The sequence below is a fragment of the Schistosoma mansoni genome, chromosome 4 (genome assembly GCF_000237925.1).
Source record: "Schistosoma mansoni strain Puerto Rico chromosome 4, complete genome".
Classification (NCBI taxonomy): domain Eukaryota; kingdom Metazoa; phylum Platyhelminthes; class Trematoda; order Strigeidida; family Schistosomatidae; genus Schistosoma; species Schistosoma mansoni.
In genome coordinates this window covers 20,915,143-20,978,196 of record NC_031498.1, presented here as the reverse complement: position 1 = coordinate 20,978,196, position 63,054 = coordinate 20,915,143, and the positions used below count along the sequence as shown (strand labels likewise).

The 63,054-nt window shown below is 36.9% G+C and overlaps 3 protein-coding genes across 3 annotated transcripts; 2 read left to right on the top strand and 1 right to left on the bottom strand.

Moving 5' to 3' along the window:
* Positions 1 to 7,025: 7,025 nt before the first annotated feature.
* On the bottom strand, positions 7,026 to 44,940 carry Smp_130900 (putative alpha catenin). Its single transcript, XM_018797168.1, has 12 exons — positions 44,722 to 44,940; positions 44,376 to 44,684; positions 43,298 to 43,462; positions 38,273 to 38,476; positions 34,010 to 34,210; positions 31,552 to 31,713; positions 30,436 to 30,594; positions 28,786 to 28,941; positions 25,494 to 25,923; positions 17,425 to 17,711; positions 10,752 to 10,940; positions 7,026 to 8,220 (listed from the first exon to the last, which is right to left on the bottom strand). The coding sequence occupies exons 1-12, from the start codon at positions 44,896 to 44,898 to the stop codon at positions 7,936 to 7,938; spliced, it is 2,724 nt and encodes a 907-aa protein (XP_018652236.1). The 5' UTR covers positions 44,899 to 44,940; the 3' UTR covers positions 7,026 to 7,935.
* Positions 44,941 to 50,743: 5,803 nt separating this feature from the next.
* On the top strand, positions 50,744 to 51,316 carry Smp_165300 (hypothetical protein; the record flags this gene model as incomplete). Its single annotated transcript, XM_018797167.1, has 1 exon — positions 50,744 to 51,316. The coding sequence occupies one exon, from the start codon at positions 50,744 to 50,746 to the stop codon at positions 51,107 to 51,109; it is 366 nt and encodes a 121-aa protein (XP_018652235.1). The 3' UTR covers positions 51,110 to 51,316.
* A 4,360-nt stretch (positions 51,317 to 55,676) lies between these two features.
* Positions 55,677 to 59,886, top strand: Smp_080100 (putative synaptophysin/synaptoporin). The gene is made up of 6 exons (XM_018797166.1): positions 55,677 to 55,800; positions 55,843 to 55,899; positions 55,935 to 56,056; positions 56,088 to 56,274; positions 56,309 to 56,488; positions 59,414 to 59,886. Exons 1-6 carry the CDS (start codon positions 55,786 to 55,788, stop codon positions 59,546 to 59,548), a joined length of 696 nt encoding a protein of 231 aa, XP_018652234.1. The 5' UTR covers positions 55,677 to 55,785; the 3' UTR covers positions 59,549 to 59,886.
* Positions 59,887 to 63,054: the final 3,168 nt, after the last annotated feature.

The following is a 63,054-nucleotide window of genomic DNA, read 5'->3' as shown; positions in this document are numbered from 1 at the left end:
AACAATATTGTGAAGTGATGAGCTTTTTGATCTTCTAAACTGAACCAAAAAAGCCATCATCCTGTTATATATTTTATTTAAAAGAAGTTATTTCATAGATCGATTAGCATTTTGTTCCTTTCTACCAGTTTTGATTTCATGAGCTAATTCATAATACGGGTGCCTTGTGTTGACAATTAACTCCATTGATTGAGAATTTGATGTTTTATGAACAAGATGGGTGGAATCCATAAAACTTTGTACTGATTTATTTCAAAGCAATTATCCTGTCTTCATTTTCTTTGCTCTAAACATCAGCTGAGGTATCTTAGTATCCAGCTTCTTTATCATCCTAATTATTTCATGTTTTCATCGGTCTAGTATTTTCAATTGACTTGACAGTCAGTTTCCAGTTGCTATAGCACTTAGAACTTTTGATCAACATTCTGTATAATGAATTGATGATTGAAAGATAAAGGATATTGCACACACTCGAAATTTTCATTGACACATTGTCAATGGTGGTCCGTAAATAGCAATCTTAATAACACGGTTTGCGTATGTATTAGACTGACCAAATTTATATTTACATTTATCATTATATTCTTTATTCACGATTGAATACTATTCATCCTACAGACAACTGAGCCAAAACAAACTAAATTTTGCTGCAACGTATGAATCTATAATTCATTTTGTATTGGTTGCTGGAATCTTCCCATTGATGTTTAGGACTCCAATTGATCAGTCTCTTATTGGCGTATGTGCATCCTGTGCGTATTACTTCGATATTACGTTAAGTCACAAGCATTAAAAGCAGAGATGGACGGTGACTGTAATGGAATCTAGGGCTCGCGTTTCGTATGTATGCCAATAACAGATTGATCAATTGCAGTCCTGAACATCAATGGGAAGATTCAAACAAACAACACAAAATAAATTAAAACTTCACAGCATTTCACAAGCGCGTGGCTATCTGGACTCAGTAGCTAAATGGATAACGTGATGACATTTAAAGTGAACAGTACTGGGTTCGAGTCCCGGGGTGAATATCAACTTTGGGACGCAATTATATCTAGCTGACGAGTCCAGAACAGGACGACATGCGTGTCCTGTACTCCACCACCAGCCACCGTCCATCTCTGCTTATGTATGAAACCATAGCTTTGATAAGCTTTTAAATTAAGTGACATCCAATTATGAATCGTTTTTCGAATCACTGATATCAAACTTGATGAAATCAATTATCGTAGTAATTTGATTTGTTTTAAAATCTTTCAATTTTAAGAATTTCAATGTTTTTATTAATTACTAGTTGAAACATCCAAATTCACTTTATAAACTGGTTGAGTAGCTTCAAGAATACTCACTATGCATTGAATTGTGATTTCAAAATGGCCAGTTTTATGTCAAGAAACTCAATCAGTCACTTATTTAACCAATTACTTGTTCTGTTGTAGCGAACAACAACACGAGTGGAGACAATCGAATGTATTTGATCACAAAATTACAGAATATCTTACTAAAATCTGACAGCCATACAGTAAACAGTTAATTTGCAAAATAACAATCAATTGTCCATCTTCTCTGATTTCATTGTTCATGCTTTTTCATACCTATCGCGCTTCATTCCTGTTCTTTCCTCATCGATCTTTTGCCTGAATACATTCTATGCCTGACCATCACCATATAGTACTTATGTGGATATAAGTACCCCCACACCACACTATGAATGGACATATTTTGAATTGGTTAGTAAGTCAGTAGAAATATTTATCTGCAAGACAAAAACAAAACCAAGATCAGCAATAAATTCCACTTAAAATTATCAATAGATTATCTGTACTCATCCATCTCTTGGCATGCATACTTGAAAGAAATTTCAAGTGAATTGATTTTTATTCAATATGGTGTGATATAAGTTTTTCTTTATCTTTCTTATTATTCTTAAGCTTTCATTAGTCTAGTTTGATCTTGATTTTTCATATAAACGTCTTGCAAAAATTACAACCTGATCAATTAGTTTTAAACTCCTTGTTCTAATGTATCAGGTAGTTTTGATAAACTTCACCGTTTTTGGTGACATTTTAATCTCTTCAAAGGTAAAGAATTTCTAGATTCGTCAGTATCTGATGGCTTGTTGTCTACATAGATATTCAAAAACTAAACTTTCTACCTTAGCTTCAGTTTTATCCTGATGGTCACAACGACTACGGTACTGTTCAGTTAGCAAATCGTATTCCAAGAGTTCGTATTTTGCAACAATCAGTTTCATGATATGGCGAGAACACTATCAAATTCCATCATTTATCTAGATTTCAATTTGTTTGATTTTTAAGGTCACGGTGATTTGCGTCTGAAATGTTCTATGTCATCTTCATCCGCTACATTCTCCTTCCCTTTCAGTATAACCACACTTTACATGCTTCATGAAATCGATTCAAGAATCCTGCTTTAATATCCAACTCGTCAGTATATAAACCAAAATACTAGTTAACATTACTTGTTGATTGAAATCGTGAACTGATCTAAGTTAGACTATCATTGAGAACTTGAGAGCGTCGGATGAACGTTTTGTTTTGGTATAGGACTACTCAGTAGTACGTTTCAACAACTCCGCTTGTGTGAATCGAACCGATGACCTTCAATTTTGCTTGCAAACTCTTGATCTCTATATAACTGAGCCGACGCCTAACAGTGCTAGTGTTTAACTTTGTTCAATTCTCGACATTGCGCGACCATCTTTCATTGTCTTTGGGGGGTAACTGCCCGTCAATCGATACGGACACTCAATGTCGTGTACTGATCGAAGATAAACGTAAATAACGTTACTTGTCAACTTAGTGGTCTAGAGGTCAAGCATTCGCAAGCAAGACCGCTAGGTCCTGGGTTTGAATCCTGCGGGGCGGGATCGTGGTTGCGCACTGCTGAGGAGTCCCGCGATGGGACAAAACGACCGTCCAATGCTTTCAGGTTTTCCATGGTGGTCTAGCTATAATTGATTCATGATCTCAACTATTAAAAATTACTATAATATCCACAAAAACCCCTTTCTGATAATAATTAATATCTAAATAGTGAATAAGTAAACATTGTTGTCATAACTTCTATGCATCAGCAGGGTAATATTACCCCCAGCTGGGAGGGACATAATTATTAAATCTCATAAACAATGATACTAGTCAAATGAAGAAAAAAAGTAATATTAAAAGAGTTGATCAATGGTTGTATTCACGTGATAAAACAATAGTTTGAGTATAGAATACTCTTCTCTTTCTTTGATTGATTATAAATTACTTATTTGATGCAAACAACTAACATTTACATCTATACTAATCATCTGAACCATTAATATATAGAAGATTTAATTAGTAAACTGTAAATATGGTTACTAATCTATTCATTTGATTCAACTCATAAGATGTATTGGTTACAAATATATCTCATTACTAACTTATCTATACATTGATGATCCATCTTCTTTGTAAAAATAATATTGAACCAAAAGTTGTATATGATGATTTCTAAATTAAGGATGTATTTTGTATAATCAATGATTTCGGAAATAAAAGATAAGGCAATGGATTGGGAAGCGACATTACTTATATTATTCTTTATTTGTGAAGCTAACTATGAAGATATATCCAGCTATTGGAATACAAACAATATCATCGAACCGTTTAACTGAGAAAGAGAAAAGAAAAACACCCCATTAGAAATTATATGGAATTTGGATAAAATGGATTTAGAATGAATTCAAACTGTTTTGGAACTAATTATTGTAAGTTGAAAGTATGAATTATTAAAGTGATGTATAAAATGAAATTATTGATGAATGTTCTTTTCAGAAGGGGTTTTGTGGTGATTTAGTATTTTTATAGTTGAAAGAGTGAGTCAATTGAAGCTAGACCACCAAGGAAAACCTAGATGTTCTTTTGTTTTGTTTTTTGTACGATTATTGAAAGTTTTGAACAAGTAATTAAGTAATCAGAAAGATAAGCTTTTAGACATTAAGGATTACTAAACATTTTTATCATCATAGTTTAAAACTTTACAATAGTGTGTACTTTTCAATAAGCCAGGGGTTCAATCCAAGATATTCAAGTCTCATGGTAAGATTATTACATTTATATCATTGAATTAGAATTCAATCAAAACGTGATTATATTTAGCCGATAGAGAATAAAAACATACCAAGTATTTTGAGGAGGATGATATTTCCTATGGGATTTGAACACGTATAACCTCACTTTAGAGTCTAAGACGTTAATAATGAACTATTCTGTTTATTTATTTAAACACATAAATATTGGTACGAAGAGGCACCAGATATATATACGCCACACAAATCAAATGAGATTTGTGTGAGGGCTGGGATACTGCCCGAGTGCCCAAACTGAAACAGGTGGTTTTCTTAGGGGGCCACACCCGGAGCCTTTGACCTAAAGATCTGATCCATAAGGCAGTGGAGCATCGTGAGGAGATGCAATCCCATGGTAGCCGGTGACCAACGATAGATTCATACGCCATTTGTTCCCTCAGGATCCTGGAGCCCATGTGCACCATTGGTTTGGAATCAGGGTTTTCCAACTCCCCTGGGTGAACCCTCCGTATCCACCAACCCAGTTAAAGTGCCGTACATTCGATTTTCGTCCTCTCAATTTCGTAAACAACACCCCAGCTATTCAGGTCATAACTGTCCTAGACTTGAATGGTATTTTGGACTGGATTATTTAAATTTACCTTTCAATCTGCTTCACTCTGTATGATGATAAATTATATGTGGAGTTAGTTTAGCTGGTTATTCCCACTTGAAGGGAGCATAATTCAATTATATTGTGTATATTTACACGACGAAAGCTGAATTAGGCTTTTTGGACTACTTATCTTGCTAATGTCTTTTAGTTTAAATTTACTAAAGTTTTAACATTCTATCTATCGACTCATTATTATAATTCACTTTGTTCGGTATACACCAGGTCTGTATTATAACACTAACATAGTGAATACAATTGTTTTAATCAGCAAAACATTTTGTCAGAAAAATCTAGTAGCCATGAATATAAAGTTCAAAAATTTGATTTAGGATATTTTATGTTATTGAATAGTAACATTGAAAAACCTTAGAAAATATAATCCACTGGATGTTAACTCAGTGGTCCAAAGACTAAGCACTTCGCAAGAAACCTGAAGATCCTCCGTTCCATCCCTAATGGTTTCGTGGATGTACACTGTTGAAATGTTTCGTGCTAGAGCAAAACAAATGATCAGTACTTTCTTGTTTCCAACAGCTGTTTAACAGTGGTTAGTTCGGGGTGTAAATTTTGATTTTTATTACTATCATTGATTAGATCTACTTAAGGGTTTACTTAAATTTTCAGTTAAATTTACATAAACATATGTGTAGATATATCAATGAATTACATCACAGACCCATAAATTACCTTGGTTGATTAAAACTTGAGGAAGTAATTGACAACAATTTCATTCATTTATTTACCATTTTCCATTACTTTACGATAAGCTGCTCCACTATGGTTCTCCAACCAAGGTTACTTGCGATGAAAACCATATAGCTCAACAATATCCAAAACCCCTTACATCGATTACGTCATTTTATTTTGTTAATAAACTTCATGAATGCTAAGAAAGCTTAAAATACGCATCCAGAAGACTTTCTACAAATTAATGCCCTATCCCCCACCAAAAAAATGTAACTGAAAAGCTTTACATTACTGATATATAAATCTAAGGTAATGATTTCATAAAATTGTATCGTTTTGGACTAAATATATTTTCTCGGTAGTTTAATATTTAGTATCAAAGTAAACTTGATAATGCTGGGAGCGAACTATGAAACCAATGCAGGAAATCATTGACGTACCATCTGAATTTTGTTAGCAATACGTCAAATAGTATATTCTTAATTTAATTCGGTGTTAAGTGGTCAACATTATTAGGCCAGTAACTCTAGATCTGGATCTCATACTGTTTTGCCTCGAATCATTTAACATTAAGCGAACTATGTAGCTTCATTTAACCAAATGACCATACTGAGAGCATAGCCGATGGAATGTGAACACTAATAAAAACTCGATAACATGACGCAGATATTACGCATAAACAATTAATCCAAAGTATAGTTTGAAATATTTACCATACAGTGAAGTCTACTACCTATCAAATTCGTTCATTGTACCTTGTTATTTTTTCGGAGATTCACTCTAATCCAACTGCCCTTATAATCTTGCTTTTATGAATCGCAGGTATAAAGTCATGGATCTACTTAACAGGTATGGATTTATTATCTACATACAGTCATTGATCCAAAACAACATCAACATTCATTTGTTCCGGAAATTTCTGGAAGACATAATTTAGACCAACCTTATCAATAAATCATACAAGTAAACAAAGCAGTGAAAAGCCCAGTGGACTAATCTGATCTGGAAAGGTGATTGAAGTTTGGAATGGATGAGGAAGTCGAAAGATGAGCTTATGATAAAAAAATAACTCTCCCAAAAGCTAGGATTGATCCTATATGTAATACATAGATCATAAGAACCTTGGCAAATATGCTTACAAATCCAATTTTATACTCTTCACATCAAAGACGCGGCCCAAATAGCTCAGTGGTAACATCTAAAACTGTGAAGCTGGGTGACATGGGACTGAAACCACCAGGGAGCATAAGTTTCCTCAAGATTACAGGTACACCTAGCTGACGAGTGACAAATAGCATGAAACCTACGTCAAATAGAGTTTACTGCCAACTACTTCTAACTACCAACTTACATCTCAACATAGTCACCCAGTGTCTACACTGCAACTTGATCAATAAAGTTTGATCTGCACTAAGAAAAACCTGACATACTTGGTATTGATCACTTTCCAGTGGTTAAGCAACTGTAAAGTATTGTGAAACAGTACAGAATTGTGAAACATCAGACTTAAGTACAAAATCTACTGTAAAACGACCGGACTTTCACAGATGGGCGGCGTAGAAACGAATTCGTTTCAAAATGACCGTACAACATGAGCACTTATCTTTTCCACTGAATAGCAATACAAAAATCTAAATCAAAGAAAATGCGTAAACAATTGTTTATTCTAACAAGTAATGTAAAAAAGGAATAAATAAACGCAGAACTCGCACACAAAAATGGGAAACACTGCTGCCGATAATAATAAACAATCAAACACCACACATACATTATAAAGGTAAGGAAATCACTAAACTTATTTACAAAAATCAATTTAGAAGGAAGTTCATAAACAACACAACAAGTTGTGAGCGAGAAGCGTACAAAATAATAAGATTAATAGTGAAGATATTTACTCTAACCAAAATGAAAACAAGCTAATATCAGTAGCATTTAAATAATGTCAGCATGATTAGTACTAGTTGCCCAGGACAGAGTTGGATGGAGAATGCTGGTGAGCGGCCTATGCTCCTCGACGAGGGGTAACAGGCGTAAGTGAGCAAGTAAGTAAGTAAGTAAGACTAGTACTAGTACGTAGTATGTATATATATATATATAGCCTGAGATACAGGGATGTGTTGAGCTGTTTATAGGATATGTGTTTATAGGGCATGAAGTACTGAGATCAAGCCTATATATGTATGATATACACATATGAATAAAGGTGTAATTGAGTATTTCCAAAGAGTACAATAATGTATTTAAAAATAAAGTATAGAGAAAGGAGGTAGATTCCTATCATTATTAGGTGAGAGGAAAAAAAAGGAAAACCGTTGACTTATGTATCAAAAGGTAAAGGGAAATTAAAAAGACTATGATTTTAATATACGTATATACAATAAATGATCAGATCAGTGCTATTGAATTGAGATTAATTGAGATTTAAAAGCATCCCCATTGAGATCATTATTTAGTTAGTAGCATTGACAGTTAATAAGTAGTATAAAATTCATTTCAGTAATAAATTTGTTAATTATGAATTTGGTGGATGTTTAAATTGTGATAATTCATTCAATGCATCTGGATGATGTGAATTCAACTCATCGAATAGATAGTCACGATTAGAAATTGAACGATTTTTTAAATAATCCGATACTAATGACTTTTTTTCCGGTGTACGCATTTGCCATTGAACTATACAACGTTGATTAGAACTACTACGATATTTAGTTGATGCTATATAACTTTCTTTTACTGTTAAAACAACTGATGTCATTAGATTTTTAGCAGCTTGTATTAGGGAAGTTGCACTTTCAAACTACAATAAAATAAAGAAGATTAGAAAGTTAATAAATGGATTAGGCCAATGTAGAAGAAAACTAATAAACAAAATATCTAAAATACACATTATTGCCTTTTAATGTTTCATTGAATAGTGAACAATATCATACTTGTCTAGTCCTTTAACACAAATTAAATTCTATCGTTCAAGTTGCAATGTGACCACTAGTCTCTTTGGTTCGACATTTTATGGATTATATTACGATGTTAGGTGGTTGAAGATATGTCTTCCCGACAAGTATCACCTAGCGCGAAACTTAAGTTTAAAGTTTTCTGCCGACTAACTCCAACTACCTTACATGAATGACTTTATTATTTAACTGGAAAAAGTATTAACAGCTTAATATATAATGATATTTTTTTACGTAACGCATTTACCAATTAAACACTTCGTATTTAGCTTTGAGATATATGGCTTGTATGAGGACTAATGGTTTACTATTCAGCTTTCCAAACTTTAATAGACAGAGAGATGAAACATGTAACTTTAGTTCTTGAAGATGAGAGCTTTAACCATTAGGCCACACATCCACAACAGTTTCAAAAGTCCAAGTTAGATATTTTAAGTTTAATTTCTCACAATTCTGGTGTAACGAACAAACAAACAAAAACTGTGTTTGTAGGTTGCATTCGTCACAGATTGATATCAGTGGAGGTATTACTGGAAACATGGGTAGTACTGAATAATTCTGTCATCTTCGTAAACTACTTATTAGCATTGAATACTTATGATACCACAGAGATCGAACCCAAGACTTGTAAAAGATGTGATGTAGCTTTTAATATACGATGCTTCTTAACCGTGTTTTTGGCATTATCAAGATATTTCAGAAACCAGCCTACTTTGCACACATACGTGACAATATTTGGTTTATTGTCTCAGACAAACTTCAACAAAAGTGTACAAGCTATAACTGATAATATTGACGAGCATGATGGTGTCCATACATTTACTGAAGGTAAGTGTATCCAAGAAATTGTTTATGCTGTACGGTTGTAAAGTATGAATTCTATTGAGCTGTGTTGAAATTAGTTGACATTCAATCAGGAAGTCAGTTATAGGATCCCAATTAAGTTGATAAATTACGCTAAAATGTTTTTAAACTCAATAAATGCTGATAATTAGGTGTAATACTGTTTTTTACTCATAAATTAACTGTCCCGAATAGTAAGATAAAAAGAAGTTGGTAATTGTTTTAGGACGATAGAATCGGATCTTGATAACAGATAATGAGATCTTTCAACTAGATTGCTACATAGCACTATATTCCGTGATTACTAAGTACATGTGACATAGACGGATTATGAAAAGGAATACCAGAAAGGATGTGTTCAACTATACGGAAAAACTGCAACCAGTCTATAAGTTATTTACAGAGAATTTATGTTTTGTTTACCTGTACTGTATGTGATCTAGGCAGGATCGATAGTTTGATCATCAAAAAAATTCGCATAGACCCCTTTGTAGCTATTCAAGGAATAACCACATAAACTGTTATGGTAAGTTAAACTAACATTAAAATTTCCGTGCAAAACTAGCCAACCGAATAAACATTTTTGTGATATGCTTCAAACTACTAATACATATTTTAGCAGTAAATGTAGCAATTCAATATAAAACTGGACCATGTCAGTGTGTATCATTAGTCAGTTAAGTGAATGTGTATTTCATTAAGCAATACTAATTAGTATGCATATTAATTCATATTTCTGTAAAAATAAGCGCTAAAGGTTATAAAACTGAACACAATATGAATACATAATTCCAAATATTTGAATAGTTAATTAACAACATAATAAATCAATAGTTCTTAGAAAAGAAAACAAATGTCCATCCTAAGAAAATTTATGAAATAAACATGTTGATGCATTAAGCATGATATGATACTCATTACAGTGATATACCCTAAGTAATACTTCAATCACTTACGATATTGAGATTAAACTGAGTCAGTGAAAGCATAAATAATTTACTGAGTAGCTAACTGAACTCAATAGCCAAGTGGAAAACGTGATGGCACTTGAAGCGAACGGTACTAGGTTCGAGTCCCAGAGTGAACATCAACTCTGAGATGCAGTTACATCCAGCTGACGAGTCCCAAATAGGACGAGACGCGCGTCCTGGATTTCACTGCTACCCACCAACCATCTCTGCTTATAATTTCTGCAAGTAGTTTATGCACGAAGAATCATTCTTCTTCTTCTCCCCCTCATCTTATCTAGCAGTCAGTATTAATGAGATTCTGTCAAACAGACGCGTACTGAATTAACTGAATTTGTTTATTAATGAAGTATTTAACCAAGAAAATGTCAGGGTGAATATGAACGAAGGATAGGAAACTAAAACTCGTGTTCACACTTGTTGGCACTCAACAAGAGAGACGACAATTAGGTGTATTGTTCATACTCAACTCCACATTCTAAAAATCACATATTCAAGTGTCTACTAAAATCAATCAATTAGTAATATCTATATTCATAATATAAATAATCATCGAGGTGACTTACAATTTCATCACTGAGCATGTGTACACCAGCTTTCACTCGACTAGTAATACTTAGTTGATGACAATAGAATGTAACTCGTTGTAAATAGGCGGATAAATCTCGTCGACTAGCTGAATCTGGACACATATCTGCGATATGCCTGCACAGGCTATTTAAACGTTTACCATGTTCCGATATTTCTTGAGCTGCCTAAACGTATGGAATTGTAATTCGAGAAACAAAAACTGCGTATAAAAAAGGGAGATTAATAAATTATTTCACTGTAGAAAAATCAGCTTGATACACTGAAGCAGTGAGAATAAGATGATATATGTTGGGAGTTATGCTCGATCAACACATAATTAACGAGATACAAAATTTTTATCCATTCTACATTTTCAAATTATAGACTGAATAATATTTTACTCTTTTAATTCAATCTCAGCGTTAGCAATAAACAGTGTTCAATACGAAAACACACGAAACCTAAGATGTTCTTAAGCAATCAAGCTTGAGGATCTAAGATAACAACACTGGTTAAATGATGGTGGTTTCCAAGATGTTAAAACACATGTTATCGGACAATAACAGTAGTCACACGATATTATAAGTAAGTGTAAGTAGTCCTTAGGAGATAGCTACTAACAACGCATACAATTATAACAAATCATCAATATGAAAAGATCAGGTTCCAGGTTCCACTAACATAAGGCTAAATTTCTTTTACGAACTTAATGTACATTAAACTTTTCTCTCTCATACTAATGTTGTGACACTTCCAAAAGTGAGCCAAATCGTATTACAGATAACCAGATCTTATTATATGTAAATCGATTTCGTCTTTCATATCATTAACAGTCTTTGCACAACTACACGAACACAGATAACACTATCTCGAACGGATCATCACTAGAAATACATCCAGTAACACGACCCTGTTAATATTCTACCATAATTCTATTAACGTATTTTTGATGTGAGATGAGAGTTCATTGATCAGTTTAGAAAAAGACCTTAGATGAGTGTTTCTATTACAACAATAGTATCATCTGCATACAGCCTAATATTCCTGTAGAAGTTGAAAAACTCCAAACTAAATCAACAATAACAGTCGATGCCATTTTCAACAACTACCAAATCGATATTAAAAATATCAAAATAATACCAAAAGATTTTTCCAGCTACTAAGTTAGGGGAGTAGCTAAAGCTTTCCATATATTGCTTAGTCCTACTGCCCTCAATAGAAAAGAAGGCTTCACCATCTATCCAAACTACCATATCTCATTCTATTCACATCTAACACCATCATCACAAATACAAAGTCAACTCTATCTTTTCACATTACAAATGTCATATTTTTCATATTCGTTAACATACATACAAATACACAATTATATGTCTGATATAAATCACTTAGATCGGAGTGACATGATATTGACTTGGTCAGACCTGAATCATGAAACATCACGAAACTTAAAAATTTAGTTTCCCTACTCATTGGGATACTACAGATTTATCATCTTTACTAATAACAATCTACCCCAATGCTCAATTTATTTGAAATTGTCAAATCGAACCTTGACAATGATGCCTACATACTTCCTTAGTTGTTGTTCTCGAAAGTTATCAAGTCAAGATATATAACACATAAGTAATTTGAAAGAATAAAGCGAAGTGTTTGTATGACGTCAGTCAGTCAGTCAGCGACAACATAGGACCAGGCACATTTATGCATCGGTCCAAGCTGCCATATCTCGTTAGCACAACAAGATCAACACCGGATTCATAGAAGTAATTAATTTAGTGGTGGTAGTATATAAAGAAAAGTTGTATATAAGGATATAGTATAAGAAGGAAAAAAGTTATGAAGCAATTTTAATCTCAAGGTTTAAGGGAAGATAAAGAGTGTATACACCTACGCCATTGTGATCGATTCTGAGCCATGTTTTACCTAAAGTCTCCAACTATTGGTTACGATAGTCACGCGGACCCCAACCAGTCTGCATCTACCAACATGGCTCAGACTAAAAGTTAGTGACTTCAAGCACTGATGCCATGTTTTGGTTTGGCCGCCCCTAACTCTCTTCCAACCATCCCCTACACTAGTCAACATTGAGCGTCGTGGTAAACGGTGTTCAGGCATACGTAACACGTGGGCCAACCATCTCAGTCGATGAAGATTCATGACCTCATCAACTGATTTACCATCATTCCCTAATACCCTGTGTCTAACCTAACTATTACTTACCCGGTTATCCCAGCAGATGCGAGCAATATTTCTAAGACATCTGTGGTCAAATACTAGTAACCTACGAGTATCCTCTACTCTTAATGGCCATGTTTCACAGCCGTAAAGTAGAACAGAGCGAACTGATGCGCAGTATACTCGTCCCTTAATTGATAGACGGATGTATCTCTTCTTCGCCATAGGTGACGTAAGTTGGCAAAAGCCAAACGAGCGTTTTGAATCCGTGCTGAGATTTCGTCAGACACCAAACCATTAGGGCTGATCAGACTTCCAAGATAGGTGAAGTTGTCCACGCGTTCGACTACTTCACTCCCTATCCTTAGTTCAGGTGTTGACGCAGGCCAGTCCTGGAGTAACAATTTACACTTGGATGGGGAGAAACGCATCCCAAACATCCTGGCATTATTACTCAGTTCTAACAGAAGACTCTGCATTTTGCCAGTGTCTTCACCAAACAGGACTATGTCATCTGCGTAGTCTAAGTCGATAAGTGAACCTCCTGGTAGAAGATCAATTCCTGAAAGTCCAGTTGACGAGAATTTTATTTCCAGCAACAGGTCTATAATGAAGTTAAACAAAAATGGGGATAGTGGACAGTCTTGACGGACACCACTTGAGGTTGTAAAATCATATGACAGTTCGCCATAAGCTCTCACTCGACTAATAGTGTTCGAGTAAAGAGCCTTCACAAGGTTTATGTACTTCTCAGGTACACCTTTCAATGACAGACACTGCCACAGAACCTCTCGGTCTACAGAGTCAAATGCTGCTTTCAAGTCAAGAAAAACTATCATTGTCGGACGCCGATAAGCATGTCTGTGCTCTAAAACTTGACGAATGGCGAATATGTGGTCGATACAGCCACGACCAGGTCTGAAGCCAGCCTGATTTTCTCGTGTTTGCAGTTCACGAGTCTTAGTTAGGCGCCTGATAATTATTGAGGCTAGTATTTTAGATACTATGTTAGTCAGACTAATCCCTCTATGGTTATCGCAGGATGATTTTTGCCCCTTCTTATATATTGGGACAATCAGAGATTGTGACCAGTCAGATGGGATTACGTCCAACTCCCAGATTTTAGCCAGAATATTAGTCAACCTAATCGCTAAAATTGGGCCATCATATTTAAAGACCTCTGGAGCCAATCCATCTGGACCAGCTGCTCTTCCTCGTTTCAGGTTAGTTATAGCCTTTTGAACTTCAACTAGAGTTGGGGGGTCTACTTCAATGTTCCATTCAGGTTTTCTAGGAATAGTGGGTAGTTGTGCAGTAGCTGAAGGCCAGCTAAACTGCTCCTTAAAGTGTTCCGCCCATCGTTCTAAACGTTTGGGCTGAGAGCAGATAAGGGTTCCGTCTTTTTCCGAGATTGTCTCATTTACACTTGACTTCTTAATTCCGGTTTCTTTTATTAGTCTGAAGAGTTGCCTGGTGTTGCTTACAGCCGCTGCCTTTTCCATCTCTTTTGCTTTTGTTGCCCACCACTGCTCACGATCGTTCCTTAGACTTTTAGTTAACCTAGATCTAATTTGTTTACGCTCTTCATCGTGTTTAGAGCCTGATGGGATGAGTTTACGCGAATCCATCAGTGAAATAGACTTAGAAGAAATCCACTGGTTTTTTGGAGCCCTATGGTTTAAATAACTAATAGATGTTACTGCTGTTTCCACAGCTGTTCGTGTGTCTTTCCAAGCATCATCTGGGTCAGTCTCGTTTACAGAACTGCCTAGATGTGAACTCAGTTGTTTCTGGAATTCGCATTTGGCTTTCTCGTCCTCCAGTTCAATCCTAATGGGTCTTCTTAGTGTGCTTTTCCTGCGTCCATTGAGGCGCAGACAAATGCGCGCTCGTATTAAAGCGTGATCAGAGTCTAAACAAGTATTCCAATACGAGCGACAATCTTCTATTGAGCCTCTCCAACGATGACTGATGACAATATGGTCTATTCGAGTCCATCGTTGGTTTGGTGCAGGTGGTCGCCATGTTAGACGATGTCTCTCCTTATGTTTAAAGTTAGGGTTTGCTAAAATTAAACGATTGTCTGAGCATAGTTGCAACAGACGATCACCATCATCGGTTCGTTGAGCCGGAATACTAAAACACCCACCTAAATGTCTTTCTGTTTGATTTAAGCTGCCTACCTGGACATTAAAGTCACCCGCTACGACTACTATGTCTGAGCGCTTAGCTTTCTGAAGAAGCTCAGAGAGTTTTCTGTAAAAGTCATCTTTTACTTCATCATGGCTGCAGTCAGTGGGAGCGTAGGCAGAAACGACGAAAAGGCAACGACGTGTTCCTATCCTTCCGAGTTCTTACGGAGCCACTTAGCCGGACAGCACACAGGCGACTGTCAACGGGGATCCATTCTAGTAGTGCCTGTTCTGCCCTCGTACTAAGTGCTATGCCTACACCTGCAAGTCCACGAGAACTAGCCAATGGGTCGCCAGACACACGGAGGGTGTATTTCGTTGGCTGTCCATTTTGGCGAGGTGAGGTCAAGTGAATGACCACACTAGGATCCTGTATGCGTGTTTCGGAGACACAGCATACATCAATCGTACGAGATTCTAGGGTTTTAGCTAGGGAGGCCTGTTGACCGATTTGACTTAAAGTACGTACGTTGAAGGCTCCAATGTGTAGTTTGGAGCGAGGTTTTAGTAGACCTGGGACAGCGTTTCGCGCACTAGAATTGTTGGCCATGGTGACACTTGAGGAGGAAGCCGAAAGAGGAAGTTTAGTGTTGAAAGTTGAGGTAGAAGGAACAGTAGGAAGTGAGGGAGATTGATTATGAATACAGTGGTCTTGAGTGCTGTTAGAGGTATGAGGGCAGTTATCACTTCCCGGTTGCCCACACCGTGGAAGGGTTCTTCTAGAGGTACCTGAAAAGGAAATTGGGTTAGAAGTGGTCTTAATGACCTGAGAGCGTGACCGCAGTGCCCAAGGGACAACTGCTTGAGGTCGGTCACACACGACCTTTTTGTGGGTAGTTTTTGTGTTAGCTCCGTTCTTCAAAGGACCTTACCGCTGGAGACGGATATCCGTGGGATAAGGCGAGATGTGCATTTTTAGGGTCGACCTTTTCTAACCCCACCCCTCCTTGTGGGAAGGCAGCATCGCTGTCATGCTGGTTGTCTGAAGGAAACACCTTACTGCTGTCACACCTCTGTACAGTCAGCAGTACGACTTCGCCCTCGGACCTTGGGTTTGCTGCTTTTAGTCTCACCGCTCTTCAAACGACCTGCCTGGCATGGTAGGACCTTGAGGAACGATTGTTCCAGCCAGTATAGCTCGGTTGAATCATCACGATAGGCAAGCCCAACCACCACGTCAAGGTAGCAGCAACGGTCGGGAAGTGACGTCATACTTGTATGACGTCACTCTATACCTCAGATATTTTGGCATATGCCTTTCTAGATGTTAATAAACTTTATTAATGATACTTCTTTATATCAGAAAATTCATTGAATCGAATAAAATTCAGATGCCAAGTTATACCCTAACTGTTAACCTGAGATATTTTACTTCATCTATTTCGAATGAAAGATTTGTGCTTCTCCATAGTTAATGTTCAATACACAATCAAATTGTACCATCTTCTCTACGATAAGTTGATGAGTCATAACTTTAAAACGTAGAGCAAATAGTATGGTCGTGCATAGAAACAACTGACTATAAGCCTATAATACTATGAGATTTTATCCATTCATCAATTACTTCGGACTAATATTTATTGATTAGCAGTCGTTATTCATTGAATCTAAACATAACTTTCATCATCAACTGGAGTAACGTTGAAAACTAGTTAGAAATGGACGACTTTGTCCAATGTTCGGGAATTCTTATCATTTCAAATATCTACTATAACTATAAAAATACTAGATTACTGAAAGCATACTGTGCTGGTGACCTTCAGTGACTATTAAAAAGACCTTATGAAAGTAAAGTTGATTTTGAGACAAAATACAGAGTAAACAAATAACTTATTACATAACCCCCCCCCCGAAAAATTCGGATTAGCATTCTGTTTCAATTAGGATTTAGGATTAAGTAACCACTATTTCAAAATCAACTGCTTTGTCAGTGAAGTATAATGTTTTCGAAAAAAACCATCCAACTTCAATCGAACACAGTTATTGAAGTTAATAGCATTGTAGGCATAACTTCAATATATGAAGAGTTGAATATCATCGGAATAACTGTTGAAGATTTAACTTGTGTTCATTTAATTTCGGCTATTGACTTATTTGCATTGAAAAAGTGACTTGGATTAAGTCGCCTAGCATCAGAAATTCTAATTTCTACTCATTCGTATATCACTAATATATCACAATTTTATTATTAACCGTCGGAGATGATTATTTAGCAAAAACAAACCTACATACTTATAATTCAGAGAGACAGAAAAAACTCATGTGAAGTACATAATGGATATTGTTCTTAATCACTCACCTCAATAACATCCAGTGTAGATTGTAATGGACCTTTACCACGTATAAAATCTGTCATTTCCATCATAATTACACACATTTTTTTAGCTAATACAATAATATCATTAGCGGAATCATCCCATTTAACTATTTCACGCATAAAGCGTTTTTTTTCCGCTAAAAATCCGGCTAATTCTTCAGCCATTGTTTCACGTTGTGGACTGGTCAATACAGAGAAAACTTCATTTCTTTCAGATAATTGATTTTCTTGTGATGCAGGAATATCTCCAGTGGATTGTTTAAATGAGTCTAATATTAAATTTAAACAGAAGATTAGGAGTTACAATTTGTAACATAAGTACAGAAGTAAACATGAAGAATAAAATAACAATGAAATGACCTGAGAAAAACAACATAAATCATTACACAGTACGTGTCTTCGTCCCCAGTTTTGACGTGTTCTTTTTTGTGTAAGGATTAATTGAAAGAACTTGGTTCCCCAAATCAAAGTAAGTGGAGCAAGGTTGGAACTTATAACCCAGCAGGTGAAAGTTAAGTATTTCAACTATAAACCCACTGTGTTTGATGAATTGTACTTGGATAATCGAGAGGATTCATTTACAAAACAGACAATTTGTATGAGAGATTATACATGAATATTGATGTCATTTTCGTAGAACAAACTGACGCTAATCAAGTTGATCGGTTAGAAACTATGGAAATAATGAACAAAATCTAATTTACTAAAATGATTTAAGTCAATTATTGTTCAGTGAAGTTTATTCTTTCCCATCATTTTGTTATTCCCCATGCAGAATAAGGAGTGGTAACTACTTTTTGGGAACTCAGAGAGAGAAGTTAATTGATCCCAGACAAAGCGTAGGTTCGCTTTTCATGGTTACACTGAATAAAAGACGGATCTTAGTCAATCAGTTACAATCAATGTAAAGCTTGGAACAGATATGCGTTAGCCCAAACTTCCATCATAAACTAGCAGGAAAAAAAATGATCACAGCAGTAATGAAAGTGAGAAACGCTAAATATTCAGAATAAGACTAGAAAAAGCGGGATGAGGAAGTATTTCTGAAGGAATACTGGAATTTATAACTTAAAGCAAGATAAAAAGTGTATCCATCTATGCTATGATGATCGATTCTGAGCCACAAAACTACAGAACATCTTAGTAAAATCTGAGAACCATACGGTAAATAATCCATTTGCAAAATGTCAATCAGTCGTCTCAGACTTTATTGTTCTTTCGTTTCCACACCAATCATTCTTTGGTCTCGTCCTCTTTTCTTTGATCTTCTTGACCACCTGCCTCCAGGTATTTCACTTTCGATTGATGATACATACTACTTATATCTGTCGATATCAGTAGCACACCACAGTAGTAGTAAACATTACATATAGACAACATAATTTTAGAAGGAATGAATTCTCGGAATGGTAAAATATAACTTTAGAACTCCAGACCTGAGAGATGAAAATTCAATGATTCTGTGTTGTAAAAACCGATTCTGAGAATGAGCTTAAACAACTTTAAATGTTCAGAGGACTGAAAAAGAAGACAATAGGTTTTAGTTTCACAATTAGTGCGTTTCTTCGCCTATAACTACTTGTGAACATAAAATTATTTTCATTTTAAAAAATATTTTTTGTGATGTGCATCAGTTAGCAAGTTCATCTTATCGCTCCGTCGTAAATGTCTCAAAACACTATAGTTTGTGATCACAAGCATTTAGAGTTGAGTAAAGTCAATAAACCAGTCAAAAATGTCTCATTAAGTATATCAGTCAATCTTCGGTTGTAATCAATATTAAGCCTAGCTCAAACGTATAGGCTTCTAACGGCTTACTCAAACGTCAGGGACGCGTATTTCTCAACTGTGAAAATATCTCTTGGAAACTACATGTTTGAAATTTGTTTTGATCAAACAATTACGAGTGTAAAGCGGACTCGTTTACGCTTTACTGTAAAAGATTTATAATTTATCCCAACGTTATAAAAACCTAAACAGAACTGCTCCAGTACTTTGGATATTTCCTATTCTACTTATCCTTTGGAAAAAAAACGAGAGACATACGCTGGAATTCGAACACCTTATACATGATGGATAGGAACATAATTATAGCAACTGAACTGATAAAAAACTTGACAGATTAAGGGTGGCAGACACTGACTGTTGAACAATGCATTTTGAATAATTACGGGATGAATGCAGGTTAAAGAGATATTTATTGTAATAATGAACAACTAGTGTTGAGAATACTTTATTGTAACGAAATTTACGGTATTAAATAAAGCTATTATCACTATTGTATAAACAAATGATCTATAGTCCCAAAATGCCCTGGTACGGTCAAGAGTGGGGAGAGTTCGCTTTCCCTCTCGAAATACTCTCACACGCGTATACAGCCTCTGTCAGGGAAGTCCTACTCACTGCCTTCTCGTGCCACAGGTGTTGTTTACGATATTGAGAGGACAAACAGCGAATGTCCGGCGCTTTAACCGGGTTGGTCGACACGAAAGGTCCACCTAGGGGAGTTGGAAAACACTGATTACTAACCAATGGTGCACATGGGCTCCAGTGCTCTGAGGGAACAAATGGCGTATGAACCAATCTTCGGTCGCCGGCTACCATGGGACTGCATCTCCTCACGATGCTCCACTGCCTTGTGTATCAGACCTTTAGGCCGAAGACTCCGGGTGTGGCCCTCTAAGAAAACCACCTGCTTCGGTTTGGGCACCCGGGCAGTATCACAGCCCTCACGCAAATCAAATGGGATTTGTGTGGCGCATATATATCTGGTGCTTCATTGTACCAATATTTATGTGTTTAAATAAATAAATAAATGATCTATAGCATACTGAATCATATCATGTAAATTAGCATTGAGAATAATATGAACACTATAACAGAATCGGATTGTTAGATTTAAAAAATTGTAACAACAAAATGATGTCTTTACTACTGAATACAATTTTAAATTACGATCATAACTACAAATAATACAAATGCTAGATAAAATAATACAAGTAGTGTAGTTCGAGTCAAGAAATATATTGCGTTTAGTTGACCAAAAATTGATGATACTCTGGAATCGCAAGTTTAGCTGAAATAAAAATTATTAGGACCGAGGTGGTAAGGGTAAAGGCATTGTTAAGATCAACCATTTTAACTGCATCCTTTTGTTGTAAGAAGGCAGCAAATATTGTTTAACTAAGAGCAACACCTTAACCCTGTCACAGCTTTCTACATTTAAAAGTACTTTACAGTTGAACGTCCAATGTACCGTCCTCGTATGGACCCGTCTGTCATATTAAAAACTCCAGGAACAAGTGTTCCAGTCAATATAGCTACAATGGATCATCACGATATTCAGGCCCAACCAAAATACCTCATGACACATCACAGTCCAACAGTTGATTAAACTATGGTCTTATGGAATATTTCGATTTGGTCACTTATAACCTCCTGAAAAGCAAGCATGTTTTTACGTAAAGTAAAACACTAAATATTTCGTAAATTTTTTTATTTGTTGCTTGAGTCCCGGAGAGAACAACTCTGGGATCTAAGTACATCCAACTGACGAGTCCTAAATAAGATAGAACGCGTGTCCTAGATTCCACTGTTAGCCATCAACCGTCTCTGTTTATAATCAAATATTTCGATTTTAAAGTTCAATATACCATTGTTCTCAATAGTACAAAAGTACAGTGTAACGTGATAAATATCTTAAATATTGTTCTATTATAAAACGGTTGTTGGTTTACATTTTAATACGTTGACTTATTCAGTTAACTATAAAACTTATATCATTTCCATTGCAAAGATACTATGACTTGGTTGATTTTACACAAAACAACAAGAAGGATAAACACATTTACAAACGCGAGTGTGTGCTCATTCACATACACACACACACATTTAGATAAACATGTAAAATGCGTATCCATTACAAATAGAATTAATCTTTTTGTATATTAAGTAACAAAAACAAGTTAAATGAAACATTATCTACCCACATTTAACCCGGAGATCATTTGATTTATAACAAGTGGACACATTTAAACAAAACAAAATGAACAGTTTGTTTAATGTGTGTTACAATCTATTTTATATTTTTTTTATTCGCTTCTTAATTGTATACAGTTTTAAGGTACTGCAAATATTACTGTGAATAATATTCAAAAGAACCTTAGGCCTAGGTAAATCTGTCTTTTTGTCATTGGCCATTTAGAAATTAAAGTGATTTTCAGTTCCGTTGACATTTTTCATTAAGTACACAATGAGATCTTGAAATAGAATTGATTTCAGACTGCATTTATTTTACTAATTTTCTTCTGATAATATGTAACAGTTAAGCAATCAATGGAGAGTCAATCAATCATGTTGTCAACGTTGAACTGAATTATTTGATGTGAAGACTACTGTGTATTACTAATTAGGCTGTTCAAACTAAAGTCAACAGGAAATATAGAGAAGGGGGTATGAGCATTTGGTGGATCTAATGGGTGGAAGTGTTCATAATCATATTAGAGTTGTCATTCTTTAACTATTTTAATATAATGTTCAACTTAGTTACATTGGTTATGAATTGAAAACAAATTAAATATGATCTATCCACTCTATCTCTGATAATAAACAGTTGATTGATAGCTAATTAACATTGTTTTATAACTGTGTACCATGTGAACTTATTACTTATTTTGATGCAAGTAGTATTAGTATCAGTATTATTATTAGTTGTTAGAATCCTAATTATCTTGTAATTCCATATTCACTATATCATTTTCTTTTTAGCCTTGATTTACTTTAATTGGATTAAACAATTTTTATCCAAATCACTATCTATATTTTTGTGGTTGTTATCACTATTATTGGTATTATATGTGTATCTACCTACTTGCATACTGCTAGTCTGTTACACACAATGTCATAATAAATCTCCAAGTATAAGGTTTTGAAATTTAACTAAGGAATTAAACACACATTCATAGATAAAGCTTTTAATTATTTATGTATCTTGTGTCAAGGTCTATGAGATAATTACGCCATTCAGTTATTTATTTGCTCTGAAGAAGTGGCTTACATTCAGTCACGAAACATTAGAAACACAATTTTTCTACTCATATTTATTATTACAGCATTCAATAGTTTAAACCAAAATGAACGGAGAATGGTCAGTGTTTAGACGATTGTATAATGATTTTATACTCCAAAAGATTGACTGGAAACATCAAGATAGAGTAAACATACTGTGGGACTCCTCAGCAATGCGCATCCACGACCTCACCTTGCGAGATTTGAACCCTGGACCTACGAGTCTCGCGCCAGAGCACTTAACCGATAGACCACTGAGCCGGCATCCGATGGTGTTTATGTCTAACTTCAACCAATGCACGAAGTTGAGCAACCGTTCGCCAATTGTCTTCAGAGAGTTGATATCTCGAGGTCGTGGATGCGCACTACTGAGGATTCCAGCAATAGGGCGAAACGGCCGTCCAGTGCTTCCAGGTTTTCCCTGGTGGTCTAGCTTCAATTGACTCATGCTTTTGAACTATGAAAATACTGAATCTCCACAAAAAAAACCCTTCTGATAATAAACATACTCTGTTTGTAAAATGGCTAAAGTGATTCTTATATTTATACTTAGGACAATAGATATATAAAATACTATCTAAGCTCTCATTACATATGATAAACATTAGCTGAGCTCCTATATATTTTAAATGTATTTCATTTGATGACCTTCACAATTAGAAAGTTCTCTTGAATGTAGCTCATTGAATTATTTAACATATGTTATATTATTATTCTTTGTTATTCACTTTGATTCAAGACAAAAGTACGTTACTATAACAACACAGATTGTGATATATATATATATATATATATATATATATGGCATATATGTTTAAAGAGAAAATTTTGCAATGACTTGAAGAACATGTTAAAACAAAGAACTGTTCTATTTGATGTCGTTTATTCAACTATACTAATATGAATCAAACTGTTTTAAAAATTACAATCTAGGAACATTGATGGGGACAACCAAATTATTTTTAACACAAAATTACAGGACCTGTTGGTACAATATGAGAACCATACATTGAACAGTTCATTTGCGAATTTCCATCATTTGTCCTTTACAATCTTTTTGATTCTTCATGTTCACAATTCATTCCTATTTTTCCTTCTATCTTCTTCAACTCGATCTTCTTAGCCTTCTGCTGCCCAGTTTTCCACTTCCGATTGGTGTTATATACTATTTATGTCTGTCGACATAAGTAGCATACGCCACAATACAGTTTAACTTTTTAAAATAATCTCAATAGGTGAAGAAAGATAGATTTGAACCTTAAAATTAAGATCCCAAATTCAAAAAGTGGATATTCACACAATGAGATTTAATTGTGTTTTTTTTATTATTATCATTTTATTCACACAACTACAAATGAAAGACCGATTAGAAAAGTCGATATGAAGTTCAGTTCGATAGAATATTTTTCCCAGAGATTTTGGACGTCTGCTTTTCTTAGAATTTCTTCTGCTACAGAATGTTCACGAAGAGCCTTTTTTGGTGCGATGAACACTTTTTTACGTTGTTGTTTAGAATTCAGATTTTTCTCAACGAATATAGATGAATTTTCACTGTTTATCAGTATCAGCCATAGTTTATCAAGTTCGATGTTGATTGTATCTATGGTACAAATTCGTCTGGCCCTCGTGAATAGAAAATGGATCAGGTTCCTCTTTAGCTTCAGTGTTATCCAACTTTGCGATTCATGTACTGGTCATTCTCGCTTGGCTCTCTAAATATATCGATCTCTGTAGAGAAATATCAGTTTTCCTTCTTAACAAAACATCGAAGTGGAATTTCTAATCCGACTCTGATTCCATTGTGAATGTAATTAATTGGTGACAGTTATTGAAATGGTCTAAAATGTCGTGAAATTTATATTTTCGTCATAAATAATGAAAAAGTCATCTAAATATCTCTTGTACGGACAGAAACTGTCAATTGTTAGTCTAAATGTAGCGTTTTTAAGAGCCTCTGTAGCACCAAGGCGGATCCTCCTTATAAACATTAAGTTTAAAGGAGATACTGTGGTAGGAGAAATATTATCATTTTTATCTATACACAATTTGGGGTTTTGGTGCATCAAAATATTCATACAACAGAATTCTAAGAAGTAAACTTACTTTCCTCAATAAAGAAAGGTGATATGCCTAGCAAAGTTGGTCAGATTATCTTATGCTATCCTCTATAATATCATAGGGAGATAAATACAATCGTAAGTGGACCATTATGGATAAGCGAAATATTAATTCAGTCAAGGTCATTATTTACGTATCCATGTTGGTGTGAAGACTCATGAACTGTAAACATTACTAGTGAGCTTTTGAAAATAAAACTTCTTGTGGAGTTTTGATATTCCTCCACCACACAACTAATTATTTAAGCGTTAAGAACATGACTGTGACTAAATCAGATAAATAATCATGAAACGGTCGATAATCCTGAAGTTGATATTGATCAAAACATAGAAAAAAAGAGACCGAATTGCGGTAGTGTTCCAACCAGCGACCTATACACATTTATTCATCTTCCAATAAATAAAAACATTTATAACAAATAAAACTGGAATTATCCTCTACTCTTCCCCTCTATTTATTGACCTTTATTAAATAAATAAATTGTGGATAAAATTAATTTCAACCAAGAACTACCGTCATGTACAAAATATACGGATATATAATATGTCATATGAAACTTTTTGAAAAACTCTCATTTCACTGAAAAATAATCATACTAACAATAATAGTAATAGTATCTAGAGAGAGAGGGGGAGAGTAACAGTGAAAGACAGTTTATCGAAACGGAAACAAGAAAATACTCTCGAAGAAGAACCAACAACAGAGTAACAAACTTTTTTTACATAATGGACCCAATCGAACAATAAAAAATGAAAATGAACACAGCACTCTCTATAAAAGAAGAAATTACAAAATATTTTCACATTAATTAAATAAAAAATAAAACTCTATTTCATATTATTATCGTTTATGTGGTAAATACTTACGAGATTTATAGTTATAATTAGAAGTGGAATTATTTTCTAACATTGAATTGACTCTGTCCACTTCTTTTATTAATTTCTGTTTATCTTTCATTGAACCGACTGAAACTTCTATTTGTTCATTGTCATTCGAATATTGATCACGATGACGATGATAATAATTATCTTGAGGGGGAGGAGGTGAAGGCAGACGAGGTAGAGAAGACGACGACGGTTGGAGATTGTCAACACTACCATGATTATCTTGTAAATTTAATGACTCAATATCATTATTAAATGGTAGATCACATTCATTTAAAGCAGTTAATCGTAGATCATGTACACCATTGCATAAAGCATGACCTGAATAGCGATAGGCTTTTTCATCGATTGACTGGCCAGCAGCTAAACGACTAAGTGTATTACGTGCGATATTCACAAAATCCGGAGTATACTATGAAATTTTGTTTTCAAATCGAGAAATGTAGAGAAAAAAAAGAGTAATCCAAAACGAAACGTGACAAAATAAAATATTAATAATCTTAAATAAACTAAAAGTAGAGCTTAAAAACAAAAATTAGCATCTCTGCACATGTAAAATTGTGATGTGTGCTACTTATGTTGACGGATATAAGTAGTATATACCGCCAATCAGGAGTGGAATGCCTGGTAGTAGACAGTTGAAAAATTGAAGAGAACAGAAATGTAAACAGGGATTAATTGTAATAACAACAGCAATGAAGGAATGATGAAGTTTGTAAGAGACAACTGATGGAAGATGTGCAAAGGAAGCATTTAATGTACGGTTTTCATAGTTGACGAAGATACTGTAATTTTGCATTAAACAACAAATAGATTATCGCCATGAAGTCTTCGTTCACTACAAAATAAGGCTTTTTATAACATGAACAAATCTTATTGCCTTTTGTGTAAAGAAATGATATGGATTGGTTTTTAACTCATTTCGATAGTGGTTGTTTTTGAATCTTCCCACTGATGTTTAGGACTGTGGTTGATCAGTCTCTTATTGATATATGTCCATTCTGTGCGGGATGGCCTCAATATAGCCTTAAGTTAAAGACATTATAAGCAGGTACAGCCATCTGACGAGTTCTAAATAGGACGAAACGCGTGTCCTGCATTCCACTGTCAGCCACCATGTATCTCTGCTTATAATGCTTAAGATTTTTAACTGTTGAAATTTCCACTCTATCCTAATGAAGTGTAAAACATCCGGCTCATTAGGATAAAACAAGTAAAGTGACCGAATATTAAACTCATCAAATCATTAATCACGTTTCTGATATTATATTCCATGTATTTTTACATTAATTCGTTTGTATTTTTCAAATACCACATTATACTACTGATTTAGTTAGAACAATAAAAATGAGGCAAGTTGTTTTGATTGATAACATATTTGTTGACTAGGTACTTATCTAGAACCATGTATTCATAAATCATTCATTGAGAAATACTTCAATGATGCGTGCTAAACAAGGCTTTCTAACCACAGTAAAGGAAAATGAAAGAATTAGAAAATCTATTCTGCAATATATAATTCATTTATAACCATGTAACAAACAACTTATGATTTAATTAATTTTTTATAGCATAAACCTAACTCCGATTTATCGATTTTTTTTACTGCTGACTATCCTGACTGTAGTACCTAAAATGTGATTTTCAGTATGGGATTGTAGAGACGGTTGAATTTCACTGAAATAATGTACCTATCTAAGCTAAACCACCGATGAAAATTTAGAAGCACTGGATGACCGTTTCGTCCTAGTATGGGACACCTCAGCAGTGTGCATTTACGATCCCGCACTCGGTAATCGAACCCATAACGCTTCGAATTATGATTTGTTGTTCAACTCTTAGTCCACTTAATGATAAGTTCAACAATTATTTTTTTCTAAAGAAACAAATAAGCAAGTTGTACGTATACACTTTACTATTTCCTCACAAAAACTCTTTCTAATCAAAGCTAATCATCATACAACTCTCAATTGCCTTGGAACTGATAATAATTATGTGTTGCTCATTAATGACTGACTTTGAGGTAAATTGTGACTATTAGAATGATTAGATGATTAGAAGTAGTCAACAAGAGACTGTGAACCTAAGTTTCGTGTTAGTTGGCGCTCGTCAGCAAGACATAACTACAATCTCAAGGGAATTAATGTTCGCCGGTGGATTCGAACTGGTATTCACCAGTTTCACAGTCTGAGACGTTACAAATGAGCTTTACGGGACACCAGTGACTTCCTGTATGATTGAGAGATTTACAATTGATTATTCACTGAGTATTGGCCAGTATCATGTTCATCTAGTCCTTTAGTGCTAACCGAGTTCTATTGATCGGATCTCAATGTGGTTTACTAGTGAAGTAGAAGAGTTCAGTCATGTCCAAACAACGAGACAATTATTCATAATTATGGTAAACCGTGGTTATTGTATTATACAATAAATTGATTGAAATTGGAAAATATGAACTATTGGATACTGATTCAACGAACTAACGACAGTAGACTTTATCGTTACACCTAAATCCATAAGCTCTGAACACTGATATTTATTTTATCTATTTGAACATATAAATATTGTTACAAGGGGGCACCAGAAACATATGCGCCACACAAAAAATCGTCATTTCATCTAACTGTGTGAGGGCTATGATACTGACCGGGTGCTCAGACCGGAACCGGTGGTTTTCTTAGGGGGCCACACCCGGAGCCTTTGACCAAAAGGTCTGATCCACAAGGCAGTGGAGCATCGTAATGAGATACAGTCCCATGGTGGCCGGTGACCGACGACTGGCTCATATGCCATTTGTTCCCTCAGGATACTGAAGCCCATGTGCACCATTGGTTTGGAATCAGGGTTTTCCAACTTCTCTAGGTGAACTTTCCGTGTCCACCAACCCAGTTTAAGCGCCGGACATTCGATTCTCGTCCTCTCAATTTCGTAAACAACACTCCCGCCACGAGAAGGCAGTGAGTAGGACTTTCCTGGCAGAGGTTGTATACGCGTAGCCGTGTGAGAGCATTTTGAGAGAGAGGGCAGGCCCTCCCCACTCTTGACCGTACCAGGGCATTTGAGGGCTAACTCTGATAAGATTATAAACAAGAACTATTGATAATTAATTACACTAGAATGAAATATATACCTATTATCCTTGTTCCTAAGAAAATTTTTAATAATTGAAACCAAACTATAACAATAAAATCATTTTCAAAAATTTAATGAATTCTAATTTTAACAATCAAATATAGAAACTGTAATACTTCATCCTACTAATTATTTAACATACTTGATCGCGTATTAATGTCACTTTTTCCATCACCTGATCAACATACTCATTGTTCTCAGTTCGTGCAATCATTTTATTTAATATAACTTCACAAATATAAGCTGAACGTTGTTGCATTGATGTTGATGTCTGTTGAACGCTTAATTCATCTTTATCCTATAAATTGATTTTGGTTTTTTTTTGATAAAAGAAAATGGTAATGAAAAAAGTACAAATTAGAATTTCAACTATAATTGAAAATAATTTAACTTATTTACTAGATACAGAATAGTTCTGTTAGAGTCGTGTGGATGGTAGTCATTTTTCAGTTGCTCATACATTATGGAAGAATGCTACTTTATGAGATAAATGAAAAGGATACTGGATTAGTAATGATTTAGATCTAAAAGAGTACATGCTGAATACAATCGATAACTACTTGAAGGTGAGGTCATATAAATGATGTGCCATCTCTGTACTTTGAAAGACCCATTACCATTGATGGAAATCCGTGAAGCAAGAAGGTGTACCACTTTCAAGGCCAGTCTTTACTAACCCCTTTTTTCATCGTAAGACAGCGTCATTGCAGATCCTGGTTGTCTGAGAGATACACCTTAGTGTTATCGCATAATATTACAGTCAGCAGTACAACTTCGTTCTTGGACCTTGAGGTTATTGCTTTTAGACTTATCATTCTCCACTCGACCTCCCTGATATGTTAGGACCACAAAGAACAAATGTTCCAGCTAAAATAGCTCTATTGGGTTGTCATAATACACTAGTCCGAACACTAAGTCAAAGTGGAAGCTACTGTCAGACCAGGTACAGACCTGTGTACTTGGCTTAGAGTTGCATTCTAAGTATAAAGGGTTAGTGATACTACCCTTCAACCTAAACTGAAGTAGGTGGTAAGGGGTTTGAACCTGAGACTTAGTGGCTTAAAACTGAATACCCTAACTAATGAATTTTACTCTGCAAACTATGGTGAATAAATAATTATAGTTTACTTTAAAAGTTTTACTACCTACCTCTATAATGAAATCTTATAAATACTCATAAAAATCATTTACCATCTGATTCGATTATAAACAAGGTTAACGAGATGTCCTGAACTCAGTTAATTCACACAAACACACACACACTCACAAGTAACAACACTGATAACTGTTATGATCAAGAATCACTGATTATATTGAATAAATAAATAACTGTTTATATAGTTTAATTCTTTAAAAAATATAGTTGGGTCAAGCTATTGTAGATTTGTTTTACATAACTTAAATGATTAAACAGGCAAAATGTAAGTAATTTGGATAATGATTGTTCTTTCTGACTTATAATATATACACATATAATCATTTGGTGCAAAATTACAGTGTCTTCGTAAATTATGAAAACCATACATTAAATACTTCATTTGCACATCTTCCATCAGTTGTCATTTACATTTTTCATGATTCTAATATATAACGAGATTGAGCCATCAAGACAGATAAACTACTGAGTGGCAGCAAATAAAGTCCGAAAAAAATCAGTTTCTTTTTGAGATCTTAATTAAACTATCTTCCTACTCCAATAACTGTCAATCATTTGACAATTCAAAACCAAATACGTATATCAACAGCTTTTTTAAAGGAAAAGAGAGAGATAAACAGAATTAAAACTACATACCGATAAAGCACGAATAGATTTTTGATATTCCAACAACATTAAATCATCGGATACAGCTAGGAAATCATGCATACCAATTAGCTCATTAACACATGAATAAAGTAAATTGACCGATTCTTCATATACCTTACGAAATGCTTCATAATTTGATTCAACAGACTAAAACAAACATTAAAATATATAGAGTTGTGAAGATTGTTGAGTTTTAATTGAGACCATGAACTAATCAATGTTAGACCACCATTGAAAACCTGGAAGGACTGGACGTCCCAAACTAGGACAAAACAGCCATCCAGTGCTTCCAGGTTTTCAATGGTTATCTAACATTCACCGGTTCATGGTCTTAATTTAAAATATAAATATGAACAAAAATGTTACTGATAAAAAAAATTTATGATTTTAATGTTTAAATTTGACTGTTTAGCTTTCACTGAACTCATTAACTGTTGATATTATCTCTTATTGTCTATAAATTACAGTTAATTAAATATTTATTACTCAGTATTGTACTACAAAATATCCTCTTAGTTATGTACAAATTGTAGTGTCTCAGTTATTGTACATTTGATCCTGTAATTCATGTATATTATCATCATGTGAGTTTCAAGTTATAAGATAAACAGAATATATTAGCTGTCTTTTTTCATGTTCTAATTGGACAAGAAATAGTGTGGATCAATCAATGTTAGCATAGTTAATGAACAGAACAGTGGAATCATCCATTTACAGACCAATAATTTATTAATTGTAACTAATTTCAATCAATCTAGTATTATTCTACATTACTGTTATGATCTCTCTTATTACGACTCAGCTACTCTTATTCTTTGGACACTTTACTCGACAAGTCCCTAAATCAGAGCCCGGTTGAACAGCAACGTAATTATATTCCAAATGAGAAAAGTTGGATGCAAGTAGGAATTATTATAATTTTTACATAAGATTCAAAAGTCTTCAAGTATCCGCTAGCGCTGATTGGTTAAGAAGCAGCCAATCAGAGTGCTTCAACACAATCCTGCATGGAATATGCTTTAATCTAACATATATTACACTAACAAATACACAATTTTTCCTATTAAAAAAATATTGAAAAATGAGTAAAATTATACAATTTACCTTAGAAGATGGATATTTAAATAGTAAATAAGCTATATTAATTAACTGTGGAACAAGTTGTTCAATTTGTTGACAAGCTAATTGAATTTGACTGCAACATTCTTCGTCTGTACTCAATAAACATAATTGATAAGCAGATGATATCATAGATACAGAACGTTTCTGAATGTAGAAAAAATAACAACATATAGAGCAATAAAATGAGATTTTAGACAAAGAATTTAGCATTTCTTCAATGTTTCATGGAATATTAAAGAATTATAGGTTGTAGGATGGAATTTCATCGTTCTAATTACGTCATTTTTGGGAAAGGGATAACAGCAGAGTAGTAATAGTGTTGGAAACACAGGTGTGAACAACCGATGTATTTTATTACAAAATGACAGAGTATAATGGCAAAATATAAAAACCATACACTAAATACTTCATTTGCGAATTTCCATAATTTGTTCTTTACATTCTCTATGATTCTTCAAGTTCACAATTCATTTCTATTTTCCAGCCTATTCTCTTCAACCCGATCTGCTGCCCGATTTTCCACTTCCGATTGGTGTTACATACTATTTATATCTGTCGACATAAGTAGCATACATCATAGTAGTAGTATGACAACACTATCAGAAATCATACAAATTGTATAACAACTCAAAGTTGAGTTTACATACATCTGTACTAAGTAGATAAGTTATAATAATTCTAGTTAATTATTAGTTATTTTAAACATCCAAACATTGACAATAATTGATCTTTGGATAATACGAAAAAACAAAAAGTTTTCAGCAGTTGGTACAATCAGTTAGAATATTCATATGTTTAAATAAACAATAAAAATAGGAGATATGAAATATGATGATTTGGTTATATATACTTTTGTAGTTTACATTTCGTACTCAGAAAAAAAAGATGGAAGATTATCATTGACACATTCAGTTTAATGGTAGGAATAGTAAGATGATGAATAGAGATTTGGTATTTTTAGTGAGTTGGTGACTAACAAAATATTGGCACGAATTCAATTGACCATTACCAACGTATACTCAACTATGATATGGGTAAGATAACAATTCTTTTCTATTGAAGGGAGAGTACTGTTTGTGCAACACTCAACTATTTACTTCATAGTTAGGAAAGTGGCCTTTTAAGCAATATTTATCATCATTTTCTTCGGAAAACATTTTTATATAACTCAGTAACCCTGTACAGATTTGTATACAGGACATCGAGTTGTACTTCTTACGACATCAATAATAAGTGTTCAGTTCAAAGTAGATGAACCGGGAGTTTGAACCTATAACTTTTTAATTAAGAATCAATTGCTTTATTCACCACTAAATCATCACTGCATTGTCAACAAGACCAGTACTACTAATAATCACATCTCTTTAAACAACTCTATTAATAACAATGTTTTAATTTTTGCAAAACTAAGTATAAACAATTCAGTAACCACTAAATATAATGAAATTAAGTTGTAGAGGATTAATTCCTCTATATCTGACTCCAATAAATAAATAATATCCCGCTAACTGATTATTTACTGCAGGCTAAATCTCCTAGTAGAATTACGGGTTTACTCGAGATTATTCAAAAGCCTGAACACCAGTTGTAGAGATAGTTTATTGTTGAAGCTCGGTAAAAATCCACAAGCGTACAGATAGCAAGCACACCGGGAAAACAAGTGTGTGTGTGTGTGTGTGTGAGTGTTAAAAATCCATATATATTTTTGAGTGTTAATGGATTGTGGATAAATTATTGATTGTCTTTGTTTACAACCAATGAGAGAATAGATTAAAGATTGATGTGCAGACATGCGCTCAATCAGACTCACACATAAATTTACAGTGGGTTAAATGTTAGGATTACAGAGAGCACACAAAAAATACAGTGGTTGAATGGGCTTGCTACAAAGTACAGTTTTTAGTTTCAGTGCATGTAGAAAGTTCCGTTGTACTTTATCTGAGTGAATGAATTGAATTACGTGATTAGTTAGCATAGTTTGAATGTATGACTTACCAAATGAAAATGGAATATTTTAACTACTATATAGCTACCGATTTAACAATACAAGATATCAAATAGTAGAAAGTTAGTTATATTCTGATAAATTACAAATGAATAATTTAATATTAGTTATAATAAACTTTAGATCAGAAGAGGTTTTGTGGAGAATTTAGTATTTTCATAGTTGAAATCGTGAGTCAATTGAAGCTAGACCACCATGGAAAACCTGGAAGCCCTCACATGGAATCCTGAAGGTCAAAGGAGAAAAGGAAGACCAAAGAACACATTACGCCGAGAAATAGAGATAGATATGAGAAGAATGAACAAAAACTGGATAGAACTAGAAAAGAAGGCCCAAGACAGAGTGGGTTGGAGAATGCTGGTCGGCGGCCTATGCTCCATTGGGAGTAACAGGCGAAAGTAAGTAAAGTAATAATAAACTTTAATTAAATCTCACCTGAAATAATTGACAAGCTGCATCAATACGTTGATCACATCCAAACTTTGTTGCATCATTTAATGCCATTAAACAAGTTTCTTTAGCCATAAAAGCATTCGATGTTGAATCAATAGTACAACGAATAAGTAACTGTTTTAATGAATTGATAATTTTTAATAATTTCTGTATAATTTTTTCTGTTTCTCTAGTGTCAATTATCTAAATTGAAATAAAAAACAAATCTCGATTTACATAAAAGTATAATTTACAACTTTAATGTGATGCCATAAAGATATCCATTAGATGTATGATGTTACATAGTTGTTTTATCAGAGATATTTTCGCTAAACTGAATGGTTCATTCAGGTAGTTCTCATTGTCTTTTCATCACCACACACACTTCAATACGAATAATTAGTATAGTTCTCGTTGTCTGTTTCGACATCATCAGCAAAAGTATGCACTTATGAAAAGACAATGAAAACTGTAAGAATAAACCATTCAGCTCGGAGGATAAAGCACTTTTTCAAAATTCTGATCCTCAACTACAAATATTCTAAGTCATTAGTACAGTTGTTGTCAGTCATAAAAAGTGTAAGATCATCTGGCACAGATTTCCATCGATTCAAAATTGCTTTATATTTTACATCGGTAAATATTAGATGTGGAGAGTATAACGTGAAAAGAAGGGATAAAAGACAAGAATGAGGTACATAAAAGAGACCTAACAGAATATAAGGAATAAATTTAGGATATTGAGAGCAATTTTAAAGCATATCACATCAAGCCTTAAAGTAAGGTGATTATTAATTATTATTTGAACACTAAACCAGGTACTCTGAATTGCCTTACATGAATTAAAGTTAAGCACTAATTGACTTTATCAATTGATGTCAAATCTTGATCGGGACACTTTCGACTTACTTCTTGATGGTGTTGAGCTTCAATTTTGACTGTGAAGTTTATAAACAAACTGAATAGGAATGAATGTCATTTTATTTAGTCCTTGTAATATTAATTGAATTCTATAAACCAATGTGCGATTCAATAACACTATACAAAATGACTTAAAATATCGATGTAGTTCATTTGATGTTACACGAATGATACTGGTCTAAAACATAAGAATCGATCAGTTTCTTTAAAACTGAAAACACCATATCTTATTAATGAGTGTCAATTAACATGGGAACTTATCCTAACTGATTACCTATAAACTATGTAATATGTGGGAGTTTATGACTACCTTCTGCTAATCTTATATACAACTGTAGAAACAATTGAAAAGTGAGTAGAAATAGAAAAAAAAGTCGAATTTCATTATGAATTGAGATCGACAGTAGAATTATTGAAAAATATAAAGTATTAGAGGATATATGTCTTATTCTAGTTTTAAGAGTACCCTCCTTGGTAATATGCATTTAAAATCACATAGAAGATTGAATAAACGTTTCATGAACATTATGTATGATTAAGTGTGACCCCTGAGTAGGAATTTCATGATAGACATGATTACTTTTGGTCAACTTACAATATGCATAGTATGATATGAATTTAGAGTCATAAAAGAGTTACTATTTCACTTACAATTAATCTGGTTACATAGGTTATTAGCTTCCTAATAAAAATTGTTTAAATTTATCTTCGAACTAATTACTAGTGAGCAAATAAAACTGTATAACTTAGATATAACATACTTAGAGAAAAGATTAATCATAATGATTTAAATTGTTTCTAACTACAGTCACCTTTGTTACTTGTTATGAATCAAACTAGATTATCACTACAAAAAAACGATAGCCTATTCGTAACTGAATTACCATTCGTAAAGAACATACAAGCAAAGCCTCTTGATATTAATAACTCAGTTAATAGATGTTGGATATTTATTTTGAGATAATTGTAAACTGGAGCCCATGTGCACCATTGGTTTGGAATCACGGCTTTCCAACTCTCCTAGGTGGACTCTCCGTGTCCACCAACCCGGTCGATTCTCGTCCTCTCAATTTCGTAAACAACACCTCCGCCACGAGAAGGCAGTGAGTAAGACTTCCCTGGCAAAGGCTGTATACGCGTGGTCGTGTGAAAGCATTCCGAGAGGGAGAGCGGACTCTCCCCACTCTCGGCTGTGCCAGGGCATTTGGAGGCTTATTAATCTAGTTGAAGTAAACTAAACAGAAGTAAACCTCTTTTTTTCGTACAAATATTCAGTTACAATGATAAGCAACATATAATTTGAGACATAACTCAAGTTGCCATAGGATATCAGCATAGAAGAGATCAAATTAACAAGACAAATATTAGAGTAGTAGAAGTATTAATATTAAAAATAGGAGAAAAAAAACTAAGCAAACACAATATAAATAGACAACACGATTCGAGAAGAATATACTCGAAGAAAAATTGTAAAAATAATATATTTGTAATATCCTAATAAGTAGAAAAATTAAATTTTCTGAATCTTTAGAGAATAAATAAACAAACCAAATTAACCCGAGTTTAAATAGTACAAAGGAGTAAAACAAGAATATTAAGTACAATCAATCAAAAACGAGGTATGACCAAGTCACTGTCATGTCACTCCGATCTAAGTGATTTATATCAGACATATAATTGTGTATTTGTATGTATGTTAACGAATGTGAAAAATATGACATTTGTAATGTGAAAAGATAGAGTTGACTTTGTATTTGTGATGATGGTGTTAGATGTGAATAGAATGAGATATGGTAGTTTGGATAGATGGTGAAGCCTTCTTTTCTATTGAGGGCAGTAGGATTAAGCAATATATGGAAAGCTTTAGCTACTCTCCTAACTTAGTAGCTGGAAAAGTCTTTTGGTATTATTTTGATATTTTTAATATCGATTTGGTAGTTGTTGAAAATGGCATCGACTGTTATTGTTGATTTAATTTGGAGTTTTTCAACTTCTACAGGATTATTAGGTGAATTTTTGTGTAACTAGGGTGTTCTTTGGCTCGGCTCAAGATTTCGCTAGATGACTGTCCAATATAGAATGTATCACAATCGGCACATTCTAATTTGTAGACATAATTCTATGTTGATACAAAGGGATTTTTTTCCTTTATGAGAACTAAAGCATTCTGAAGGGTGTTAGTTATTTTGTAGTGAGCTTTAATTCTGTATTGTTTGAAAATAAGTACTTTAACAGGAGGGTGAATGCATCTGTGAAACTGCAACCGATTCTCAGGCATCCCAACATCTCGAAACATTAGTTACGACAATCGCGTGGACCCGAAACTATGTAGTCTGTTCCTATCTACACGGTTCCATCCAACAGCCAATTACTTCATGAAGTTATGTGACATATTGGTTTGGACGGCCTTAATTTTCTTCAACTTATTAAATCGGAAAAATGGACAATCTCACCAAAATAAAGAGATCTTGTGTTATTTAACCTAAGGCAAAATAATGACTAGCTATTTTTTGCAACAGAATGCATGAATCATACGATTGGCCTTAATGATCCCTTAACATTTATTTTTTATAGTCCTTCAAATTGTAATTTCCCAACTTTTCATTCTTTGGTCAAATTTCTTCTTTTTGCAACAGTATTTACCATGTTAAGATTTTCATTATAGTTGAGATTAATTTCTCTCATCTGCTTTTGATCGTGTTCATTATGTTGATGTGGGTTTGTTCTCTGAGCTGGATGGTTTGGTCGTGGAGCTTACATCGTCCTTCTGAACGACATCATCAGCACAAACTTCTGGTAGAAGTGAAGTGTTTGAATTTCTCCACATGTGATTCACAGCTTGTCCTATGCACCTCGATGTTGATTGGTTCTTATTGACCTTAAATCTGTCATTGTTTAGTTCTTTGTTTTGGTTGTATCTCCTATTGGTTTGATTTTCACTCCTATGTTTCTGCATAATTTTCTTGATTGGTTGATAAATTGGATTGATTTCAATGTGTTTGTTTATTGCTGATTGACCTGGGTGCCAAGCTTCTAAACTTCTACCAGAAGTTTGTGCTGATGATATCGTTCAGAAGGACGATGAAAGCTCCACGACCAAACCATCCAGCTCAGAGAACAAACCCACACCAATATCACTCACCGGAGCTACAAATGTTCATTATGTCTATCACAGCACTGATATGAGCTGTGACAACTTAAATTGACACGAATTCGTGTCTGATTCTATATTTACAATAACTTACTACTTTTAACTCCTAAAATAAGTACGATTGATATTCTGTGGATGTTTACACTCTGTATAAAACACAATGATTAAATGTTTATTTAACAACTAATACTTACTTTCTTAGAATATTCTGATATTAATTCAGATGTAATACTCTTAAGCTGAGTACAATACTCATCAATAGCAGAACGTCGTTTTGAATTTAATTTCGATGAATCCACCAACTTATAAACGGATGATAATAGTCTTTTTAATGAAGACTGAATATGCTCTTGTATGTGTACAGTCGATTTTTGATCCGGATTAGTAAATAGACTATTCTGAAAAAATACATGAATAATGGTGATAATTTATTTTCTGAATTTTTTTTAAAGATAAACAAAACTAGAATCGAGATAAACAAGTGTCTTAATCAAACAGAAAAATTGATTCAATATAGCTAAGTGATATAAAACCCAATAGAATCTCATATCTTCACTTGTTTGATATCATTGTTAAAAGCAAAGATTAGACATCGAAGATACGATTCAAAAACAAAGAACAAATTAGTGAAAAACGAAAAAAGTTATGGGGAATTTAGGATTTCGGAAATTGGAGGAAGACAAAGAATGAATGCATGCGCGTCATTGCAAACGATTTTGAGACATGTCACCCAAAGTCTCTAACCATTGGTTACGATAATCACGCGGACTCGAACCAAATAGTCTACACCTATAAACATGGCTAAATCCAATTGCCAATGACTTCATGAACTGATGTCACAGTTTGGTTTGGTCGCCCGTAGCTTTCTTCCAGCACACTCTTACACCAGAAAATATCACCCGTCAAGACAGGTGATAGTTGGGCATACGTAAGACGTGTTCCAACCACTTCAATTGATAAAGATTCGCTACATTTTCAATCGATTTCCCAGCTTTACCTAGTAATCTATTCTCAACCCAGGAACTGGTCCCAAAATACACGAGCAATGCTTCGTAGACACCTATGACCGAATACCAGTAACCCACGAATAATCTCTGTTTTTAATGGCCATATTCAAACCAATAAAATAGAACGAAGCAAACTCCTACACACTGAATTCGCCCTTTGGTGGGCAGACGGATATCTCGCCTACTCCACAAGTGATGTAAGTTGGCGAAATCCAATCGAGCCTTCTGAATCGGTGCCGAGATTTCGTTAGACACCAGGTCATCAGTACTTATGAGACCCTCAAGATAAGTGAAGCGGTCGATGAGTTCACTACCTATCCTTAATTCAGACGATAGAGTACGTCAATCCTGAAATAAAGTCTTGCATTTGGAGGGAGATAGCCGCATCCCAAACAAGCTTGCATTGTTGCTTAAAGTGATCAGAGGACTTCATTTTGTCAACGTCTTCACCAAACGGAACTATATCATCTGCGTGTTTTAAGTCAACAAGTGAATCTGATGGAAGATCAATCCCTGAGAAGGCACACGATGAAAGTGTTATCTCTAAAAGCATGTCCATGACAAAGTTAAATAAAAATGGGGAAAGCAGACAACCACTTGAAGTAACCAATTCCGACGACAGCTTGCCATAATCGAAACGGCTTAATGCTGCCACACCACTTCACAGTCAGAGGTGCGACTTCACCCTAGGGCCTAAAATTGCTTAACGTTCTCCAACCGACCTGCTTGGGATGGTAGAACCTAAAGGAACATATGTTCGAGTCAATATAACTCGGTTGGGTCACCATGACAGACAGGCCCTATCACCACGTCAAGATAGTAGCTAATGTCTATGTTCTACGTTGGTTTTATATAACTAGCAGGTTGTTACTATATTTACCTTTTTTAAAAAACCACTAACATTTGGACTATTGTATGTTTATTTTTATTTATCTGTATATTGATAGATCCGACATTTTTCACTAATCATGTCTTAAATGAAGCTATGGTTTAGTGATGTAAATACATGATCACCTATTGTATCACGGGTTCGAATGGTTCAGACGATTTAAGAGTACTGTTCTCTTTATCAATGAGTGGGTTATCAGTATCATATTTTGTATACTAAAGAATAGTGTTCTAAGACTGAGAAACTGTGGTACTAAACTGATTAAGAACAAAGTAAAGCATTCGTTGCCATAATTTCCCCAATACAATAAAAAAATATATGTACAAAGCAGAATATAGGCTCGGTTTATTAAACTCACATATTTTAATGTAGACTAAGCATAAGTCTTATTTATGAATTTCATAATATGAACTTGTTATGGCTTAAATCGAAATGAAACGTGGCTTAAAGTTGAATAGGCAAACTCGTATTCGATAAATGAATTACATTATTAGATATGTTAATACTAGCCTAAATGGTCGGAAACTGATACGATGCCCGATTATGCCTAACAGTCAGGTCTTAAGTGGTTAGAGAATGATTTACCTACAAGCCAATTTCCTCAAATCAATTATGATATTTTGTCACATTTATTTTGTATTCATCCTTTTTATGTAGGCATGTAATCGCATTACACAAAAAACTATTCATATGGCTAGTGGTCTTGTCTTTGATTTCTAATCATTTGAGGGCCTGAGTCAAGCATGCGGTCTCATGAGCAGCTACTACTTGCTTACACTATATCATCACATTTATCTATCGATTAGCATTTTACACATTGATTTTGACGGTCAATATTTCGTCTAATCAAAACGCAAAAACCTCCTCTTACAAATTATTATGAATAAGAGCTTATCGACAGTTTGTGAAATTAAAAAATAATTGAATAGATATACAACGTCAGAATAAATGGTTATTTGACATAGAAAGAGAAACCATTCTCTAGAATCAGAATAAGTTACTTATGATATACAAAACATTGTCATTTGATGAAAAATAAAGACAATTCAATTTTCAGAATGGGAGTTTGTGAGATGTAGTAATTTAATAGTTGAATTCATGAGTCCATTTAAGCTACACCACCACTGAGAACCTGGAAGATGCATTTCCTGGAGTTGTAGTGAGAAGCCGTGAGCAATCGGGTTCAACTGTGTCTGTTGTTAAGCAGCTACTCACTGAAGAAAATGGTGGAAGGTCGCGCAATATCGTGGATCGGTTGAAGTTAGACATGAACACCGTTGGATGTCAGCTCAGTGGTTTAAAGGTTAAGTATTCACGCGCGAAACCGAAGGTCATGGGTCCGATTCCCGCTTGCAGGGTCGTGGATGCGCACTGCTGAGGAGTCCCATACTAGGAAAAAAGACCGTCCAGTGCTCCCAGGTTTTCAATGGTGGTCTAGCTTAAATCGACTAATGAATTTAACTATTAAATTACAACTTAATTTCTCATATCAATAATATTTTTGTTGAATTTCTTCATTGAAATGTCTTTATTTTTGTTTTAATAAATTTCGTTCGTTACCACATAATGTATTACTTCAAACTCATCTAAAGCTTCTAAAAGTTTTCCAGAAGTTCGTAACCGAATACCATTGGATTTGGAAATTCCATTGAAGACTGACTGAATTAACTCTACCGCATCCGAAAGAGAATTCGAAACAAAAGTTCTTGAATCTCTTGGAATGGGATGATCAGGATAGCGTAAACACACCTAAATTTAGGAAAAAATAAGTTTATTTCGTTGATCGAGAAGTCTCTTGTATTGTAAAGTAAAATTTAAGAGGACTCTGAGCTGAAGTAAAGAAATTTAGAATGTCCAAGTTTGGTTACTCACTTAACAACACCCGTTAGATGTGGTGGAAACGCACAATAGGCACTCCTTGTATTTGGATATTTGACAGAAATACTTTGGCACTAAGTAGGAGATTTATTGCGTTTTCATACCGAGTTAATTTGGTATCATCTCTAGTTTACTATAAAAACATGAGTAATGACTGTAAACAAGTTTCATTAGAATACTAGGGAATATAAGCAAGCTTAGATGGCTTTTTCCAAGAATAAAATATACAAGTAAACTCATTTTGACTGTCTTTGAATATAATTATTAGCATAAATTGACGGACACTTCTCAACAATGAACTCATGTGGAGTTGAAAAACGAAACCAAAAGAGATGAAAAAGGTTATGAGAATAGGTCACAGTAGATAGCTGTTTAGATTACACAAAGAGATTGAGCTGAAAAAGATTACTATTAACAAGTATATAACTGATGTAAATGAATCTGTGATCAACTCCCTAACTAGGTAACTAGAACAATGAGCCAAATCTTGAATATCAGTTCAATAAGCTTCTGAATACTTTTCTGTTGTCCAATATCCAGTAATAAAATGAACAAGAAACTGGCTGGGTTATAACCAACCTGAAAGAATGACGGCAGATTCTAACAAACTAACTACAGAGGTCTTTGAAACTTATGGTTACCGAAAGAGCCTAAATCATAATATCAATCATGGTGAGGAAAAATAGACATACATGTTATTTGAAAAGAGGGAATGAGCTCGATAGCCAAAAAAGGTATGATGTTGAAGTTCAGAATCTAGCGGGACATGGAGGGTAGATTCATTTACATCAGTTTCACTGAAGGATCATTTACTTGGGCGACGGCCATAGCAGGGAGATCAAGCACCGGCAAAGTAACTGCATTCACTTGGATACGTGACAGAGCATCGGCAACACATTTCGACTCGCCTTTAACGTGACGAAGGTCTGTTGTGAACTGAGAGATATAGTCCAAGTGTCTGCACTGTCGTGGTGAGTAGCGGCCAGACTTGATATGCATAGCATACTTTAAAGGCTTATGGTCGGTGAATAAGATGAAGTTGCGACCTTCTACTGAGTGCCGGAAATGTTTGATGGCACAGTGGGCTGCTAGCAGTTCTCGACCAAATTATTGTCTCTCAAAATCTTACTGGACTAATAAATCTAACCTTTGTGTATACTTATGCAGTTATATAAATAAGTGAATTCCCTTACCTATATAACTAACAAACCTGACCTAGAGAGTAATCATACCAAAAATCAATATGAATTTCAAATAAATTAAGCGTTTGATGGTTTTGTATAATAAGAATGACATATTTGCAATATAAAAATGAGCAAAAAAACTTTTAACATTCTCTGTCCTGCTAAAAGGCGATTTCCATAATGTTGAGAAACACCAGGCGCTTATTTTTATGTTCATTCAGACTTTACAAATACACTATTTCTATCATAAATTGAACTTACCTTACAAGATGTATGTAATAAAGGCGTATTATTTCTAAGCACATAGCTGGCAGACTCGATTTTCCTACGGTCTTCAAGATCAATGAGATCAGATGCACGTTTCTTTGACAAGCTGATAAGTTGTAATACATGGGGGTAAAAGGTATTCCACAAGCGATTCAGTTCCTAAGAAAGACAATTATATATATATATGCATATATATATATATATATATACGTGATTTGACGGTATTAGGTATGTAAAAGTAAAAAAAGAATGGCCTCAGCAACCAAACGTTTCTAGCAGCGCTGGTTCTCAGAGAATAAGTGTTATAAAACCTCAACTGTAAATACGGCATTTCCTCCCATCCTCTATGATTCTTTGGCACCAACAGTAAGGACTGTGAAGTATGGAGTTAGATATAAGAAAGCCAATTACACAAAGGTTGTATGTAACTGATCTTAATCATTTGTACCTTCAGATTTCCAGTCACGTACCCGGGTGCATTAGATCCATACTAATAATTTAATCAGGTTGACGAAGTCTATGATCCCAACTCCGACTAGATCTTAAAAACGGTCACATTGGTATCACTTACAACCGGCTGAGATGAACTCGCGGACCCATACAAAGGGTGAAACGCACAAGAAACATGCAATAATCCTTAACACTAACCCTTCTGACAACATGAGAATGAGAAGCTTCTTACCAGTCCGTAAACAGAAATGCTTCTGACCATCTGACCTCAAATTTGTGAGGCCGAAAACGCAGGAAAAAGACCAGGGAAATGCCTAATTTCCCAAAACTCTTGATGTGATGACCTTAGAAGCTCGATGTCGATGTTCTCTACTCTCAATTATTGTACTTAAATCTTTAGACTAAAACACCGTGTCTCTTGTTCTAAAATCTAAAGGCTAACGAAGCTAAGACAGTTTCATGAAGAAACCTTTGGGAATTTCTAGTATGCACTTGGAGTAAAGATAAATTACGAGGGGAACATCAAACGACAAAAGCTACGTGAACATGACCCTTAAGATGACGTGGTATTAAATCCAATGTACGGAATAATTAAAGCAACCAAATACCACATACGACGTACCGTTTGTGACGAAACTGACTGGAATTCCGTAATACCACTGAGGACGACCTCGAAATGTTGGTTAAGAACCAAGGAATCTGCTATATCAGCTAGTATAAGTAGTCTACTCAAAGCAGCAAGAAAGGCATTGATAGCTCGACAAACACCACTCTGATAAGATTCGTTTGCAGGGTCAGAAAAAAAACTAGAAACAGAGGAGCAAAAATACTGCCCAGTATCAAGAACATCTGTTTTAGCAGTTAAAAAATCTGACGATAATGAGGGAACACTCTGGACAACACTGAAATCGTTGCTAAGCAATTGAATAACCTGTAGATTGTAATGTACAAGGGGAATGAAGTATTACCTCCTTGACACTAGACAAAATGTCATCCTGTGGTTTAGACTTGAGGCGGTAAGAACCTTTCATGTGACCTCTCCTTGCAAAACACTTCACTTTTGTGAATAGCGGCTCTAAAATGCATTCTACAGCTTTAGTTCGCGTTTCGGTTCCATACAACGGCTTAAAATTAACAGACTCCATGAACTATACAACGTAAACCAGCGTTATAACAATCGGACTGTGTAACCCTACATTTGACTTCGTCGAAGGTTATATGTTCAAATTTAAATACCCATTTGAATACATAGTCTTCAGTCTGCAGAAATAAATATTAAAAATCAAGAGGCCGATAACAACTCTTGACGTCTTTAACAATGTGAAAGTTTGACCTTGTGTAGAAAATGACGTTAAAAACTGGGCTCAACCATTTTAGTGGCGACACTGGGTGGAATCTCAAAGAGAAAATCTAAAGCAGGCCAAGTTCAAAGCTTACTCTCTAAAGGATTTTGAAGCTCATCGAGATTTACCACTGCATGCAATTTTAAGTGCTACGAACTAGTCTGTTTCATAAATCGACCCAAAAAGTAACAAGCAACCTACAGTCATATGAAATCATACTCTTCGAAAGCTATCTCTTAAAAGATATTACCGAGCAGAGTACAAGCTAAATAGTGGCGACAGCAAGGGACCGATGCACAAAGACACCGAAAGAAGATAGGCTTCAGTATGAGGGCAAGATAATTGACGAATTTGACCTCAACCATAAAAGATTATTCTGTCATGCAACCTGTTTTCAACAAACTGAAACCTGGGTTTCTCGGTTTTTAGTCCTAATGGTCTAACAAATAATGGTGATGATGCCTCAGAGCTCCTGGTGAAACGTTGTTTTTAGACACTTAAACCGTCAAGTGCAACCTACACAAACAAAGGCTTCATCAGCAACCTAATTAAAGTCTCAGAAGTAAACTTATGTACTGGATAGGTATATCAACATCTACAGCATCCAAACAAGAACATATCCCGTGGCCCAAACATGGGTCGCTCTACAATGTTGGAAGCGGCGACTTTAATCCTATATCATGCTCTTACAATTGTTAGGCTGAAACGAGGTCATGGACTTGTAGTGACCGGCCAGTCTCGATAAGAACACGATTGGAATAACAGAAACAATTATTATTATTGTAACCAATTGTACCAGAGATTGTTTTACTGTATTTGTTTAACTGTATCAGTTTCACTTCTTGTTCCGCTATCCGCCTTGTTTGGTTCGAGCTTGCTCACGCACTGCTCATTTTGCCTGTACTCTTTGGCACGTCTCGGTATTATTTCTATACCACGAGATCGCCAATAAATATACTTGATCTGGATTAATAAAGCCTTCTGATTTACGAGCTATCAAAGGAACCAAGTCGTTTCTGGACGCGTAAACGAATTGTAGTGGTGATCATAGTCCGTCCTCGACTCGACATCCACTGCAAACTGGTGAGCCGTATTTGGAACACGCACAACAAACTGGTGAGCCGTATTTGGAACACGCAATACAGCTGGTAACCCAATCCATCGAGCACAAGTCAAACTTGGCCAATTCTCCAAACCAGATCAATCCGGTGAGTCTATTTATCTATCCACATCTGTTGCATATATTCGTATTGATATTTTTCAATATATAATATTTTGGCAACATAATATGGTAGATAACGATAAGAATAACATAAATATGATAGACTCCGAGATACAGGTTACCAGTTTTCGACCGGTTCCTTTCATCCCTCATGATCCAGAAGTCTGGTTCGCGGCACTGGAATCTCAATTTGAGATCCGCCGCATAACCAATCAAAGGCAGAAGTACGCCTACGCTTTGGAATCATTGCCCGGGGATCACCTAACCGCTGTCCGTGAGGTTGTCCTCAATCCCAACGTTCCAAACGTTTATGACCGTCTTAAGGATGCCATCCTTCGACATTTCCTCCCATCAAGAGAGGAAAGATTGAGGACACTTTTAGCACGTCACCCTATGGGTGATGCTAAGCCGAGCCACCACCTCACGCGCCTGCAATCCCTTGCAGGAAACATGACAGCTGACTCTGAGATAGTCAAAGAGTTGTGGTTCGAAGCCTTACCAGTCAGTATCCAGCCAACCCTTACGGCTCTGCTCGAGGACACCCCGCTCAACAAGGTGGCCCTCATAGCAGATAAGATTCTGGCACGAGTTAACACCAAAGGCGACCATTTTGTTGCTAGTTTTTCCCGTTCTAACGTTGATCTCGATGCTAGACGACCTCCGGCTCATGGGGATAGGGACAGATGTATCCATACTCGTCTCAGTTTCCGAGATCGCTCAAATGTGCCATCCCCCTACGTCCCCCGACCCAGGTCACAATCTCGAAAAGCCGTAACGACTCGCCCCAAGCGGGCATCTTCCAAGCCACGCCAGAAGGCGGTTTCGGAAGCGAGTCCAGGTTGGTGCTGGTTTCACCGTGCTTTCGGAGCCGGTGCCCGTCATTGTCGAGCTCCCTGCTCATACAAGGCGGGAAACTTCTCAGCCGGCGAGTAAATGCGTCCGTACTCGCCGGCACTTCACCTCAGGTTGGCCGTTTATTTTATGTGCACGATTATCGCACCAACGCTAGGTACCTTGTGGATACGGGTGCCCAAGTTTCTGTCGTACCTATCGGTAACAGTAAGTCTCAAGCCACTATGCTTCGACTACGCGCTGCGAATGGCTCAGTCATTCCCACCTATGGTACACGACAACTTACGGTCAACCTGAGCAACCGACGACAGTATCTGTGGACGTTCATCATTGCCGATGTTCCCACAGCTATACTCGGTATCGATTTCCTACAGCACTATGAATTGCTAGTCGATTCACGTAGGCTGCAGCTAATTGATACTTCGTCGAACAGCAACTTTATGGGCTCTAAAGCCCACACAAACGCGTACCGAATCACAGGTGTATTTCATTCGCGTGACGATTTATTCCACGTTTTATTTCAGAAATTCCCCAAATTAACTAAACCTCTCGAGGAGACTCCATCGGTGACCAATCGTGTGGTACACCACATAGTCACCCGCGGACCACCAGTCACGGCAAGACCTCGCCGACTGGCACCGGACAAATTAGCTTTCGCTAAACGTGAGTTTGACAATTTACTAGCTACTGGTATTATTCGTCCTTCTCACAGTCCTTGGGCCTCACCTCTCCACATGGTTCGAAAAAAGGATGGGGTTAGTTGGAGACCATGCGGAGACTACCGAGCGTTAAACACAGCTACACGTTTCGATAGCTATCCCATCCCCCACATACATGACATCACGGCATCACTCAAGGGCACGACAATTTTTTCCAAGATCGATCTGGTACGAGCATATCACCAGATCCCAGTCGCTCTTGAAGATATAGAGAAAACTGCTATCACGACTCCTTTCGGTTTATTTGAGTTCCTACGAATGCCATTTGGATTACGGAATGCTGCTCAAACTTTCCAAAGGTTTATCGATAGCATTGTACGAGACCTAGATTTTGTTCACGTCTATATTGATGACCTGCTAATCGCATCATCAAACGTAGATGAACATTATCAACACCTGACGCTACTATTCCAGCGCCTTTCGGATAATGGAATAATAGTCAACCCCGACAAGTGTGAACTCGGGAAGAAGGAAATAAAATTCTTAGGTCATGTTATTAAGCATAAGGGTATTCTACCTTGTGAGGATAAAGTACGTACTATAATGGAGTACACTGTAGCGTCCACACTCAAGGAACTGAAGGCATTTCTCGGTTTGGTCAACTTCTACCGACGCTTCATTTCGCACGCGGCAGAACAGTTACGACCGTTAACCGATTTACTTCGCGGTAATCCACGCAAACTGGAATGGAACGACGCCGCACGTACTGCATTTTCAGATATCAAAACGGCCCTAGCTCAAGCCACACTTCTCGTGCATCCTGACCCAGCAGCCACGCTTAGTATTGCGGTTGATGCATCGGATTTCGCCATAGGAGCCGTTATGCAACAGAATATCTCCGGTAGTTGGCAGCCCCTCGAATTTTTCTCACGACGCCTCACTCCCACGGAGACGAGATATAGCGCTTTTGGTCGCGAACTGCTAGCAGCCTACTGCGCCATCAAACATTTCCGGCACGCTGTAGAAGGTCGTAAGTTCATCTTATTCACCGACCATAAGCCCTTAACGTATGCTCTGCATACCAAGTCTGACCGCTACTCACCACGAGAGTGCAGACATTTGGACTATATCTCCCAGTTCACGACAGACCTTCGTCACGTCAAAGGCGAGTCGGACTGTGTTGCCGATGCTTTATCACGTATCCAACTTAATGCAGTTACTTTGCCAATGCTTGACCTACCTGCTATAGCCGCCGCCCAAGCAAACGATACTTCATGCACGGAAGCACAACAGTCTACGTCCCTTCAGTGCCAGGAAGTACCCCTAGCTACTAGCTCAGGTACTATCCTATGCGATACTTCTACGGGCCTCCCTCGACCCATCGTACCCTCCGCTTATCGCCGTCTCGTCTTTGATGCCCTTCATGGTCTATCTCATCCTGGTATCGCAGCCATCCTACGCCTCATCGCTGCACGATACGTCTGGCCGTCAATGAATAAAGATGTCCGTATGTGGGTAAAACAATGTTTACAATGTCAACGATCAAAAGTGCACAGGCACGTAGCTGCCCCTATTGGCACTTTCGCTACGCCTGATGCTCGCTTCGATCACGTTCACATAGACATTGTAGGACCATTACCACCATCGCACGGGTATGATCACATACTCACGTGCATTGATCGTTTCACAAGATGGCCCGAAGCTATTCCCATCACGTCTATTACGGCGGAGACAGTTGCTCACCGCTTCGTAGAACGATGGATAGCTCTGTACGGTTGTCCCTCGACTTCACGACTGACCGAGGACAACAATTTGAGTCCGCATTATTCTCCTCACTAACACGGCTGCTTGGTACGGAACGCATACGCACTACCGCCTACCATCCAGCATCAAACGGTTTAGTTGAACGGTTTCATCGCCAACTTAAAAGTGCTCTTCGAGCACACGAAAACAACAATTGGTACGAAACCCTTCCGCTCGTCCTCCTGGGAATCAGAACGAGTCTAAAGGCAGATATTCAATGTTCCGCCGCTGAACTTGTTTACGGCACGACATTGCGTCTGCCTGGGGAATTTTTCACACCACGGAGCAGCACTAAGTTCGGCGAATCAGACTACGTCCAACGACTGTCTGCATTCATGCGAACACTGACTCCGGTGTCAACTCGTATACAACATCGACAGGTCGCTCTCCCTCGAGAGTTATCTACCTGTTCACATGTTTTCATACGAGTAGATTCGGTACGCAAACCTCTACAACAGCCTTACGAGGGACCTTTTCACGTGATTTCCCATCACGAAAAGACCTTCAAGGTTGATCGACGTGGCCGCATCGAAACAGTCAGCATTGATCGTCTCAAGCCAGCACACGTCGATGACAGTGCTATACCTGATAAGCCGAGACCCAATGTTAGACCCATCAGAGCTTCTAGCGGGATTTCTACATCTACTTCGGATCCCACGCTAGATGCACCTAAGACCTCATTCTCACGTCCCAGTCAACAGCACGTGTCATCTGCCCCGTCTACGGACGAGACTTCCGTCTCACGTCCAGACCTGCAGACCACACCGCCCTTGACTGCGGATGAGATTGCAGGCTCACGAGGTTCGAACGAGACTACCGTCTCACGTTCCGGTCGCCGAGTACGCTTGCCCGTACGCTTTCTCGACTAACCTCATAACCAACTACGGATACAGTATAGGAATCTACCCCTATACTACACGAAAGCTACACTTTTCTCTTTTTCTTTCATTTTTTTGTTTACCCCGAGCCTACGCCTCTGACCATCGCTGTTCTGGTATCGTCGACTTCAGTCAATCTTGGCGAAAGCTGGCCTGATCACCCACGCTATAGTCAACGCACTCAGTCGATCTCTCTGACTCCAAATACGTATGATATACATTTGGTCCCGAACATGGTTATCCTGGTCGCATCTGGTTCCTTGGCTCAATCTGGTTTCGTCCTACGTCTGCAGCGTTTCTGGTCCGGACCTCTGCGAACGCAACCTTCAGATTCTGGATACAAACCACTCTGGTGTAGCATGCTAATCCAAGCAATCAATACAGTACGTTCCTTCTGGTACCGTTCTACGTCAAAGACTTTTGGTGGCAACTCGAGGATCAACGATCACTCCCTGTTCTGCCAACGCCTTCGTCCTACAATGGCACGTTTCGCGATCAGTCCCACGAACGAAACCGCTACGTATCGAAAGAGTAAACCCTTTCTAGCGGGGGGCTCCTGTAGTGACCGGCCAGTCTCGATAAGAACACGATTGGAATAACAGAAACAATTATTATTATTGTAACCAATTGTACCAGAGATTGTTTTACTGTATTTGTTTAACTGTATCAGTTTCACTTCTTGTTCCGCTATCCGCCTTGTTTGGTTCGAGCTTGCTCACGCACTGCTTGTTCGCTTGTACTCTTTGGCACGTCTCGGTATTATTTCGATACCACGAGATCGCCAATAAATATACTTGATCTGGACTAGTAAAGCCTTCTGATTTACAGGCTATCAAGGGAACCAAGTCATATCTGTACGCGTAATCGAATAGTAGTGGTGATCATAGTCCGTCCACGACTCGACATCCACTACAGACTTGTAGATGGAGTCGAGTCGCGATTGATTATTATCATCACCACATGAAGATTACGTCCCAGATGTCGAGTTGGATCCCTCAGTAAGCCAAAAACCAGACGGCTGCTGACGGTTGAAATAAGATACATTTGTTGGTGACCTCGTAATATGGAGAGAATACCGAGACTTGCTATAGTTTATGAGCGGAACTACCGAGCGTACACTTAAACAAACAAGTACAGCAAAACCATCACTAGTACAATTAGATATGATAATATTTTTTTCCATTAAGCCAGTCGCGTTCTCGTCTCCAAAGTAGGTCACTACAGGAGCCCCCCACTAGAAAGGATTTACACTTTCGATACGTAGCTGTTTCGTTCGTGTGACTGATCGGCAAACGTGCGACTGTAGGACGAAAGCGTTGACAGGACAAGAAGCGACCGTTGATCCTCGAGTTGCCACCAAAGGTCTTTTACGTAGAATGGTACCGGGAGAAACATGCTGTATTTTTTGCTTGAGTTAGTGTGCTACACCAGAGTGGTGTGTATCCAGGATCCGAAGATTGCGTTCGTAGGCGTCCGTAGGGAGTCGGGACCAGAAAACGCTGAAGACGTAGGGTGGATCCACATTGATCCAAGAAACCAGAAGCGACCATAATAACCCTCGTTCGGGACCAAACGTATGCCATGCATATTCGGAATCAGAAAACATCGAATGAGTGCGTTGACAAGAGCGTCAGTGAATAGGCCAGCTCTCGCCATGGTTGACTGAAGTCGACAGTACCAACGGGGCGATGGCCGGAGGCATGGGCTCAGGATAAAGAAAAAAATCAAAGAAAAAATAAAAGTGTAGCATGCGTGTAGTATAGGGATTGAGTCCTATACCATATCCGCTGCTGGTTGAGAGATTAGTCGCGAAAGCGTACGGGTAGGTAACTCGGCGACCGGAACGTGAGACTGCAATCTCATCCGAATTCAAGTGCGGCGTGGTCTGCTGATCTGGACGTGGGACTAAAGTTTCGTCCGTAGATGGTGCAGATGACACGGGCTGTTGACTGGGACGTGAGAATGAGGTCTCTGATCTATCTAGCGTGGGGTCAGAAGTAGATGTAGGGATCCCGCTATTAGTTTTGATGGGTCTAGAATCGTCTCTCAACCTATCAGGTAGGGCATTGTCATCAAAGTGCGCTGGCTTGAGACGATCAATGCTGACTATCTCGACGTAGCCGTGCCGATCAACCTTGAAGGTCTTTTCATGATGGGAAATCACGTGAAAAGGTCCTTCATAAGGCTGTTGCAAAGGTTAGCGTACCGAATCTACTCGTATGAAAACATGAGAACAGGTGGATAACTCTCGAGTGAGAGCGACCTGTCGATGTTGTGTACAAGTTGAAACCAGATACAGTGTTCGCGTAAATTCAGACAATCGCTGAATGTAGTCTTACTTATCAAAATTGTTACTGCTCCGTGGTGTGAATAATTACCCAGTCAGACGCCATGTCGTGCCGTAAACAAGTTCAGCGGTGGAACACTGAATATCTGCCTTTAAGCTCGTTCTGATGCCCAAGAGGACGAGCGGTAAGATTTCGTATCAACCGTTTTTTTCATGTGCTCGAAGCGCACTTCTAAGTTGGCAATAAAGCCGTTCAACTAAACTATTTGGTGCTGGGTGGTTGGCGGTAGTGCGTTTACGTTCCGTACCAAGCAGCAGGGTTGGTGAGGAGATCAATGCAGAATCAAATTTCTGTCCTCTGTCGGTCGTGAAAGTCGAGAAACAACCGTACAGCAATATCCATCGTTCTACGAAACGGTGAGCGACTGTCTCTGCCGTAATAGACGTGATGGGAATAGCTTCGGGCCATCTTGTGAAACGATCAATGCACGTGAGTATGTGATCACACCCGTGTGATGGTGGCAATGGTCCCACAATGTCGATATGAACGTGATCGAAGCGAGCATCAGGCGTAGCGAATGTGCCAATACGGGCGGATACGTGCCTGTGCACTTTTGATCGTTGAATTTGTAGGCGTTGCTTTACCTACATACTGACATCTTTATTCATGGACAGCCAGACGTATAATGCAGCGAAGAGGCGTAGTGTGGCTGCGATACCTGGATGAAATAGACCATGCAGGGCATCGAAGACGAGACAATGTTAAGCAGAGGGTACGATGGGACGAGGGAGACCACTAGAAGTATCACACAGGAAAGTACCTGAGCTAGTAGCTAGGGGTACTTCCTGGCACTGAACGGATGTAGAATGTTATGCTTCTGTACATGAAGGATCACTTACTTGGGCGACGGCCATAGCAGGGAGATCAAGCACCGGCAAAGTAACTGCATTCACTTGGATACGTGACAGAGCATCGGCAACACATTTCGACTCGCCTTTAACGTGACGAAGGTCTGTTGTGAACTGAGAGATATAGTCCAAGTGTCTGCACTGTCGTGGTGAGTAGCGGCCAGACTTGATATGCATAGCATACTTTAAAGGCTTATGGTCGGTGAATAAGATGAAGTTGCGACCTTCTACTGAGTGCCGGAAATGTTTGATGACACAGTTCGCGACCAAAAGCGCTATATCTCGTCCCCGAGGGAGTGAGGCATCATGAGAAAAATTCGAGAGGTTGGCAACTCCGGAGATGTTCTGTTGCATAACGGCTCCTATGGCGAAATCCGATGCATCAACCGCTATATTTAGCGTGGCTGACGGGTCAGGATGAGTGAGAAGTGTGGTTTGAGCCAGAGCAGTTTCGATCTCGGAAAATGCTGTACGCGTGGCATTGTTTAATTCTAATTTATGTGAATTACCGTGAAGTATGTCGGTTAATGATCGTAAACGCCCTGTCGCTTGTGGGATGATACTTCAGTAGAAGTTAACCAAACCGAGAAATGCCCTCAGTTCTTTGAGTGTGGACGGTACGATATACCCCATTATTGCACGTACTTTGTCCCCATAAGGTAAAAGACCCTCTTGCTTAATAAGGTGACCTAAGAATTTCATTTCCGGTTTGCCAAGTTCACACATGTTTGGGTCAACTATTATTCCATTATTCGAAAGGCACTGGGATAGTCATGTTAGGTGCTGATAATGTTCATCTACGTTTGGTGATGTGATTAACATATCATCAATAAAGGCGTGAACAAAATATAGGTCTCGTACTGTGCTACCGATAAACCTTTGGAAATATGCATTAGAGTTTTAGCATTGGGGTAAATAGGATGGAACAATGGACATAATTGAATGTAAAGGATTGGAATAACAAAAAGTCATCAATGATAACTATATATATACATATGTGTGCAAGGAAAGGTCAGAGGTTATTAGGTATTAGAATGAAGGAAGCATAAAGGGTGGGTGGCGTGATAATTGAGTGGGGTTCAAAGTCAGATAAGATCAAATGTGTGGCCTTTCCTTGCACATAAATATATAGTTACCATTGGTGAATTTTTGTTATTCCGATCCTTTACATTCAATTATGAACATTGTTCCAAACCTTTAGAAAGTTTGAGCAGCAGTCCGTAATCCAAATGGCATTCGTAGGAACTCAAACAGACTGAAAGGAGTCGTGATAGCGGTCTTCTCGATGTCTTCAAGAGCTACTGGGATCTGGTGATATGCTCATACCAGATCGATCTTAGAAAAAATAGTCGTGCCCTTGAGTGATGCCGTGATGTCATGTATGTGGGGTATGGGGTAGCTATCAAAATGTGTAACCACGTTTAATACTCGGTAGTCTTCACATGGTCTCCAACTAACCGTATCCGTTTTGCGTACCATGTGGAGAGATGAGGCCCAGGGACTGTGAGAAGGACGGATAATACCAGTAGTTAAATTGCCCAACTCACGTTTAGCGATAGCTTATTTGTTTGGTGCCAGTCAGCGAGGCTTTGCCGTGACTTATGGTCGACGGGTGACTATGTGGTGTATCACACGATTGGTCACGGATGGGATCTCTTCGAGTCGTCTAGTTAGTTAGGAGAATTTCTGAAATAAAACCTGGCATATATCGTCACGCAAATGAAACACACCTGTGATTCGGTACGCGTTTGACTGAGCTTTATTGCCCATGAAATTACTGTTCGACGAAGTATCGATTAGCTACAGACCATTTACGACAAACTAACGAGTTGGTGTCGCTAGGTATGATTGTATCGTTAAAAAGTACTTCATTAAATATGTCATTGAGAAGAATAATTACTGTAAACTTAAATCTAGGCCAGAAGACTTATTTTTTGTAGTAGTGAGGACTACTTAGGTATTGGGCATTGGACTGTAGCGCGCGTTCCAGTTTTGTGTTGCACGATTTAGCCTTGTTACAATCCTTTGAATTACCCTCTGCCCACACTTTCATCTAAAGAAGTAACAAATACTTGGGAGATGATAGAATCGTCGGTAAATCCATGCAGTTTCAGTGACTCCTAATCATGATGTTAGTCTTCAGGATGGGAAGTTTTCAAAGAGCCCAAAGGTTTTATTAAAGTTATTGAAGTTGTATGTTATTCATATATCTCATTATATCGTAATAGCTTATAGCAATCTGTGCATTTGCAACAACGTGTGACTTCTCGACCAGTGTCAAGCTAAAGTATGTCTGTCAGGGTAACGGGTCATATACAAATTGGGGTGCCAAATTTACATACCCCTTCAAGTAATCCCTCAGGTTTTTCACTTCTTCTTAGTATTGACTCCATCGTGCTTCCTCAATGCAATGCTGCGGAGAGTAAACACATGTATGGGAATTTCGCTGCAGCAGCACAGTTTTATGTATTTGTTGGTGTCTTAACTATGCTTTTCTGCGTTGCTATGGGCGTCTATTATGTCTATTTCCATGATCGTTACTTTGCTGACTCGCGCTTTAGTAAATACGTAAGTTCTACACACCACTTTACATATATAATAGGAATTCATCTTCTCGATTGTCATTGTCCTGTTATGGTTTATCGCCTCTTGTGCATGGGCCGATAATGTAAACCAGTTTAAAAAGTACACGTTAGTAAGCCGGATCTGCAATGAGGTGAAACCTAATATGCATTGCGAAGCTACAGAACAAGCTACCTATGGGGGACTTAACGCGTCTCTGGTAATGATCTTTTTTTGTCGGTTATATATTTAACAGAGTTTATACAACAGTGCAGAAATATTCTTGTTTATCAGTTTGGTATTGATATTAGTACTCCCAGTCTAATCGATTGCGTTTGCGTATCGGTTATCTTGTTAAGGTTATCAATCCTACTACATTAGATGTGGGTTTCGTTTAGCAGTTGTTGGAATTCACTGCAAAAGATGAGAAAGTAATCCCCTGTTCAGATCCAAACAGGAAAACATTTTGGAAACTGGTCCGCTTAGTCACAGTTTTTATTACCGAATTGTAAGCTGAAACAAACCAATTCTTTGGCCACCTTTTATATTTGGCGTCAAAAAGCCCTTTTGAAGGATGTTTTGGTCTTCTTCTCTGAGTATATACTTGAAAGGTTTTCTGATTTACTTCACTCAGGTTCCGTAATTTAGCTCAACTTTAAAGTACCCTCAATGAAGTCACGGGAAAACCAAAAGTTAGTTGTTTAATGGTCGTTCAGATTGATTCCATCATTCTCTTTAGCACTTCTCAATGTCGTAATAAACTTTTTTTTGAAGAGTCGGGATTAGGGAAAACACTTAACCATAGATTAGTATGTTGGTGACTAAATCATAAAATCCAGAAAACATTAATCAGTTATTGCTATTCCGAATTATAAATCTTTTCCAATACTGAACTAAAAGCTTCAAACCCTTGTACCATAGTATGTTAATTGGTAGTTCAGACGATTGTTAGTGTAGTTTTTAGCTGTTCAGAAAGAGTAATAAATATTCCCTCCATTCAAACTAGTTTTTCACATCTGGAAATTGTCATCTGAATGACATAAAAGTGGAAATGTTAAAAAAATGTTTTAGATGCTGGTTATGGAGAATAATACTATTAAAAAGCTACTTTCAAAACCGTGCGGTCCTGTTCCTTCTGCATTCCAATTTTTCCTTTGATGAAATTTGAGTAGTTCGATATTCTTCGTTATCTCCTTGGACTAGACATGTTTATGATGAAAAGCTGTCCATCTGTACTCTGAACTCAATTTGTACTTCTGTAGTAAACCTGCACAAGAACTTAATATATGACAAAACTCAAAGAGAACAAAAGTGTACTTTTTTTACTTACTTACGCCTGTTACCCCTCGTGGACGAGCATAGGTTGCCCACCTGCATCCTCTATCCAACTCTGTCCAGTCGCTATTCATTATCTTTGATGTCTTCTTCTTATTCCCGGTGCAATGCGTTCCTCGGTCTGTTTCTTTTCCCTTCAAGATTCCAAGTTAGCGCTTGCCTCGTGATGCAGCTTGATGATTTCCTCAGTGTGTGTCCTATCCACCTCCAACATCTCCTGATTACCTCTTCAGTTGGAAGCTAGTTTGTTCTCTCCCACAGTAGGTTGCCGCTGATGGTATCCGGTCAACGGGCATTGAGTATCTTGCGTAGACAATTGTTTAGAAACACTTTTACTTTTTTGATTATGGCTGTGGTAGTTCAGTAATGTGCAAAATAAGTATCAATGCGAAAAGCCGAAATGATAATATACAAATAAGAAGACAGTAAAAATAACAAGGTCATGTTGTGTATTGACTGACAAACAATAACCATTATGTAATGAATGTTACTCGAAAGTTCCTTTTTGGTTAACTCACAAATGAAGTCCACTCAATTCATGAATATCATCCTACACAGTTTTTACCGACAGAGTGAAGAGAAATATAAATCCAATAGCGTGATCAGGAAGTAATCCAGACCAACAGTCCTATCTAGTGAAGAGTGGTGCAAAAGGGCAGTACAATACTATTATACTCTTCAATCAAAAGCCGTGACCAATAAAGCGGGGAAGAGAACGATGTAGTTAGTATTTGTTTGAATGCCGAAAGTGATGTAGTCATCAATTAACTTTAATTGAGATCATGAGCCGATCAATGTTAGGTCACCAACAACAATCTTGGTGGTCTAACATTGATTGGTTCATGATCTTAATTAAAACTCAACAATATCCACAACTGTTTATTACCATTAACTAATTGCCAGTGAAGTCTATCCAAAATTGGTAAAAATAAACAATATGTATTAAATATAAATGTAACTACTTATACAGCGTCGTGCAAAGAGAGCAGATATAATCTCATTATTATTAAATCTACATGTCACTATACTCCTCACAGGTGTTTCTAAACTATTACCCCTATATTTTTGGACGATCGGTTTAGCAATTCTCTGGTTAGACAGAGAGTACTAGGTAAGGATGTCAAATTGACTGACAAGGTAGTGAATTTTTATCGACTGAAATAGTTGGGATATATATATATATATAACGTGCGTCCATCCACCTACTACCTCGACCGTCAATGATGGCCGATGTAAAAGTAGGTTGGAAGAAAGCTAGGGGCGGCCAAATCAAGACATGGCATCAGTCAATGATGACAGTGACTATTGAACTGGGCCATTTAAATAGGTGCAGACTCCCTGATCAGGATCCGTGCGATTATCTTAACCAATGGTTAGAGACAGGTGACATGGCTTAAAATTATTTGCAGTAGTACGGATGCATTAACTCTTTCTCTTCCCTTAGATTTTATGTTTTAAAACCATATCATTCTTTGCCTGCACAGTCATTCCTTTCTCATCGAATCGCTTGAGACCATTTTAGTGCCTTCAAATCTGGAAGCAAAATCGTCTCAAAATAGTACATAATAAATTAGTTCTTGGATAAAATCCTTAACACTCATGTTGGGCAAACGGAATGATTCATCTTTACGAGTAGGTTTTCATTTATGAGTTCTTTATGGATCTTGGACTTTGGACAAGTCATTTTATAAGACTTAATGTTCCTGATTTACACAAATTTCAATCTTTGTGTCAACATTATACCAGACGATGAAGATCTACTTTGTAACTTTAACAATTCGGTATGTTTTTGTTAATTTATATAAATTAGATATTTGGGTTTACTAATGTTGCTCTATGGGTAGCTGGTTTATGGTTCATATGGAAAGAAACTCCATGGTCTGGAAATAATTCTCTACTTGGACCAGAAAATATCGCTACTGCTGCCGATGGGTCTCAAATGTAGTGCGCACTCAAACAAGTCTTCATATACTGTTCTTTCAAGAATTAGATCAACTACATTATTTTGTGTGATGATAATGAGAAAAATTCACCTGTAAATCACTCATTTATCAGTTGTTATTTCCACCCATATGTTGTTTTCTCATTTAAACCGAAACTAACAAACGAAATAGTGCATTTTGTTTGTTTCATTATGATAAGATTACTGCTTCCATTCTTAAATTGTTCATGATTATATCGATAATTGTGCTACAGCACCAGTTTTTTTGAACTGAACATTTTCTTAGGTCAAATTTCATTTTTTATCATATTATTCTTTCTAAATACACTATTCAAGTAACATTGTTTCGCTTTTTGTCTTATCTTCATTTTGTTAAAGGTGATGATACTTTTGTTGTTTTAATCGCTAATCAATCACATACACTGTTTGCATATCATAATAAATCAAACACAATTTAGATTATACTTTTGTATATTGTAACGCTAGTTGTAGGGTAACTCTGTCTGTAGCTCTTCTATGTTTACTACCGGTCCCAAGCCTGGGTGAAGGAGGACTGTTGGGTATGGGGTCAGCAACCCCATCCCACAGGAAAAACCTTGCTTAAAAGAAGCTAACCAGAATAAATAATTTAAACCATTTAACACTCTGACATGGAATTTGAAGGATCTTCATTCAGGTGAATGCCAATATTCTTCGTAAGTTATGAGATCGATGTCCTTTCTAACAACCCGAGCAACAATTAATATAGGTACACGGAATATGCGAACAATGTGGAAGACCGGAAGCAACAATCAAATAGGTATGGAAATGAGGAGATACAACTTGGTGGTGCTTGGAATAAGTGAAACCCATTGGAATCAAGCTGAACAGCAAATGCTAGATACGGGAGAGGTGCTGCTGTACTCCGGTCACGAAGAGGGAGATGCTCCACACACTCAAATTCGTGGAAGACCTAGCAATGACAGTGGAATAAACCGCAAGAAAAGGAAATATGGGATTACTCTATGACAAAACGAAGAAACTATCAGGGAAATATGGTAAACCATAGAGATCGGTTAAGGACAAAGAAGGGAAGGCAATCACGCAACTCAAGAACTGGAACAGATGGATGGCGCAGTTTGAAAAACTCTTGAATTGACCAGTTCGATTGAATCCACCGGACATCGAATCAGCACACACAGACTTTCCTATGAATGTCACTCCACCAACGATCGAAAGAATCAGGATGGCCATCAGTCTAATGAAGAGTGGGAAAGCAGCACGACCTGACAACATACCAGCTGAAGCTCAGAGGTCAGACATAGAAGTAACTGCAAGCATGCTTCACGTTCAGTTCGAGAAGATTTGGGAGAGAGAACAAGTACCACTGACAGACTGGAGAGAAGGACGCCTCATCAAGATACCAAAGAAAAGAGATCTGGGAACTACAGAGGTATCATACTACTATCGGTAGCAGAAAAAGTCCTCAATAGAGTATTATTGAACATCGTGAAAGATTCAATAGACTCTTAACTTCGAGATTAACAGGTCGAATTCCGTAAGGATCGGTCGTGTACTGAACAGATCGCGGCGCTACGGATCATCGTTGAACAATCAATTGAATGGAATTCGTCGCTATACATCAAATTCATTGACTATGAGGAGGCGTTTGACAGTGTGGATAGGAGGACCTTATGGGACCTTCCTCGACACTATGGTGTACCTGAGGAGATCGTCAACACCATCGAGGATTCATATGATGGACTACACTGCGAAGTGGTTCATGGAGGATAGCTGACAGGATCACTTCAAGTGAGGACGGGTGTCAGACAAGGCTGGTCACTCTCTCCTCTTCTTTTTCTTCTGGTGGTTGACTGGGTTATGAAGACATCGATATATGATAGGAAGCACAAAATACAGTGAACATGTTAGATGCGACTAGACGATTTAGACCTTGCAGATGACCTGGCTCTTCTATCCCATATACATCAACCAATGGAGGTGAAGACTACTAGTGTAGCACCAGCTGCGTTAGTCGGCCTCAACATACACATGAGAAAAAGTAAGATCCTCAAATACAACACGGGGAACACCAACCCAATCACACCTGATGGAGAAGCTCTACAAGAGGTGAGAAGTTCCACTTATCTGTGTAGCATCATCGACAAACAAGGAGGATCCGATACAGACGTAAAGGCGAGGATTGGAAAAGCAAGGGCTGCATTCCTACAATTTAAGGACATATGGGACTCAAAACAATAGTCAGACAATACAAAAGTCAGAATCTTCAATACGACCGTCAAGATAGTTCTATTGTACTGGGCTGGAACTTAAAGAACTACAACCATCATCAAACATGTACAAGTATTTCTAAACAATTGTCTACGCAAGATACTCAATGCCCGTTGACCGGATACCATCAGCGGCAACCTACTGTGGGAGAGAACAAACTAGCTTCCAACTGAAGAGGTAATCAGGAGATGTTGGAGGTGGATAGGACACACACTGAGGAAATCATCAAGCTGCATCACGAGGCAAGCGCTAACTTGGAATCTTGAAGGGAAAAGAAACAGACCGAGGAACGCATTGCACCGGGAATAAGAAGAAGACATCAAAGATAATGAATAGCGACTGGACAGAGTTGGATAGAGGATGCAGGTGGGCAACCTATGCTCGTTCACAAGGAGTAGAAGGCGTAAGTAAGTAGTTTCATGGTCTGCACAGTAGGACGTAACTCATCTCCATGAATATGGGTCAGGATATTCGTTCCGTTATAACACAGACTGTGACCAAGTAATGTATTATGCATATATAACCATCATCTGATATGGAATAAAGAATGAAAAAAGCCAAGAGCTAGCAGACGAAGATATTATATTAATCCATGAATTCATTGACTCCTGATCTAGGTTATATCAATGTAGACTTCCGCGTTGAAGCTCACACAACACCTGTACCTAGTGATTGATTACGTTGGGTAACATGACACAAGATAGTGTAGCCACCTCAAACTAACATCAGCTCCAGAGAAGCACCGGGAACTAAATGGCACTGGACATGCTTTTTTCCTAATGTGAGAATGCTTTTTAATACCAACGTTAAGTGGATAACCCTGAAAGCCAGAACTCAATTTTACTTTGGTTTTTCCATTATCCCAACCGAGAATCATTTAGTTATTATTATTATTAATGGCTTTATTCAATATTATAATCTGGTACAATATAGAATTCTCACCATGAGTTATTTCAACAAGTTTTTTTTACCAAAAAACAACAAAAAACAGAAAAGGAATAAAAAAAGGTCTAAGAAAAACTGAGTTTATACAAATTATCGAACTTGAGACATGCTTAAGAATACAGGTTATTTACTAGGTCAACTCTAACAGCCTGTTCGTCACAAAGTAAATTTGCTAGGTAAGGTATTACAGAACTTTTTTAGATTTGCGTGCATGGATTTTAATGTATTTACGTCTCGTTCTACCAGAAGATATACAAGGAGTAAGATATGAATGAAGCGGATGGTTAGTATCT

Bases quoted from the DNA above. Each gene is read 5' to 3' on its own strand.
- Smp_130900 (XM_018797168.1), bottom strand. From the start codon at position 44,898: ATGGAGTCTGTTAATTTTAAGCCGTTGTATGGAACCGAAACGCGAACT. The intron at 44,685-44,721 runs GTAATACTTCAT...TACAATCTACAG, and splicing joins TTTTGTCTAGTGTCAAGGAG to GTTATTCAATTGCTTAGCAA. The intron at 31,714-34,009 runs GTGAGATTTAAT...TTCTACATTCAG, and splicing joins CAGCTTGTCAATTATTTCAG to AAACGTTCTGTATCTATGAT.
- Smp_080100 (XM_018797166.1), top strand. The intron at 55,900-55,934 runs GTATGTTATTCA...ATATCGTAATAG, and splicing joins TTATTAAAGTTATTGAAGTT to CTTATAGCAATCTGTGCATT. The intron at 56,275-56,308 runs GTAAGTTCTACA...CATATATAATAG, and splicing joins ACTCGCGCTTTAGTAAATAC to GAATTCATCTTCTCGATTGT.